At 37.2% G+C, this 70,665-nt stretch overlaps 7 protein-coding genes and 1 non-coding gene across 10 annotated transcripts in view; 4 read left to right on the plus strand and 4 right to left on the minus strand.

The window, feature by feature from the left end:
* Positions 1-349: 349 nt before the first annotated feature.
* chchd7 (coiled-coil-helix-coiled-coil-helix domain containing 7) lies at positions 350-10,174 on the minus strand. The gene is made up of 4 exons (XM_053497537.1): positions 9,965-10,174; positions 5,372-5,459; positions 3,838-3,936; positions 350-850 (listed from the first exon to the last, which is right to left on the minus strand). The coding sequence occupies exons 2-4, from the start codon at positions 5,429-5,431 to the stop codon at positions 746-748; spliced, it is 264 nt and encodes an 87-aa protein (XP_053353512.1). The 5' UTR covers positions 5,432-5,459; positions 9,965-10,174; the 3' UTR covers positions 350-745.
* A 176-nt stretch (positions 10,175-10,350) lies between these two features.
* plag1 (pleiomorphic adenoma gene 1) lies at positions 10,351-19,903 on the plus strand. Of its 3 annotated transcripts, none has more exons than XM_053497534.1 (3): positions 10,351-10,550; positions 15,491-15,914; positions 16,374-19,903. In XM_053497534.1, exons 2-3 carry the CDS (start codon positions 15,679-15,681, stop codon positions 17,299-17,301), a joined length of 1,164 nt encoding a protein of 387 aa, XP_053353509.1. In that variant the 5' UTR covers positions 10,351-10,550; positions 15,491-15,678; the 3' UTR covers positions 17,302-19,903. The 3 variants fall into 3 exon arrangements, with proteins under 3 accessions (XP_053353509.1, XP_053353511.1, XP_053353510.1); XM_053497536.1 differs by having other exon boundaries at positions 15,576-15,914; XM_053497535.1 differs by lacking the exon at positions 10,351-10,550 and having other exon boundaries at positions 15,350-15,914.
* Positions 19,904-21,541: 1,638 nt separating this feature from the next.
* On the plus strand, positions 21,542-24,412 carry rps20 (ribosomal protein S20). The gene is made up of 4 exons (XM_053498586.1): positions 21,542-21,682; positions 23,002-23,101; positions 23,284-23,357; positions 24,171-24,412. Exons 1-4 carry the CDS (start codon positions 21,680-21,682, stop codon positions 24,351-24,353), a joined length of 360 nt encoding a protein of 119 aa, XP_053354561.1. The 5' UTR covers positions 21,542-21,679; the 3' UTR covers positions 24,354-24,412.
* Positions 23,143-23,216, plus strand: LOC128532111 (small nucleolar RNA U54). The gene has a single exon (XR_008361269.1). It is a non-coding gene; the product is annotated as a small nucleolar RNA U54 (small nucleolar RNA).
* A 2,611-nt stretch (positions 24,413-27,023) lies between the features above and the next one.
* On the plus strand, positions 27,024-35,420 carry zgc:56231 (uncharacterized protein LOC406257 homolog). Its single transcript, XM_053492657.1, has 18 exons — positions 27,024-27,290; positions 27,367-27,459; positions 27,657-27,776; positions 27,861-27,999; positions 28,644-28,828; positions 28,961-29,054; positions 29,745-29,921; positions 30,204-30,315; positions 30,411-30,473; positions 30,566-30,712; positions 31,822-31,987; positions 32,145-32,324; positions 32,494-32,633; positions 33,450-33,615; positions 33,697-33,814; positions 33,894-33,964; positions 34,951-35,070; positions 35,147-35,420. The coding sequence occupies exons 1-18, from the start codon at positions 27,168-27,170 to the stop codon at positions 35,375-35,377; spliced, it is 2,445 nt and encodes an 814-aa protein (XP_053348632.1). The 5' UTR covers positions 27,024-27,167; the 3' UTR covers positions 35,378-35,420.
* Positions 35,421-36,003: 583 nt separating this feature from the next.
* Positions 36,004-45,898, minus strand: LOC128519073 (tyrosine-protein kinase Lyn-like). The gene is made up of 13 exons (XM_053492653.1): positions 45,762-45,898; positions 44,555-44,663; positions 44,051-44,096; positions 42,900-43,005; positions 42,678-42,776; positions 41,671-41,774; positions 41,311-41,460; positions 39,637-39,789; positions 38,985-39,167; positions 38,044-38,120; positions 37,676-37,829; positions 37,227-37,358; positions 36,004-36,679 (listed from the first exon to the last, which is right to left on the minus strand). Exons 2-13 carry the CDS (start codon positions 44,654-44,656, stop codon positions 36,477-36,479), a joined length of 1,509 nt encoding a protein of 502 aa, XP_053348628.1. The 5' UTR covers positions 44,657-44,663; positions 45,762-45,898; the 3' UTR covers positions 36,004-36,476.
* Positions 45,899-48,800: 2,902 nt separating this feature from the next.
* On the minus strand, positions 48,801-62,592 carry LOC128528559 (oxygen-regulated protein 1-like). The gene is made up of 4 exons (XM_053501503.1): positions 62,531-62,592; positions 59,648-60,312; positions 58,215-58,365; positions 48,801-55,490 (listed from the first exon to the last, which is right to left on the minus strand). Exons 2-4 carry the CDS (start codon positions 60,290-60,292, stop codon positions 50,176-50,178), a joined length of 6,111 nt encoding a protein of 2,036 aa, XP_053357478.1. The 5' UTR covers positions 60,293-60,312; positions 62,531-62,592; the 3' UTR covers positions 48,801-50,175.
* A 7,394-nt stretch (positions 62,593-69,986) lies between these two features.
* Positions 69,987-70,665, minus strand: part of sox17 (SRY-box transcription factor 17) — a 3,436-nt gene continuing 2,757 nt past the window's right edge. Inside the window, exon 2 of the mRNA XM_053498415.1 lies at positions 69,987-70,665. This exon is cut by the window's right edge and continues 684 nt beyond it. Coding sequence (XP_053354390.1) covers positions 70,322-70,665 — 344 coding nt within the window. The 3' untranslated portion in view covers positions 69,987-70,321.

Raw genomic sequence — 70,665 nt, forward strand, 5'->3', positions numbered from 1 at the left:
ACGCAACAGCTTGTCTGATTAGTAACAAGCTGGCTGTTCTCAGTGCTTACTACAAAACATGCACAGGTCACTGAGGCATCTGTAAATCACTTGGCAGTGTTGCTCTGAAAACCATAAAAACAAAACAAGTCCATAGGGTGAGCCTGCTCGAACCCAAAGGTAGGGATTTACAGTCAACCACTAATACATGAACTGCAGGATTGCAGCGCCGTCATGAGGACGCTGCAGGAAGTGCAAGCCTTTGCAGCCAGTTACTTGGATGTGAAAAAAAAAAACAATACAGTCACAGTATGGAAAAAAATAAACCCATAACAATTTACAGAAAAAGTAAAGAAGTCAGAAATACCAGTTCTCCTTCTGTTATTTATTTAACTCTTGATAACATTAATACAGAATCCACATGGGATATTATATCTGTACATGATTTTAAATGCATCTCTGCAAGAGAGTCACAGAATGACTAAAACATGATCTCAGTGCAAACGTGTTCAAAAACTCATCATGGAAGAAGCACTTGCACTCTCTCAAGTACACACAAACAACTCCATAAAAAGTATGTGCACACAAATACCCACACAAGCATGCACATACACACCAACACGCACCACACACACACACTCCTGCCCACTGGGCTCAAGTGTAAATAAAGTTTTTAAGGCTTCCTATTGGAAGGATGCACTCATCCACACATCAGCACACACCTCAGAGGCACAGTCAGTGTTCTGCTATTAAAAGTCAGTGGCTTTCAGTAGGGCTTCCCTCCCAGAGAAGTGAGCATTTCTTCCCTCTCTTTAGCTGTAGGCATTTCAGGCTTTATACCTTCACGCCTGCGTTGGAGCATCACTGTTTGCTAAGGGAGGGAAAAAAAATTGTACAGTTTAACATATTTCATTTGACATGCATACTTGCTGTACATGGGTCTAGGGCAAACATATTTTCATATTTATAAAAAAAAAATTCATTTAAACATATTGGAGGAAATTTGATGATGGAAACATTTTTAAAAAATGTTTTATATGCTTTTAAAAGGACATAACAGTAGAATCAGGTGGTACTTTTTTATTCTACATAAAATACATACTGACAAATCAAATGTTTTTAAAAAACAAATTAAAACATTTTTGATTTATTTTTTTCCTTTTTAAAAATGACTAAATAAACCTCTAATTTATATAAGCATTCAAACCTTTGATAAGCAACATAAATTAACAGAAACTGACTAATCCACGTGTAGAAGTCCATGTTCACATTGCAAGCACAAGTGGCCCAAATCTGATTTTTCTTTTTGCTCATATGTGACTCAGATCTGTTTTTTTTTTCCTTCTTTCTCATACCAATGTGAACAGCTCAAAGCACACTGACTCTAATGTCTAAATCTGATGGAACCAAGAGAATGGTAATAATTGGGGGAACGTGTGAATGGAGCCAAATACAGAGAGGTCCCAGATGTCACACAGTTCTCCTTCCAATCTGACAGAGCAGAAAAACTTCTAGGAAGAAAAGGAGAAAATGTTAAAGTCCAGGTGAGCAAACCTTACCCAAGAAGACGCAAAGATGCAATTAGTGCTATAAAGCTGCTTCTAACAAACTACCATATAAGGGGTGTGAATACTTATCTAAATGAGAGATTTTAGTTTGAAATCCGTCATTATAGATCATAAGCTAAACAGTGTACACAATTCATTTTAAATTAAATCCACAACACCCTAAAATGTACAGAAAGGCTGTGAACACTTTGTCTATAATGAAACACACAGTTGGTCTTTGTTCCATATGTGTGTAGACAGCATCATTATTGAATTCATCTTTCATAAAAAAACAAGAAAAAAAATTACACTATGAGCTCCACTTAAAGCACTACTTAAAGAATGTTTAATTCCCAGAGATTAATCAATCCAAAGTATTATCACATATCATTTTAAAAACACTCTAGTAAGTATATATTTATAACAATTCAGTCATTTCCCATGTACATTTTTTTTATTACTTGCACTACTTGCAAACAGCACATATTTGCAAATGTAAATATGTGTATAAAATTCTTGAGGCTCTACATTTTACAATTAAGAGCAATGTAAACACTCCTAACATTAGCTAGGGATAGGCTCTATGACCTCACAATAGAGTACCACTTATAGAGATGTCAGACATATGGCATGTGGATCAAAACTGCTCCTTTAGACCAAATATCTCAACTTAAAATTGTTTTCCTTATTCTTCTGCAATGTTCCTATGGGGCTTTCATTACACTTGTAATAGTTGTATTACAGTTTCATCAGATATATAAGAATTTTATCAAAAGACCTTTCTAGCAAGCTGAGGAATGGCTTTAAATGACATCATATGGCACATACAGAGTACAAAGGTAAGAAAATATCTATTCACAGAAACAAACACCTAAACAAATAATGTATCTAATGTTAGCCCACAGAGTTCACTGGTTCAGGTAGCTGACATTGTGTGAAATGTCTGCTACAGACCTTTGCCCGTGGTAAAATTTTTGCAACGTATGGTTAACCAGCATCCTTTTGTGCTACTCTGTGCACACAGGGACAAAGAAATTAATTTGAGTATTTCTTTACTTCTTTCTGAAACTCTTAACCCTTAAATACCTTACGGCAGACCCTTAGTGTAAGCATGAACGAGTTGCTGCCTCACCGTAATGAAAAATGTAGACAATGTAAAAGAATTTAAAAAAAATATAGTAGCATGCAAAGATGAGCAGAGCAAAGCACCTGTGCCATCGCCATCCGATCGCCCCACACAACTGTGTGCCTTTTAAGAAGCTGATGTCACTGAATTTGCCACAAATTTAAGGCATCGTCACAACTGGATGCGTCTTGCTGGGGCACCCAGGCGGCGATGGCCGTGCGAAAAATACAACCTGTGTGCCTTCTGAGCAATTTAAGACCTTCAAAAAGCCCCGGATGCTGATGTCACTCAATGTGATGTCACTAATATGATGTCACCCAGTAAGTTATTAGCCACTTTTAGCAGAAGTTTAATGCATTAGCTTGGCTAAACCGTGTGGGATATCAAAAATCCCTTTGCAATTCACATATCACAGTGCTTGGGCCCTTTGCTTATCTGATTCGACCCGTGCCCAAGTACGCCTGAATAGGGAACGCTTGTGAACAAAATCTGAACAAAATGAACCAGACTTTAGGGCCGATCCCAGGGCCCTAATGTGAAAATGCCCTTAGGGGTTTAAATTAGTGTGAATTAATCAGTGTGAACCTAAAGGACTAGTCGCTCTTGATACTGATGAACGTAGACAATGTGACAAAAGCAATAAAAACAGAAGGTGGATTTGAAAGTCTTAAAAAAAAAAACTTCAATACACAAGAACAATTTATTTCCATCCACTTCAATATGATGATTTATTCGGGGTTAAACATTTTATGAAATATAATCCCAGTAAAGTCTTGAGCCACCCCTTATTACTTTATATAAAATTTTATTCAATTATGAAGATTAAATTAAAATAATGGAAACATCTGTCTTACTGTGACAGACTGCAAAGTGCCTTATGATAAAATTTAAAAACTGCAGCAACCTCATTTCCCTGTGTCTGTTCCAACCACTCAGCATTCAGCATCACCAGTACACTAATCACCGGCCTGATCATCCGTCATTATGTGCACCTGTTTCTTACTGGTTCATGCCTCATGTTAGATGGTTTGTATGCTTAAATTGTGCATAGCTCACTGTGTGGATTGACAAATAAAAAACTTTTATAGATGGCTACAATTTCACCAACGTGTACTTCCACGTAAACAATACATTGTTTGTGACCTGCAGCGCTGTAATTAATGGGGAAGAAGTTATAATACTTACCCAGTACTTTCTGCAATTCTTATACTTTAAGAAGTATGCAGAGCACATGCTCTTATCATAGTTATATGCGTCCAGGCACTTTCGAGAACCATCACTTTCCTGCGTAGAGACAATAACGTCATACACTTTATTACTTAGTGTGGGAAGGTTGAATTGTTATGATCTGTACAAGCAAGATTACAAATTGTTACTGTGTGCGATACCTTTGAGTACAAGCGATTTCCTAAGTCACTGTGCGAGTGAGTGTGTGTTTAAATCAGGCACTCTCTAGTCCTGTAGTCTACAATCATTCTCTACCTGTTTATGTTCAATCAGAAGCAATGGAGTCTTGTAGTACTTGTATCAGAGTAAATAAAATACGAGGATTAGTAAAAAAAAATTATCCGCACTCTGGCTTTATTTAACACTTCTGTTGGCTACACTATCAACACTGCGCTTTCCTTTCAAGGCTACTGCTGTGCAGGTGTGAACGTGTTACATCAGTTTATTTGTAACTGTGGTGCCAAAAAAAAAAAAAAGTGGTCTGAGGGTGTACCTGGTGCGGAAACAACTCACAGAAGAGCATAAACAGAAGTGTTTGGATTACTGCAAACAAAATTAGGGCTGATACTCTAAGGAAGCTGAAGGTTTTCTGAAGAGAATCATTACAGATGACGCGACATGGATTCATCACTATGAGCCTGCAAGTAACCAGCAGAGTATAGAATTGAATTATCCTCTATCGCTAACCAAGAAAATGTTCATACGTCAACCATCAGCTGATGATTACATTATTCTGGATTACTCAGGAGTAAGTATTGGAACATTGTTAGGAGAAAAGGTTTAACAATCAATAGTGATTGTTACAGCGGGATGGGTATTGGAGAGCTGAAGCATAAAATTTTCGATTAAATGCAGAGGACTGCCATCCAAGGGAGTTGTGATCTTGCATGAGGACGCATGTCCACATAGTTTAGTCCACACTGTCGACACTGCAAAAACTGAGCAGGTATTCCTAATAAAGTTGATGGTGTGTCCATGTTCATATTTTCTGTACACGTTCATTTTTATACATTTTGCCTTTTTTTTTTGCATTGATTTGTATAATGCAGGCCACAATGACTGATTAAATGACGTGCATTTCATCCCAGTGGATCTGTGTATCGATAGGGAACGATGTTCATGACCACTATGTGCAAAAATTTCCCTTTTTATCATTAATGACATTTACTTGATATTTATAATGGCAGCCTAAAATGGAAACACTATGGGAAGACGAAAAAAAGTAAAACATACAAGCAAAAAAAATGTAAAAAGCAAATAAACTAATTATTCAGAGTAAACAAAAAAAAAAAACCAAAAGAATGCATAACATTAAAAAATTAATTATGCTAAATATTTTGGCTATATCTACAGTATCTCATTTTTTAACCTTGCTTGGTGTTGTATGTATTCCGACACACACAGTGCATTTAAACGAATCAACTTGTCTGAAAGTTTGATTAAAAAAAAGAAAAAAAAAAAGAAAGACATTAGGCTGTACACATAACCTGACCTCTATACAGGGGTTGCTGTCTGCATTTCGAACTTTTCCGGCATTCGACCTGGTGCTCATCCTTCAGACGCATCCGTGATCTTGTTTGCTGAAATACAAGACTTGCGGTCAAAGTGAGAACGGCATATTTACGTACAATTCCAGTGTGTATACAAAGTGTCACTTTCGATCTATGCTGTGCAAAGCAACACGCTTGTGGAGCTGTAGGAGGTGAAACCAGCTGAAGAGCCTGATTAGCAGATTTCTTTTGGGATGCATGAGGCACGACTGTTAAAATAAGATCACTGTACAATACGTCATATCTATGATCTTCTTAAAACATCATCATGTAGATCAGTAGCATGCAATTTTTTTTATATTTGCCATATATACATTACCAGTCAAAAGTTTGGACACACTTTATAATTTCATTATTTTATTTATTTATTTATTTATTTATTTTCCCCCCCTGATTTTTATTTCTTTCTAGATGTTAAAACAACGCTGAAGGCGTCCAAAATATGAAATAATCTCCTTAAAACAGTAAATGTTGGGATGTGTCTGCTACTTATTATCTGTAAAGTTTTCATTACCACTCTAAATCTAAAGTAGGTTTTTTTAATGGGTAATTTTTGAGACTCTAAATAACCTTTTCCTCTGCAGCAAAGGAAAGTTTTGGTTTTGCTTTCCTGAGATGGTCTTCATGAGAGCCAGTTTCATCATTGTGCTTGATGGGTTTTGCAAATGCACTTGACAATACTGTTCTTGCAAGGACGATACCAGAAAAAAATTCAGTATTTTAAAATAAAAAAATCCAGTATTGTTCTACGTAGAATGTAAGAGAATAAATCCAAACTTGTGTCTAAACTCTTGACTGGTTCTGCACATTCGCAGTGTTGGAAAAATCTGATGTAAAACTGGTTTCTTCACAAAAGGCTTGACGTTGACATTTATTTCCCTCACTCTCTCCGTAAGTTGTTGAAATTGTGAATCATACAGGTCTGAAGAAGTGTAATTCACAGATACAGTTGCCTGTGAAGCATTAAACAATCTTCTACAGCAGTGTAGTCTGTAATACTTGCTGCTGTTCCAATGATGAGCAGCAAAACTGGAACAGACACACTTCTTCTCCTAAATCTACCTTTCAATTCAACCAGCTCTAGCAGACTTTAAGACGAAATAATTATAATACTAATTACATTTTAAACACACATACATAAATAATTAAGTATTTTATCTTTACTAATGTATACATTTTAGAGTTATTGTCAAGACAAGTGCATAAACTTGTATTTATGCAGTTAGTAAAAACAACCTGCAAGCATCTTAGTCTAATACGTTTCCGAGTGGCCTTGAGAAGTATGGCTCACTCTTGACATTTTTCTCAGCATGAAGGGGAAAACAATCCACCCTAAACCCCATGAATCATCATCTTTATCATCTATCTTTATCCTGTAATATTTATTAAACTTTTTTTTGTTGGAAACTTTTTAATAAACATGTTGTTCAGTTTTCACTTGTGTCATGCGTGACATGACTCCACTCTACTCTACTGTTGTATATATTTTCCTCCCCAGACTGAAAACTGTGTTGCCATTATTATATCTTTAAAAAGTACATTTGTCTATATGATGACTGGCTCTAAAGCAAATACCTAGAGCCTTACAGGACTACTCCAAAATAAAAAATAAGAATTTAATATCTAGCGGGTATTTTCTTTGGCTTTTACTGATTGGAGATCATAAAATTACAAGTTGTGACTTTGAGTGGGACACAGTTCTATGCCTTGCTTCATTTTTAGGCTGATTCAGGTGTCTGTCCATAGCTTTTGCCGCCACTTGGACAGACACGGCTGAAAAATACCAATGAGAGAAAATAAATAAAAATGAATGTGGCGCTACACTGAGTCCAGAATTAATTTTTTTTTACATTTATATATGTTTGTCTCTGAGATGATAAAAATGTCACCCATCCTCTACTACCCTACGTGCCGTGCACTCCAAACTAGTCAGACACTATCAGGCAGCACTGTGTGCTAGAAACAAATTATTTGCTAAAATAATAAATCTAAAATTTTAAATAAATAAATTTCAAATAGAAAAAAATATATATAACACATGCAAACTCCAGGCACACAGAGGCGTGAATCGAACCTGGCCGGGGATCGAATCAGGACCCTGGAGGTGCAAGGCGACAGTGCTAACCACTAAGCCACCATGCCACCTTGATCCTTGATAATTTCCCCCAGTAATATTTAATATTAAACATTTATACTTTTAAGTCCTTATGTATACATAAAAATAATAATAATAATTAATATATGATTTCATTGGAGCCTGTAAAATCTTGTAGTTCCTTTATACTTCTACTCTAAATCCTCAAAATCTTGGCAGGCAGCACAGCATCCACAGCAAGTTTATTTGGAGCTCGCATTAGTACCTGTCAGGTGAAGAGTTTGTAAAAAATGGTTCAAATGTTAAAGCTAAAAATAAGCTCATTAGCTTTAATGTAATTAGTAATATCATTTCAGGTTAAAGCACACATGTCTGTCTTTCTGAGACCGGTTTCTGGTCCTTCAATGTATGCAATCTAAAGATATCACTGAAAGAGCAAGTTCTGGCCATTGTGGAGACAAAACCTCTCTTTTATTTATATAGATTCCTACAGAATCTGAAAAAAAAAGTAATTTCTAATCAGGATATTTATAAAAAAAACATAATACTTACAGAATCACAATACAAAATGAATCTGCACCTAGGTGTTGCAATAATATCATATCGGGTGGTCCTTGGTGATTCCCATACCTATTCAAGGGTTTCCGATTCTGTATCTCATTTCGCTTGGTATCATGCTATTAATCTCACTGTCTCAAAATCTCTCTTACAGTTCTATATATATATATATATATATATATATATATATATATATATTTAAAAGAGCTGTTTTTTTGTTTAAGCAAGGCCCTTAACCCTCAACTGCTCAGATGTATAATGAGATAAAAATCTAAGTCGCTCTGGATAAGGGCATCTGCTAAATGCCTAAATGTAAATGTTCCACCTTCAGGATCTGTCATGGCCTGAAGAAAGCAGTATAGCACTGCGTCGATTAATAACAATAAAAAAAAATTCATGGCACAAAGTGACTGTCAGACAGAGGCACACCCAACCACAAACAAGCGTTCTGGACCGGATTTCAGTTTTTCAAATAGGTTTTCTCAGCCAGACTTGTGCTCAAATCAAATCACAGTTTGCATTAAATTCGATAAGGATTACATTTCTCCCAGGTTCTCACTATAACTGTTAGGTTTAAGTAGATTGTTAAACTGTTAAACAAATTAAGTTTTGAGATGAATGAAAAGGAGAAGAAATATTGCTTGATGCATCTGCTGCATTATCACTGCTGCACCTGGCTGGCAGAGAGAGAGAAACATACACACATAATATGGCTCTGAAAAATCTTTAATCTGACAACATGGCTAACTGTACACCATCTGCAGCTATATTTAAGTGGTTAGCACTAAGCCATGGTCAGGGTTCGATTCCTGCCTTGGATCTGTGTGCATGGAGTTTGCATGTTGCCCTGTGCTTGGTGGGTTTCCTCCTGGTACTAGGGTTTTCTCCAACATGCAGGTAAGGCTTATTGGCATTCCCAATTTATAGAGTGTGAATGACAATTGGACACAGAGCTGGCAACCTGACCACTTACTGCCCCAGAAACAACAAATATACCTCCAGGGTGGATATTCCCTGAGAGAGAGACCCGGTCATAGAGACAGACTCCAAGACAGACAGACAAACGATAGGACACACGTTTGCATTTTCCAGAAAGACAAAAGGATTCCAGTGGACTTGAGGTGTTTGTATGTATATTCGTCTTGACCTGGGCTATAGAAAGCATTACCATATGAAGAGTCTGGAAGTGAAATGATGGGTTGTGTGGCAATGGGAAAGTTCACATGATATTACAAAAACCTTGCAATATGTAAAAAAACGAAAACGAAAATGTAATTATGTAATCAAACTTCTAATGTGTTTCATGGTAGAATTTACCTTTCATGAGCGAGCAAAAAAAAGCATAAACCACTGTCTGACTTAAAAAAAACTATGGCTGGTTTTTAGAAATGAAAATAAAACTCGTCAACATTAAAGATTCAGTTAGTCATATCTAAACCTAGCGGTTAACCTGCACAACAATAACAGACGAATGAAAAGTGAAAGCAGTGATGCGAGTTGTGTAGTGCTGCTACTGAGGCGGTGCTTCTGCTTCATTCAATCTGACCTTCAGTTCAACAGGTGAAGAGCTAGGCTTAGCGAGGGCTGTGACAGAATAAAAGCAGTTTAAAAAAAATAAAAAAAAATATATCCCGTACAGCCTTGTAATGGTGGCTGCAAACGTTAATCGAATTTTCTATGCAAAAACATTCCTTCCTTCACTCATTTATTCATTCTCAGGTAACCAGGTAACAGTGTCAGAGTCCTAATGTTATCGTTAGCTTTAGCGGCTGTTAGCCTCCTGAAAGGTTTAAAGTGTTTATTTCTTTGGTACTGCCTCGCATCTAAATTCCGTAGGTTTAATTATTTATGTAAATGCGGTTTTTTTCGCATTAGTACTCACCTCAGAGTGTAATATTAGCGAATCCTCCTAAGTTACAGAGACACCTAGCAGCTTTTCCTCATGTAAGACTGAACAGCATACGAAACACAACACGGCCTCGGTCCTGCCCCTCAAAATGATTGACAGCAAGCGCTGACCAATACGCAGTGCGAACTAAAATAAACCGGCAGCTTCCTAGTAGACTGACAGGTCGTCCAGCCACTAATTCGAAGCCTCTGGCAGTTTTAACCCACCTATTGTTTTAAATAGAAATCAACCGAAGTCATTTCGATTGACAGAATAGCCGACGAGTCCGAAAATTTTGATTTTCTGAAAGGTACAGCCGGTGACAGTGAAATATGAAAATGACAGGGTTATACACAAATCACAGAGCGCGAAGGGGCGGGGTAAGTGTGTAGGCGTGGCCTAACGGTGTTCGGTTGCACCGCAGCGCATAGCCTACACAATGGCTGCTGGAAAGAGGAGAAAGCAAACAATTTTCAGGCCCGCCGCGTCCAGCAAAAAATATGAGAAAAAAATTATTAAAATTCGGAAAATAGGTGAAAGTCAAGGAAAACGCCCTAGAAAGGATGTTAAGTCTCCCACGGTAAGTTTTGCGCAAATTAAGTAAATTGTTACGGTGTTCTTGAATTAAAATATCGGGGTTGTTCAAATTATGAGAGTGAGGGTGAGCTAGGGAAAAAAAGTTTGCGTTAATCAGCGCCCAGTTTGGGACCTGAGAGAAAAGCAGCGGAAGATAGAAATTCAGAGAAAATTAATATAAATTAAGTTGTTCTGTCTTGTCACGCCGCGTTCACTGCAAATCAATGTCAACAAACGGAGGAAATCCTGGAGCTGTGAAAAACTTGGGGAAAAGTTTAGAATTTGACTTTAGTTTAAGTTTTTTCCCCCCTCTGAATATTATAACCTCGGCGGTACGGGGGTGTAGAGCCGTAGCGAACGCACGCGCATTTAAATACGGCGTCAAAGAAAATAATCGTATAAAATGCACGCGCGCTCGTGCTGCTCGAATTTTGACACATACGTGCACGCGAGACGACAGTAAACACCGTGCTGTCGGCAGAACCGCGTTTGCGTGCGCCGTATCGTGCGTGAATGCCGCATTGGAAATTGGAATGAAATAGTGCTAAAGTGTAGTTTCTTTTAACCACGTGATTTACGAAAGTTGTCGGTTCAAAAGTTGTGCTCGAGTTTACTACTGAACACGTCGGAGAAGCCAGGAGATAATAAGACGGCGTTTCCGTGTGGTTTCAGGGGGGCTATCGGCGCGAGGAAACGCTGCTTGTCAATATCACAAACAACCAAAATGGAGGGAGAAGTTAAGGGGGACTAATTGGCCGATGCTGAACATTTTCTCCCCTCCTGTGTGTCTCTGTGTCTGGACGTGTTGGAGTCCATAACAAACCCGACAGCGTGCTGACTCCTATTACTAACTCACTCAGCTTTGCATTCATAGACGTGATGTGAACTGGGATTGAGTTGATTACTAGTGCTACCAGCACTGGTCAGTCATCCTCAGAGGTGTCCGTGTGTATGTATGTGTGTGTGGTTTGCAGACCGTGTGGTTCTTATCATGTAGTCCATTAATGCATATAGTGTTGCATTGATGGATCACCCATACATGCTCACAGGATACGTTTTTATTGCAAACACTTTTTCTCCTGATGCATGCCTCTATGTATGTGGGTGTGGGGATGAAGGAGCATGTCTGCAGGAGGGGGCTGGGGTTGCCTGCTCAGACAGGGGCACGCATACATGCCTCCCGCTCACTTACCGCTTGGAACTTTTTTTTTTGATCGGCTTTGTATGGTGTGTGTTTGTGTGTGTGCTTTTCCATTTGTTTTATGTGGCGCGTGGGGAAAAGTCGCGGCTTGTTGAAGGAGACGCAGCTCCACGTGCGGGACAACTCGAACAACCTGTGGCTTCTCGGTTTTGTTTGTGTATCACATTTCCGCTCGAGAGTTGTAACCAGGCGCGTGGCAACGTCCTAAACCGCACAGGCTACTACCGCACTAAGTAGTGTGTGGTGTGTGTAAAGAACACGCGATTTCTTGTAACTATGGTAACCTAGGATGGCGTACTATGTAAAGTGCGGTAGTGTGCGGTTTGAGATCCAGTGCCCATGTGCACTCCAAAGCCGAAGAATCCTATTTTTGATCAAAATCAGTTTATGAAGTAATTTCGGAAGTTTTGGAAATGTTGTGCATTCTTGGGGCATTCCTGCCCATATGAATTAGCATTTAAATATTTAAACAATAATAAGAATAAAAACGTTTTTATTGGCATTTCAGTGCATTCTTCTTGTTTGTGTAAAAAAGAGAAAGTTGTAAGTTTAAAAGTGTATTTTAGCTATTAATATTGTTTTGGTTTGCAGTATTTTAAACCTTTCTTAAGCTTGAATGACAAATCTAAAAAGAGAAATGATATTTACATCTTGCCTGATTTATAAATTACATTTTATTTAGTTTTGTTGTGTTTGTATCTCCTGTTTGATTAGACTTTTAAGGTAGTGATTTAAGATTTTGACATAAAAAATGTTTTTCTTTTCTTTAGTGCAGTAAAAGGTTAATTGTTAGGGTATATATATATATATATTTTACACATAAATAATCTTTTGTAAGATGCAAAAATATCTCTTCAAGCTGATCAGTTATTTTAGAAGGAAAAAGTTATTGTGTTCACAAATAGTCAGAAATGCTTGCTCATGTAGCTGTTGCATATCTTTTCTAATGATATAAAACAAAAATATGTGTTTCCTGTATTTAGATGTATTTAAATGATTTGGATGCTAAATAATTGTTTATCAATGCTGAATCAATAATTATCTTAATTTATAAATATGTAAAATTTGAGCATGGTTTCTAATTTGATATGGATCTAGTCTTTTCTGTGTACCAAAAACATTTCCCCAAGTTATTAATTAAGTATCTCATGAGCAAAGGTTTCCTCTACAGTTTGGATAATAAATGTACTGAAATAATGTCAGATTAATACGTATGTTTATATGCAATGTATATGAAATATAATTATGTAAAAGTTGCATTAAACAATTAAATTTTTCGGAGGTAATTTCACCCGATTCTCATGACTAGTAAATTTCTTTGTTTTAACTTAAAAATTAGCCTTTAAATAATATTAACAATTTAGTATGAATAAAAATATATTTTATTATTATTTTTTAACAATATTTAAATAAAAATGTCAGGAAGGTACATTGACAAATTTAAAATTCAAGCTAAAAAGTTTCTATGGTGTAATGCGTCTTCTGAGAAAAGTTTGAATTCATACAAGTGTACATCCAAAGTGCTGATCCTTTGATTCATTGCTCATAAATAAGACTAAAGTCAGATGGAGAAATATTAAACTCAATATTAGAGTAAGGTATATAGATAAATAGGAATAAATGAAAAAATAAAGTATCCTTAGGCTTTAATAAAGAAATTAAATGTAGTACAGTGTATTGGTTAGAGAAAGAATATTTGTTGTTTTTACTTGAAAAACAACCTAAAGAACCATTTATGGTTCTAGATTTAGGGTCCTAAATGTAAGATCTAAGTACTAGTGGGTGGGTGGTAAGTCTTTCAGTAATTGCTGCATTGGTGCATTATCACAGACATAAACTGCTGTCCATGTACAATTCAATAGATAAAGATGAAGAGAAAAGGTAGAAGTGGGTAATGAAGGAATAAATAGTTCTACTATTTTTGTTTTGCTAGAGATAAAGGGATGAAATATGTATAGCTCATCAGTCTGTAAGAAAACTACTGGTAGTCCGATTTACTCATTTTACCCAACAGTCGCAACAGTATTGCAATGATTAAAATTTTTATTTTTTTTATAGCAATAGACTTGAAATGTTTAACTTATTAAACTGCAAACAAAGTGGTATTTTTTTCGTTTTAATGTATATTATTTAGTAACTACTATTTAGTAACTATTTAGAAACCATTACAAAGAGTAGGTGGTTAAAAGAGTAAGAAATTTTGATCTGTATACACTAAGAAGTCTTAAGTGGTGACCTATTAATTTTTTATTCCCCTCTATCCCACTGAACAGACTATCAGATAATGGTGTATGTAGGGAACTTTCGATTAAGACTTCATATTGTATTCAGTAATTATTTGAGTTGTCTAAAAGTTTCTATTTAAAACTAAAAGTAATGCAAGATAAGGATTGATGTACATTATAAAATGTGCAAGGTTGTGTGTGGAAATTTCTTTTTTTCCTCTAAGCTGTGAACATAAGCATTTTATTCACTCAGGTCCAATAACACATACATATAGTGCAGTCCATGCATAATTGGGCAGATTCCTTTGCTATTTTGGCACTGTGTGTGAGCACTGCTGAATCTGAAATGAAACAATAGTTATGAAAAGGTTTTAATATTAAGCACATGTAGCCTACATTTATATCAGGTGAACCGTGTAGGAATTACACTCGTTTTTAGACATAGTTCTTCCATTTTATAATCCCCGACGTAATTTGGTAATTGACTGCTCAGTTATTTCTTGGCCAGTTGTGTGTTGTTACATCACTACTTTAAGCACAGGAGAGCTGACAAAAGGTCTAGAGTTGATTCAGGATTTTGCGTTTTGCATCTGGAGTCTGTTACTGTTGTCAGTGCCAGTAAAGGAAGCCATCACGAGTCTGAGAAGCAGAATCAATCAATCAGACAAATGATCAAGACACATCACCTGTTTTGTTCAGTGTTTGGTATACACGCAGGACAAAAACATAGTTCTTTACCATGTCCTCGCGAAACTTACCCCCATGTCACTAACGATACCTTTTGTAAATGTGGATTAAAAGTCTGTAGAATTCCATCGTAGTCTCATGGCTGAATGAGACTGAGATGAATTTGTATCGACGGCGTCAGAAAGAGGAAAGTTTGGAGAAAAAGGAACTGTTCACGAAATAAAGCATACTACCTCATCTCACATGAAAGATGGTGTTATGACCATGTATGGCCTAGAATGCATTACTTTAACGGAAGGCAAAAGTCCCCAAAACAAGCAGGAACTGAAAACAGCCTGCAGAGAATAACCAGGAAAGATACCCAGCGTCTGGTGATGTCTGAGAGTCACAGACTTCAGGAAGTCATCAATCGCAAGGGATTTGCAACCAAGTACTAGGTTACAGTTTTATTAACAATTATGTTGAAATGTTCACCCACTTTTTTTTCTATATATATATTTCGTAGAGATAGAAATGGGGAATGTGTATTAAAAAAGTGAATGCTGTTTGTGCCCCTCGAAAAGGAAGACAAATTCTGACTTTCTGGCATTTCACACTCTGTAGTCTTTTTACCTAATTTTAAATATGCCTGAGGACATAAATACAATAATAGTCTTTGTTTATCTTACATTTATGTGTGGGTACATTTATGAACATGTTTACCCATGTTTATTGCATATGTTATAGTTTACCTGATTAAACATGCCTAAATCTGTTAAAAAAGCAAACCTTTCTGTTGAATCAGGTGTTTTGCACTGCAAAAAAATTAAGAATCATTGTTTTATCAAACAGAAATACAGGATGTTTGTCCAGTCGCCGATCTGCTTTTTCCTCTCTTCTTTTGGAACCCTACCATCATCCTCTCTCACTTCCTCAGTGCTTGGCCTCTCTGTGGTGTTGAAGATTCAGCCTCTATCACTCTATCAGTGATCGGACACGCCGCTTGTGTCCACTACGTGGCTGGCCTGCGCTAAGTCGCCATGGCCACAGTCACCCCCGACGATGACTGCCCCAACCTGGCAGAGCACGATCGAGTGAGGAAGAGGAGGCCAGAGGGGAAAGGGAGAAAAAACTTCCCCTGTCAGCTTTGTGAGAAGGCCTTCAACAGTGTGGAGAAGCTGAAGGTGCACTCTTACTCGCACACAGGCGAGAGGCCATACCGCTGCACGCACACTGACTGCACCAAGGCCTTCGTCTCGAAGTACAAACTGCTACGGTAGGTCCCACTGTCATCTGCAAACTCATTCTGACTAACAGGTGCTTATAGACTACTAATTCCTCATATTCTGTTAAAGTAATAATCGATTTTATCACAGTGCAGATATATTGTCTCGAATCATGCCGTTACAATTAGAATAATACTGACATCAGACTGGAATCAGACCTTTTCATGTGTATAGTGATCCTCGCAGTTGGATGATTGTGACTGGAGTTTAATAATTTCCTCTTCATTTTAACAAAGACTAGTTAGTTCAATTCATCGTGGTTAGACCATTAAATTTAAATTTTAATCTTATGTATTATATTTAACTGTTATTAAAAATGCAAATACATGTAATATATGTTATATGATATTTCACTGTTTGACATATACATTCACACACTACAGGGACACACCCCTTTTTTGCTCTTTTCTTCTTTCACTATAATAATGCGTGTTAGTTTGTTTCTACAGCCACATGGCCACACACTCACCTGAGAAGACCCACAAGTGTAGCTACTGCGAGAAAATGTTCCACCGCAAAGACCATCTGAAGAACCACCTGCACACACACGACCCCAACAAGGAGGCTTTTAGCTGTGCCGAGTGTGGCAAGAGCTATAACACCAAGCTGGGCTTCCGAAGGCACCAGGCTCTACATGCGGCACATCGTGGTGACCTTACCTGCCAGGTGTGTCTGCGGCCATATCCCAGCACCACCCTGCTGCTCGAGCACCTGCGTGCCCACGCCGGCAAAAGTGCCACGACTGCAGCCAAGGAGAAGCGGCATCAGTGCGAGCACTGCGAGCGGCGTTTCTACACACGCAAGGATGTGCGGCGTCACCTAGTGGTCCACACAGGCCGCAAGGACTTCCTGTGCCAATACTGCGCACAGCGCTTTGGCCGCAAGGACCACCTGACTCGGCATGTAAAGAAGAGCCACAGCCATGAGCCGCTGCGCGTGAAGGCAGAACCGCTGGAGCCCTCGGAGCCACACCCTTACATGTTTGGCCCTGCCTCCTACTCTCCTCCACCACCACCACTCCGTCCTGAGCTGGAGAGCTACCTTCTGGAGCTGCAGGCGGAGGAAGTGCCAAAGCTGAGTACTGCTGCCACGTCCTCCGGAGAGACACCTCCGTCTTTGGACTTCCTGTCTCCTCTGTTTAACTTCCTGCCCTATGGGCAAGGGGCAGGGCCAGCCTTGGGGGTTTCCTACAACCAGGAGGAGGGGCTTCCTGTGATGACCCCTTCTCACGAGTCTCCCGATCCTCTTGGGCCAATTCACACTCTTTCGCATCCACACATGCTTTCACAGACACACACGCTCACCACAAGTTACACACACTCGCCAAGCCTGAATACAACCACCACCCTGCCTCGCTTTCACCAGGCCTTCCAATGATCCAAACATACACAGGCATACACATTTAGCTGCCATATAGCACTTACATCAATTTGGCACTTAGTTTAAAATACAAAACAAAGACACCAAGACAACACTTATGACATAAGTCAGTCACACTTATACAATTCTGTGCCTTTGAGAACATATCACTTCGCTTGGTTCAGTCTACTTTAGTCTACATTTTAGGAGTAAGCAATAGAAGATGTTGAACATCTAAAAGATGTCATGCAAAACTGTCTGGTTTACGAATGTGTATGTGCCTTGGTTTGCAGTGAAGTTTTGCTCTCAGACACTGAGTGCATATAGCTTTCCCATTTAGCACTTTGAATTTCTAGTGATGTTCTAGAGACGTTCCATCAAAGCTAAACGTTGAGTTTTTTTTTTTTTTTTCGTTTTTTTTTTCCTGATACTTTTGTTTGTTGGCTCACAAGCTGATGGGTACTGAAATGCCAGCATCTGAATGACTATACACAGCCAAAGGCAACCAAACCCCTCAGAGCCAGAGTCTTGATGGCTCGTCTAGTTTTGCCTTTTCTTTCTTTTTTTTCCTTTTTTTAATTATATATTTTTTTTGTTATGGCTGTTTGCCTTCATGCTGCTGCTCGTTTTAAGGAGCCTTAAACTTTACCAGTGCAGATCTGCTTCACTATACAAAGCAATAAAGGGAAACATGGACTGACTTTACAAAGATTATCACGAACAGCTCTTAAACACCCCCTTTCATTTCTCCCTTGTTGTTTTTCCTTCCTTTTTTCTTCTTCTTTTTTTTTTTTTTTTTTGCTCCTGGACTTTAGACACCAACACAACCTTCAACCTCATCCGCCAGAATGCTGTCCATTGCACTGATTCTGATTCTCATCAATGATAAAACAAAAACATTCAGTTGTAGGGATCTGTGCTGTGGCATTCAAAGCACACACAGATGTCTGAGTGACATACACAGTCTGTGAAGATGCTCTGTTGTGAATAAGAAACATGTCTACACAGATTATACAGTAGATGGCTCCAGAAGCTATAAAACACATCTACAGTTGGCACAGTCTTTTTCCTAAAACACCCAGCTAAACCCCTGTACAGATGCGTGTGTAAGTGAGTGTGTATTGGTGTGTGAGGGGGACGATACAGGTGTGTGCTGAGCGAATGTCGGGGTCTTATTGGGAGTTGAAGGTTGTTGGATGCTGGAAAGCCTTCAGGCTGGGCATGTTTTCATAATAGCACTTTCTAAGGAATCTGACGCCTTGGTTTTGTTATGTTATGAATACGTATTTTATGTTAAACAACATGTTTAGATGTCATATATAGCTTTTAGCAGATTGCTAGCATGTGTATATATACAGTATATATATTAAATGCTATGTGTGTGATATTTTTACAGGTACACTTCATACAGTGTTTAATGTTGTAAATGTCTCCTGTTTTTGCTTTATTGCACAAAATGTCTGTGTCTCTCACTGAGACTTAATGCGAATGGTTTATTTCCACCCATACTTCTTTTTCTTCGAAGCACTTCCATGGTTCAAAAGGCTTTTATAAATATCTTCACAAATCTGCAGTTTGTAAATACTTCAGTATTGAGAAAAAGTGTATGAAACTGGGAAGACCAGAATGCCTCAACATTTTAAGGTGTGAAACGATGTGATGTCATTTGATGCTGCTGAGTGGCTGACGGATTACGCGGAGAAGCTGATTAAAATGCTCTGCAGTCGAGGACGATTTCATTGGGAGACACAGACTTAGCAATTCTACTCTTCAGTTTCAGTGGTACCATCACGCAGTGTATGTACAAGTGTATGTGTGAGAGTGGAACAGTCTCTCGACTCGGATAATGCTGCTAACGGACATGGTATAGCCCATGATGGCACAACGGGACTTTTCTTTTTTTTTTTTTTCTCCTCCTTTGAAATCAATGAAATGTTTAAAGAAGGAGCGGACGTGTCCGACGCGTGTCATATTTTGAGGTGTTAGTAAGGCGATGTAGTTCTTATTAAAACCGATTAAAAGCTGGATGTTGCCACAGCCGTGTTTTTCGAGAGAAGGGTCTTTGTAGAACTGAACTCTAAATGACCTTCCGAAGACGAGAAGAAAAAGAGAAGGAGTGTGAGAGTTTTGTTCAAGAGACAGCATTCCAGCTATAATGGTGTTTTACATGGTGTCCTTATTGTTTTAATCACATTTCTGTAATGCCATCCTGTGATAGTGGCTATTGCTAATCAATGTATATGTTACCGTAATGTACTTTTACAAACTACTGTTGTATGTGTATATCCTAAGACAGAATGAATCATAATTATCTGTGTGTGTGTGTGTGTGTGTGTGTGTGTGTGTGTGTGTGTGTGTGTGTTGAGAACTTGCTGCTGCAGCCTGCGTTTCCTTTTGTCTCCAGATGACATCATCCAAAGAGAAAGTTATTTAGTGACTGGCTTGACGAGCCAGTTGTGTGCTGTAGAAGGTGAATGGCAATGTGTGAATGTGTGCGTGTTTTGTGTCTGAGAAAGAAAGTGTGTATCCGCGTGCATTCAGACGACCTTTGCTGCTATGTGAGGAGAGGAGAGATTTGGTCCAGTGTTAATACTGTTCACAGTACTGAGAGCTCAATAAACATACCAGAAGGACTCATGTTACAGACTGCTGTTTTTTTTCTGCTCTTGTTTGTGTTTCGATATATGGTTTGTAGAAGGTATTAAAGGATAGAAGCAAATTGATATCGAGATTAGATGTTATTACATTCTAGGCTTATTAGTGACTGGTAAAGATTATATGATACAGCCATGGAAGCCTAAAGTATGATATGTATATATATATATATATATATATATATATATATATATATATATATATATAGTTAAATAAAATGTAGTGTTATATACTGCAATGCATGGTTACCGTTTACTGCATAGATAAATCTAAATTAAAAAGACAACATTTGTTCTAACATTTATGGCATAACATGCAAATAATTCTTCTTCTTTTTTCCAGAAGTTGATTCCTATATGGCACTATTTGTGCTATATTTGCTTTTATAGAATAGTTGTACAGAACCTGCTGCATTATCTTCCAGCCATTAGACGCTTTCCAATAGCTTGGCAGTGCTGCAGTGATATTACTTGCGTGTTTTAAAGTTTTATGACAGTGGTCTCTCTTCAGCATATTCTTCGTCGATTTCAGGGAATTGATCCACACAGTCCAAAGAGAAGTCTTCTTAACCTCACTTGCAAAGACCATCAGAATTTAATATATTAATTTCATACCCTGGGGGAATTGTTTTGCAGTAGGCAGTATTTGATGTGACCAGAGATTAAATGTTTCATAGGAAAAAAATATTCTGTCCCTTAAAGAGATAATGTTGTATGAGGACTTTAAATATAAAGGTGAGTGAGACTCAAAATTTCTACCTGTCTTGCATAATTGCTTTGCGTAAGTAAAAAAACTTTTATTGCCTAAATGTATGTGGTGCAAATGAAAAACGCTTTATGCTGTTGCTCACTCTTTTTTTTGTACAAATTCAAAATACTGAATCCAGTTTTCTAAAAGCATGAAAGAATTTCTAAATTTATATAAATTCTACTGAAAGCCATAGATATTCCTTGGAAATTTCATGAAAAGAAGTTTTAACTTATAAAGCTTCAAAAGTTATACAGAAAAACTAAATGTCTTAACGATTCTGTATATCATATTTATTTTTTGTTCAGCACAGATACATCTTTGGTTTTATGCCACCTGTATTCACTCTAAATGCATTTTTAAATGATCGCTTATTAATCCTTGGCTTTGTGATATTTATTAATTACGCATTCTGGCATAATAGATGTGTAAGCCTATCATTATCTAATTTGTGATTAGACTACACAGGATTTGCCACTGACTGCTCATAGTGTTTACTTGGTGTGTACTTCCAGGGGTTTTAGATATTTACAAGCTGCTAATGTTGTTAACTTGAGATAAAAGTTCCTTCAAATAACATGGTGTATACATATATATTTCTCTCCTAATATCTGCAGTACTACACAACATGGCAGTGAGTACTGGACTAACAGTGCGTCAGTGAGCACATATCCTGAAGCGCCCAGTGAACCCGCTGACCCTCTGTCCTGCTTCTGGACGCTGACGTCAATGGGCGGGGACGCTGTCAATCATTTGTCATATCAGCCAATCCGCTTGCGCGCATCTCTCCCGCCGCGTGCCTGCTCTTTCTATTGGCTGGATGTAAAGTCGGTACAGAGGTCGCGCAGTACCCGGATGTATTATATAAGTCTCTGAGCAGGCCTCGAAGCCTTCCTTTCTGCGAGAACACAGCACACGGTGTGAGTCTGTGCTTCCTGGCTCACCGCTGATCGCTATTTACTTTCACGATTAAGTCGGCCAGGAATATTTAAAAATGGTAAGCGAATTACCTGTTTGTTACGCGTTTGTTGTGTTTACATAACTATGTCGAAATTATTTTAAAACTTACGTTTTTATTTTTTTTTTATCGTGCACGTGCGGCTTGTTAGCTATTTAGCTTGTGTTGGCTAGTTAGCTTGTGTTTTCAGGAAGACGGACGGTATGTTCTCTTTTACAAGCATTTATATATCTACGGATATGCTCAATGTATTTAACTATTATTATCGTTATCATGTGTTTAACCTTTTTGTTAATTTGTACTGCTGAATCGTTTCATTGCAACCTTGGAGCAAATTTTGTAGATTAAATATTAACACGTTATAACGTTTGTAATGTAGTGTTAAGTTGTAAGTTAGTAGTTACAGTATTTGGTTCCTTAGTTGTATCAAAAGTTTGTGAAAATGTGATTTATGGGCTAAAAAAAACCTAATAGGTTGAGCTCTCATTACTGTTGACCTCATTGGTTTCATACTGCACTAGCTATAAAATTAATCAACTAGTTTAAAGTGTGTTCTGCAATGTAGTATCAACAAGTTTTGAGACCAGTTTTGTAACACGCCAACAGATGGCAGCACAAGGCTGCATGCTCAGTCACAGGGAGCGCAGAGCATCATAAGTCAGTGTGCCAAAAGACATTGGTGTATCAGCTATGCAAATGGTGCTATTTTGACTGTGTGCGTTACACCATCTGCTATTTCATCGTAGACTGTAAGTTAAAACAAGGAGCGAACGTGGAATTCAGCATGAAACTGAATCTACTATAGGATCATTTGACATGATTCGGAAAGTTTATGGCGGTTCTGCAATGAGTTGTTTGAAGTAATTGAGTGGTACACAGGCTTCAAGAGTGGAAAAACATAAAGATAACAAGAGATCACAAGACCTTCGTTGAGACGATATAAACCATCTGGCTACTTGTGCATAATTGTTGAATATGATCTCAGTTCCACATTCACCTTATTCGCCAGATTTGGCTTCTGTGGGCTGCATCACCTTTCTGAAGATAAAGGTTCAGCTTCAGGGCAAATTTGCAGAAGGTGCTAAAAAAAGGAAAGAGTGCTAATCTCAACTTCGATGCCACCTCATATTTAGTCCTCTTTATGGCCCAGATATCTAGAACATGCCTTAAACTTGGCTTGCACCCTAGTTTATTAGCTCCTTCTACCCCGAAATGCGCTGCACTATTGGTTTTTTATTCCTGAATTTTCAATGTGTGAACAATGAATGAAATGTGTATTAGTCTGCAGATAGAAGGGTATAACATCTAGATAATAACTAGTTCTAAAGTGCCCTCATAGCTTTCATTCTAACTTGCAGGCATTCAAGGACACTGGCAAAGCTCCCGTTGAGCAGGAGGTGGCCATTCACCGCATCCGGATCACCCTCACCAGCCGTAATGTCAAGTCTCTTGAAAAAGGTGGGTAATTTTTTTTTATATAAATATTTTTTTCACTCACTTGGCAATGAGGACAATCTTTTTCATTAAAATGATTCTATATGAATTACAAATTATACGCTATTCTGAGCCAGTGTCACATGTCCAAGCTTAGGATTTGCCTTTCTGTAAGTGGTTTTCTAATATAAAACTGTCCTTGATAGTATGTGCTGATCTGATCCGTGGTGCCAAGGAGAAGAGCCTTAAGGTGAAGGGACCTGTGCGCATGCCCACCAAGGTAAATAGAGCAGAGGAAACTGGACTTTAAAAGGTCACAAGCATGGACATCCTCTAACCTCTATTTTAATGTGCATTTTGAACTCTGCTTATGATATGTCTAATCACGTGCTAGGATGTGCCATCCCAAGGTTGGGTATTACTAGCATTCTTTCAGTTAATTGTTTAAAAATATATTTGATGTGAATATTGTCTCAAATACAATTGTTTGGGCAAGTAAAGGGGGGGTAAAAAGTGATTTGGCTTTTGGATGAACCTGATTGTTTGCTAGGCATCTTTTAGACTTTCTAAGGTAAGAATTTACCGCATTTAATGAGAGTTTTGCCTGCTATGAAGCATTTAATATGCCAAAAGTATAACCTTGCAGAAGATGGGATTTATCAAGCTGAACTACATCATGATTGGTTACATGATTACACATCTGTGATTGGTTAGATTCTGAGCAGAAACATGTGAAATGGCAGGGCAGTTAGTGTCCCTTCCTCAGTCAGGCCAGTAAATGAAAGACAATTAGAGCTCTTAGTTTATAACTTCACTTAATTTTTTTCTGCCCACATGGGGCAACTGTGTGTGTTCTGATAAGAAAAACGATCAGATCATTTTTAATCATGGCTAATATGTACTTAATTTAAGATGTACTGTTTTAGTTTTTGCTTAAAAACATGTTCTTTTGGTTTTGTTGGGGGTGGGCGATTGACCATAAATTGAGTGGACATATGATAGCCCAGGCATTTCCCCCTTAACTAGTTTGTTGGAGCTGTATGTTGTCATTTCTGTTCTGATTAAGGCTTCCCACTCTCCCCTGCACTTTCAGACTCTGCGCATCACTACCCGTAAGACTCCTTGTGGAGAGGGTTCCAAGACCTGGGACAGGTTTCAGATGAGGATCCACAAACGCCTCATTGACCTTCACAGCCCGTCTGAGATTGTCAAGCAGATCACCAGCATCAGCATCGAGCCTGGTGTTGAAGTTGAGGTTACCATTGCAGATGCATAAGCTGCTTTGGGTTGCCAGCCTGAATTACTCATGTCTGTGCAATAAAACTTTGGATAGATCATACTGTCTTTGTGTTCTGATTACAGTACTAAGAGTCTGAGCATAACTTGGTAGACCTTTAAAAAAAAAAAAAAAAAAAGCAGAATCTTGGGTTTGTCTTGAATGTTCCATGATTTTTCTGTAGCCTTGAACAACCTAGCAGATGGGGGGGGGGGGGGGATCCCATGCTGCTATAATGGTCAGTGAATATTAAAAGACTTGGATAAGTCAAATGATCATATGTAGTGAACTTTAAATTACATCTTGAATATTTAAAAATATCAGTTAGTATTAAGACAGTTATTTTAAGAAAAAAATATATATATTTTTGATCGTTATTTTGAAACCAAGAAACCCTGGGCTAAAAAAGCAGGCATGCTAAAAATGAAATTTGCCAACAATCATGTTTTATACCGCTTCTGTACAGTGTCTCAGGCCTGGCCCAGCAGTCCTTGGCCATGAGGTGGTGTGCAATCCATAGATTTGATTGAAAAATCACTGCACTAATTATTTGGAAATACTTTTTTGAACTATGATTGTAATTAAGGTGTATTCAAACCTATTTATCTAGGTTTCAACCAAACTGGTTCTTAAATTAAGCAAGTGGTGTAAAAAACAACACTAAGTTAATTTTCTATTGTAAGTTTCAAAGCTGGGTGTAGAGTCTGAAAAAACAAATTTCATAAAACTGGAAAATGCTTTTGGTCCTAAATTTTGGCCATCATGCAATTTTTGATTTATTCATCTTAAATAACATATAGATCTATATAGAAATAGATCAGCTGGCTCACGGTCATGTCATATGCTAATAAGTAATGATTTTAATAGTGTTAAAAGAAATTGCCAGCTTTTTATTTTTTTTCTTAATCCCTAAAAATGTAGCTAATAAAAGTTGAACAAACCTACAGACTTACTTTCCACCAAGTACTTAGATTTGTACATGTGCCCTGCGATGGATTGGCACCCTGTCCAGGGTGTACCCTGCCTTGTGCCCCCAAGTCTCCTCGGATAGGCTTTTAAGGCCCCCACTACCCTGTATAAAGGATAGAGCGGTATAGATGAGTGAGAGTGATGTATAAGCTGCAATCTTTTTGGTCTGACTTTGATTCTGGGTATTGGATTGGGTCATCTATAATCTACAGTGATTTTACAGAGACTTACTTCCCCCCAAAAGTTTAATAAGGCTGCAGTAGCATTTAACCTAATTTATCAGAATTATTGAGTCATTCTGTAATTTGCGGTACACTTCACATAAGCAAGCGAGTTAGTAAATTCTTTCAAGGTTATATCTTTTAGTTGCAAAGCCTAATCATTAACATTTTTAATCTGATTGATTATTTACACTACTTTCCTTATTTTGACCCATAATATCAGTGCTAGGATTCGCCTGGATGATCACTTCTTAGTTTCATAAATAGTTTAACATCATATTTGAACAAATAATTACATTAAAATTATAAAGAATCTGTAAACCATAACAGCGAACATAGCATACTTGCCTGTCAATTAATATACACAATGTAATATTAACAAACTATTAGATAAAATACTTGTAAAAAAAAATGAGAGAAGACTTGCCACAATGTGATTCAAATGTGCGGCACAGAGAAGAATGACATCATGTGATGCTCCTCATTTGGCTTTGGGACAAATCATTTCTGTTCTGTTAGTAATTTAATTGACAGCACTTTTGTGAACATCAATACTGTACATTGATGCATTTAAATTGTTTAAATTAGAAAATCCATGTAAAAATATAATTGTTTTAGTATTTAGTCTTTTGGAATAAATGGTTTGAAATAAATAGTTGTTTTTAACTATAAGGGTTTTTAGTCATTATTTTGAAACCAAAAAAACTCTCAGCTGCAAAAGCAGACATGCTAAGAATGGTAACAATTATCTTCATGTTCTATACCACTTATCCTGTATAGGGTCCGAGGGGGCTGGAGCAATCAGAGGAAACCCTGTCCATGAGGTAGGGAACAATCAGTCACATAGGACATTTAACCTAATCTGGACGGACTGTGGGAGGAAACTAATGTACCAAAACCCACCAAGCACGGGGAGAACATGCAAATCCATGCACACAGACCCGAGGCGGGAATCGAACTCGGACCCTTAAGGTTCAAGATTACCGTGCTGATCACTATGCTACCGCAATTTGGCGATATTATCACAATTTTTCAGAGATAAGTGAAGCACATGATGCACATAATGTTTGAAATATGCTCTTCCTTAATAGGCAAAATATGATATTTCTGAATAAAATAATGAAATAAATAAATATACTTATCATCAACAGACAGGAAATGTATCCAAAGTGTAGGTTTGTGTCTGTTTTACTGTTTTAACTGGCACACTTCATCTATTAGCTTACATTCAGTATTACAAAGGATTATTATGGGAGGAGCTGCAAAGTGTCAGAAGTGTTTCAGTGGAGTCAGATTATTGCAACCTTCACACTTGTATAGCTGATTAATGCTCAGCTCTGATTGGAGGGCTGGTTTTGCAGCTCAAACATAATGGCTAGGTGGCACGTTGGGGTGGGGTTTGGACTCATCACTGAAAGTGGATAAAGGTGTTTTACTCTTGGTTTGACGCTGAACCTAAATGTGTTTTTTTCTTGCTACTTTAAACTTTAAAGTCAGTTTGTCAACACTATACACTACTCGTTGGTTTTTGGTCACTCTGAAAGTTACTTTGCTTTGGGAAGCATAGATCATATTTGTGCATTCATTTCTAAAACAAGTGTGTTAGTCCTTTCCAGTCACAGTCATGGCAGCAACAATTGACCTGACAAATGAAGCCACACTTTTGGTGGCCATGGAGTCAACAGCATGTGATCCTCACCATGCTGAGATGCCAGAACTTTCTGGCCTTTCATCCATTACTTCACAGGTAGTCATGGTGCCAGCAACCTTTTATTTGCATGTAGTAGGTGTGATATAAATTCACTTTCTCTGGGTGTTCACAGAGTGAGTCTGTTGATGGATGCGACCAGCAGCTTCGGGTTTTTCTCAGAGTTCGTCCTTTTAGTAAAGAGGAGCTCAACAACAATGAGGACCAGGTTTGTGTCTGTTGGCCTTGATGTTTACATGTTTGCCATGTTGTTTAAATCAGTGGCTCTTGAACCAGTACTTGGAGTCCATGTGCTTTCTGTGTACATTGGTATCATGCAAGCTCGTTGCATCTTTGTTGGTCCCTAAAGTTTGTTTAAGAACCAAAGATGTAGTAAGCATGTTCAATTTGCATTGCCTTCTTCAGCGTTGTGTGGTGTTTGAGAGCACTGAAACTGCTACGCTTCATGCCCCTAAAGGCTCTGCCACCTTGAAGTGCAGTGAAAAAGGCATTGGCCAGCAGGTGCACAAGTTCAGCTTCACCAAGGTAATATTGAGATACCAATACAGTCTTGATACAGTTTATGGCCTTGTGTATACAGTTTTATGAAATAGTATGTTTCTTATGCAGATTTTTGGGCCAGAGTCGACTCAGGCAGAGTTCTTTGATGGGACGATCAAATCACAAGTTCAAGATTTTCTGCATGGCAAGAATGCACTGGTGTTCAGCTATGGAGTAACCAACGCTGGGAAGACACATACCATACAAGGCATGGAATATTATAAGGGGATGTTACACGCATGCAATAGCACAAGATTTCTGCAGGTCTTGAAAGTCTAAATGTGTCTGAAATTATCAAAATATTTAGTTGTTGTTGTTTTGGATTTTTGGCTGCTCTGGGCAAGCGGTTGCCATGTGGACCACCCGGACCGCATATACAAGCTTGGCACAGGTTTTTACGCCGGATGCTCTTGCTGATGAGCCCTCCCATTTTATCTAGGCTGGGGACCGGCACTGTATCCAGTGATCAAAACATTTTTTCTTTTAAAATTAAAATTTACATTGTTAGATTTATTGCAGTTTTGACACCAGACAAAAATAATAATACAGGGCCACTTGCATGAAGCAAAAGTGTATCATAAACAAGAGCTCATGCTGTACAAAAAATATAAAATGGATTTATCCAAATAGTCTTTCTGGTAAAAGTGTGTTCCTGCTAATAAATTGTATTCAAGATATTCTATACTTGTTATATCCTGACTGCTCACAAATGAGTTAAGTGAGATTTAATGTGAGGATACCTTTCGGGTGCCATGTCATGAGGATTGATTCCCCTTCCCCCTCAAGTCTGTTTTGTCTTAATTGGACCAAGTTAACATTTCTTACAGCTCTTATGTATCTGTGTGAGCACAGGCTCTACAAAAGATCCTGGTATTTTACCACGTGCCCTTGAGCTAGTGTTCAGGCACATCAACGGACGCCTGTATGAGCCAATGGACCTGAAGCCGTATCTGAATTCTGATGTACAGAAACTGGATCCTGATCAGCTCAGAATGGAGAGATCTGTTAAGACTTCACTCTTCAGTATGCTCAAAGAGGTACGAATACAAAAGTTCCATGACTTAAGAAAATGTTTTCTTGTGAAGTTCAAATTTATTATTGTGCACACGAACGTTGCGTTTAATATGAGGATGAGTAAGGACGCATCTTATCTTTACTTGTGTCTGTAGGACCCGGAGTCCACTAGAAAGAGCAGGAGTCGGAGTTCCTCCTCATCTTCTGTTAACAGCCTCTCTTTCTCTGGAGTCTCTTATGATCAGACAGGTGATACTGCAATATTTGGGGAAAACCACTTTTTTTTTTTTTTTTTTTTTTTTTTTAACTGTATAGTGTTTTTAACAATGGATGTCACAAGACAGCTTTAAAAAAAGGAAAAAAAATCTGATATAGATTTATACATTTATAGCATTATCAGTTTGTGTTTGAGGAGTATACCAGAGGTGATGATGGCAAGGGAAAAAGCCCCCGAGATTACATGAGGCTGCAATAACGTGGTAGCCAAGTACAAACACTTAAATATGGAGTTCGTCCCCCTTTTGCAGCTATAACAGCTTCCACTCTTCTTAGAAGGCTGTTCACAAGATTTTGGAGTGTTTCTGTGCAAATTCCTTCCTATTCATCCTGTAAAGCATTTATGAGGTCAAACACTGATGTTGGACGAGAAGATCTTTTGTTCCTGTTCATCCCAAAGGTGCTTGATGGGGTTGAGGTCAGAGCTTTGTGTGAGCCAGTCAAGTTCTTCCACACCGAACTCATCAAACCAAGTCTTTATTATCCTTACTTTGTGCACTGAGGCAAAGTTATGTTGAAATAGAAAAGGGCCTTCCCCAAACTGTTGGAACCGTTGCATTGTCTGAAACGCTTGAATTCAATAATCAAGTTTGTCCATAGAGTGTATGGAATTGGATAGTCTAAACATAATTGAGCCATAAACGTGTTTTTTCTGTCTCCCAGTGGACAGTGCAGAGGGAGCTGCTGATGTACAGTCTGTCTACTCGCTGTGGGTTGCTTACTTTGAGATCTACAATGAGCAAGTGTATGACCTGCTGCAGCCTGCGCTCTCCAACAGAACGAAGAGGCGAGCGGCATTGCGTTTGTGTGAGGACAGTGCGGGAAATTCCTATGTTAGAGGTGACTTTTTTTTTTTTTTTTTTTTTTTTAACTGTCAAGAAATTAATGTGCAGTTTTGACCACAAGGGGCAGCATTTTATTTAATTTTCATACTGTACATTGCACCTGAATGGGATTTTTGAGCAAGCAGCGAAGGGGGGGGATGGGATTACTGAAAAGTTTTTTTTTTTTTTTTTTTTTTTTAAGAGCCATGAAGCAAGTAAAATAAATGTATTTGTTTAAAACTTTGATTCAGCAAAAATAGCCATGCCTCTTGCATCAGTGTTCCTCTGTATATTGCAGATCTGAGGTGGGTTAATATACAGAATGCAGAAGAGGCTGCTAAAGTTCTACGTGTAGGCAACAAGAATCGCAGTGCTGCAGCAACCAAAATGAACCAGTCATCCAGCAGGAGGTAGCACTCGTGCCCATAGTGCTTAAATTTGTATACTACTGCTGGACTATGAGTTTTATTTGGTTTTGTGGTGCTGTTTTGTTGTGTATATATAGCCACAGCATCTTTACCGTCAAGCTAATACGCATTGATGGAGCTGATGTCCAAGGAATGTCAGAGTAAGGTGTTTTTTTTTTTTTTTTTTGTCTAGACTGTATATACTGGCTTGTGAATGGCATAGGTGAACTTTTTTTTTTTATTTATTTTTTAGGCTTTCTCTGTGTGACCTGGCTGGGTCGGAGCGCTGCAACAAGACGCAAACGTTTGGAGAGCGCCTGAAGGAAGCCGGGAACATTAACAATTCCCTGCTGATTCTGGGAAAGTGCATTGCAGGGCTACGAAACATCCAAAGTGACAGGTATGGCTGGAAATTACTTCATGTGGAAAATTGCTGATGCATGAGTGTGATAAGAAGGCAATTTTTTATTAGGCCTATATGGTAGAGTGGCCAGAGAGTCTCATCAGATTAGAGAATTTTGTTTCTCATGGTCTAAGAGTCCTTCAGGTGCCCTTGGGCAAACTCTAGGTGGGCTGCCGGGTGCCTTTTACTAATGAGTGGCTTCTGTCTGGCCACTCTACCATATAGGCCTGATGGGTGGATAGAGATGGTTGTCCTCTCTCCACAGAGGACCTCTGAAGTTTCGACAGTGACCATCGGGTTCTCGGTCACCTCCCTGACTAAGGCCTTTCTCCCCTGATCGCTTGGTTTAGATGGCTGGCCAGCTCTAGGAAGAGTCCTGGTGGTTTCGAACTTCTTTCACTTACAGATAATGGAGGGCACTGTGCTCATTGGGACCTTTTTAAAGTGGCAGAAAATTTTCTGTAACCTTCCCCATACTTGTGCCCCGAGACAATCCTGTCTCGGAGGTCTACAGACAATTTGACTTCATGCTTGGTTTGTGCTCTGACATGAACTGTCAACTGTGGGACCTTATATAGACAGGTGTGTGCCTTTCCAAATTATGTCCAATTAACTGAATTTACCACAAGTGGACTCCAATTAAGCTGCAGAAACATCTCAAGGATGATCAGGGGAAACAGGATGCGCCTGAGCTCAATTTTGCGAACGCTGTGAATACTTATGTACATGTGCTTTCTCAATTTTTTAATTTTTTTTTATAAGTTTGCAAAAATCTTACTTTAGACTTGTGTAGAATTCACAAGTAAGAATTACTCTTACTTGTGTAGAATTCTGAGGAAAAAAATTTATTTAATCCATTTTAGAATAAGGCTGTGACATAACAATGTGGAAAAAGTAATGTGCTGTGAATACTTTCCGGATGCACTGTATATACAGTATGTAGCAGAGGACATGCACATAAATATGGAGTGCAGGAGTAATGCAGAATGTCTGTAGAGCTTAACTATATTAAAGAATAATTACATGTACTTGGCATTGCTAGTCACAGCACTTGAACAATAAAACAGTTTCTTCTAGTTAATCATCCTCTGCATTTTCTACTGCAGGATGAAGAACAACTACATTCCGTTTCGTGAAAGCAAGCTAACCCGCCTCTTCCAGGGGGTGTTCTGTGGTCGTGGAAGGGCCTCCATGATTGTGAATATCAATCAGTGTGCCTCAACTTATGATGAGACTCTCCATGTCATGAAATTCTCTGCTGTTGCCAAAGAGGTACTACTACTATAGTGTGTTGGGTACTAGGAAATATTGTCAGCATGATTTAAAGTAAAAATATGTCTTTAAATCAAGGATGGAGATGGTATATAATTATTTTTTTTTCCCGTGGCATGATTTGCAGTCAAAAATAACGCTCACTTTTGCTTGTCAGGTCGTTCAGGTGATCCAACCTCGCTGTCTCGAGTCTCTGGCACCACGCCTGCTTGGTCGAGATGGAAAGCCTTTGCTAAACAATGGGGTGCTTGACAGCCAGGCAGTGGATGCCTACCTGTCAGAGGACGAGCTGTTGGATGGGGATGAAGATGCGGATATGTCAATATTACCTCAGGAGGTAATTTTTTGTTTATTTTTTCCTCTGTAGCTGCGGCTATGTATCATGCAGATGTTACAATGCAACATGGTAAATGTGATTCTATAAAGTACGTACCACAGGTGGCAAAATGTTCTTTTCATTAAGGGGAAAATAAGACTTGTTCATTAAGAAGAGCGCATGTGTGTAGGAACTGTTGAATTTGGTGGAGAGTCTACGGGCAAAGCTGTTGGCTGAGCGTAAGAAAAATCTGCTGCAGGAGATTCAGATTCGCAGAGAGATGGGCGACGCCATGATGCAGCAAATTATGGAGATTGAAGAACTTCACAGGTGTGTCTGTACTCCTGTTTGGTTTGTAAATTATGAAATTGCAGAGTTTTAAAATGTGCAAAAAAGACTTGCATTCTTTCTTGAGGCTTACATAATTTATATTTTAGATTTGGTATACATGAGGTAACACATCCTTGGAGGACTTGCATATATAACTTTTAAAAAGTGTATTATAATGCATGAATTGTCCTTTTGGTTGCGGAAAATTTTCTGTCTTGTTTACATTGTTTTATTCGCAAGATCCTCAATTTGATTCGTCAAATGGCCAATCTCATTTTGTTAATTGTAGATGTTCAAAGAATGAATTGAGATGCACATGGTGGTTTGAGCACTGAAATTAATTTAACCAGGCAAAATAGGTTTTTGAATTGGGGGTGGAGGACTAGTTTAAATGTGTTTTGTCTTGAGGGTTTAGTTTCTTGTAAAATAACGGTAGGTCTTCTACTGCAATATATGTAAAAACCACTGATTCATTGTACAATTATTTACTCACATTACCATACATGAAATGCATTCGACTGGAGGCTTCTATAAAATGCCTAGCGCTTTAACTAGAAGTGCTACAAAGCAGAGTGAGCAGGAAAGTCAATTCATTTTCTGTGGTTTGGATAAAAGATAAGCAGATGGCTATTTGTGACTTTGGTACTTTGCTAAATGAGACTTGACTAATATAGTCATGCACAAGTGAATGTATCGGAAGAAAAACGCAGAAAAGAGTTTTGACCCAGCTGTGGGTATAATTCTGCACAGAAGCTACCCATAATGGTAAGACAATTTTAAATAAGCGAGTTGACAATTTTGTCTGCTGACTTGTAGTCGCCAGATGGCAGATATGAAGGAGAGTTACGAGGAAAAAATGGACAGCACGTTTGAGATGTATAAAGAGGCGCTGAAGGAGCACGCCTACCAGTGTGCACTGGAACGTCTTGAAGAAGAATACGTCCCAGTAGACGAGTTCACGGCTGAGCAGGACCGAGCTAAGGTGTCCGGGGGCGGGGGGGACCAATCGCTGAATTACTGTATGTCTATCCATTCTGGCTCACTCGGTTTCCTGTTCGATTAGGAGCTTGAGAGGCGTGTGCATGAGTTGGAACGGAAGCAACATGGTTCTGCATCAGTTCTTCTTCAGCAGGAGAGTTCAACACAGACTGACCTGGCGCAACCAAGCACGGAGGAGACGGGTTGGTTGATTTTGTACATGTGGCTGTTTCTTTGGCCTTTTTAAAGCCTGAACATCAGCTTTGCTTTTTGCCTTTTAAGATTCAGAGCGGTTCAAGCTTCTCTACAAAGAAAAGTGTGCTGTGGAACAGGTGTGCGCAGAAAAACAAGAGGTAAATTACGTTACTAATGCCTTATGTATGTATGTTCTGATGCCCAAGTCATGTTCTGTATAGCACAGACTGCTTTGTGGAAACGAGTTCACTTAATCAGCTTTCATTTAAGCAGTAGGTGCATGATGCATCCCATACAGTCCAACTATAAGGACATGTGAGCTATTTAAAGAAGGGGGATGGGGGCAGCACCACCACCACTTAGTCCTAGATTCTGCCACTGGGAAGCACTGTTTAACATGTCTTGCCTGAAATCTTGAATGGGTGTTCAATGAGTTTGAATTTTGTTAATGGTGAAAATATAGAATGCTATTTTTTTTTTATTTTCATGCTGCCCTCATGACTCATGGGTGGGGTTATTCTGAAAGACACCACTATAATCAGGATAGAAATGCTTCATCATAAGATGATCAGTCTGGAATAACTTCATTGGTTTTGATTTGTAATTCCTCTTGCCTCTAAGGCATTGATTCCCAAACACTGGGTCACAACCCACAGGTGGGTCACAGGAGATTTTATTTGGCTTACTGCTTATGCAATTTTATGCCTGCAGTACACCTTTCAGTCACATGGGGGGTGTAAGGTTTCTACCACTGTCATGGATTCCATCAACAGGTAGAGGAAATAAAATCAGATGTAATCTGTGTACTGTCTATAAATGCATTTAATTTGTAACGTCTAGTTCCGTTGTTGACTTTTACAATTAAAAAGATTTTTTTTTGCATGTTATTAAAAATAAGTTGTGGTTCATCATCGAGTATGTGGCCGATCTTAGAAATGGCTGGTTTACCATTCAAGGTAAAATATGTGTCAGTGGGAATAAAAATGATGTAACTGTTCATGTGCATACAGAATGTCAACGCAATGGGGCTAATATTTGTTTTTTCATTAGTCACCCATGGAAAAAAATAAAAAATCAAATTATTACCCAAATATTATAAATTATATAGAATGTGATTACTTTTCTTAATGTTTTTTTTGTCAAGTTGATTGTATCTCTTGAGAAACGAATCAACGAGTTGAACGAGACTCTGCAGGAAGCCGGAGAGAGCTACATGGAGAAACTTGGAGAAGTTCAAAATTTACAGAATAAGCTCAATTACCAGGTATGTTAACGCTGTGATCCTCGAACGCAAACACATTCATAACTGTGCTCACCTGTTCACATCTTCCTGTCACCAGGAGCAAGAAACCGAGCATTTACAGCGGGAGCTCAGTGAGAGAGCTCTGGAGCTGCACAGTGTCAAGGAGGACCTGGCCAAGCTAACGCGTGACTCTGTGGGACAATCTCGCCCAAAACGGGGACTGCTGGTAAACATCAAAGAGACCATGTCCTCTCCGGCATCAGGAACACTCTGCCGCACAATCAGGAAATCAGTCCGCACTACCACGTCCTTGAGGAAAAAGCCCTGATTGAATGTTTTTTATGCATAATTAAATGGATGTCTGATTTTTATTGTGACTTGTCATTTTTATTAATTTAATAAATTCTTTTTACAAAAATCAATTTCCTGTCATCTGAAAAATTCTGTACAGTAAAAAGGTTCATGTAAAACATCCTACAACTGTGTAATGCTATAACACTAATGCAAGGTTTTTGGATTACTAATGATCTACCATAATCTTTAACATTAGAGATTGCTTTAAGTGGTCTTCACTGGTGGGCCATGGTGGACACATTTTGGTGTTTGGCATCCCATGCTTACATTTTAAATTTAAGAGCAAAGGTAAAACTTATTTACAAAGGGTTTTGCTTTCAGACATTAGCAGTAGCAATTTTTATTATTTTTTTTTTTAAGGCTACACTGTTTTTGGTCTGTACATTTGGGTGGAAACCCTATCAAAGAACATTTTAAATGCAGGAAAATGTTAAAATATAAATATATTAAAAAAATCTTAATCTTTCATAAAATGTCAGTGAGTCTGTGCTCAACATAGCCTCATATTCCCACTCTAGGCTGACTGGGAACCAAAATGTTATCTGTATCTGATCAGCCCATCTGGCACCACCAATCAAACCATAGTCAAAGCTCATAAACTTGTATTTCCCGAATATTGTGTTTAATACAAACTTTAGCTGAAACGTTGGACCCGTATCTGCATGAATTGGTGCATTGTGCTGCTCCCATATGATTAGCTGACTGGATAATGGGGTGCTCCTATTAAAGTGGCCAGTGAGTGCAGTTCAATTTGTGTACACAGGACTGAGCTGTGGGCTCTTTGTTTGAAGGTTTTCATCTCGTTCCTTTTGAAATTCTTTCACATGAAATGAAATGTCGATCACTAAAAAAAAATGAATACATAATTTAATAATTACTATGCAGGGGCAGGACAGACTCCACCTTCTGAGTTGAAGTTTCTTATTTTTTTTGTCCCTCTCAAGGTTTTCTCTTTCTTTGTGCAATTTCAGGAAGTGTGTCCTTGGCAAAGTGGCCCTCAACCTGCTCACTGGATGTTGCTGGAGCTCTCATGTCCACATCATGTTCATGACTGTTTTGGATCTGGCATGGTATCATGGCTGGCTCTGGTACTGGCCCTCTGTGGATGTGTAATAGTCCTCCAGGACACTCTGCATGAAATCGAAAGTGGGTCGCTCCTCTGGTTTGGCCTTCCAGCATGAAGTCATGATGTCGTACAGTTCAGATGGGCAGTTTTCAGGACACTGCATGCGATAACCACGCTGCACTCGTGCCATCACTTCGCCGTTGCTTAAACCTGAAGGAGAGGGAAAATGCCAGGAACACTTTATATTATTTTAAAATAGGTTTCGTGGTTCTTTGCATAACTCAATAATATGTGTATATTTTTTAACCTAACTTTTTTTTTTATATAATTGCATTTTACGTACAGTATATGCTTGATACAGAATGTGTGTAGCAAGAAAAAATATTTTTTTTGGCCACTTGAGAGCAGCAAACACCACTCTGTATTAAATATTTCTTTTACTAGAGCACAGTTTCCCATCCCTGGTCCTGGCCCTGTCTGTTACATTTAAATATTTTTGCTCCTAACACATCTGATTCAATAATCAACTTACAAATGGGAAGGTAAAAATGGGAAAATATTTAAATAGTTATGGCAGAAGGCACTTCAAAACTAAACTCTTGGAATAAATGATGCTGTATTTAAAAGCCTTTACATCCTATTTGACGTAAAACTAAATTAAAACTGGTATCACAGGTTGATTTTAACATATAAATAATGAAAGTTCTGTTACACAAATTTGGTTAAGGAAGTGGTTAGGTAATGTAGTTATATTAACCTGAATAGGGGATTCTACCGAAGGTGATGATCTCATAGAGAAGAATGCCAAATGACCACATATCTGATTTGATGGTGAATGAACCATAGTTTATAGCTTCTGGTGCAGTCCATTTAATGGGGAATTTAGCACCTAAAATAACAGAGAAAACAGTCAGTATTAAGTGAACATTTAAGAGGAAAGTGCTTTGCAATTTGTTGTATGAATTATCTAACTTTAATGAGGCTGGCTGCTATTCATTCATTCATTCATTCATTCTCCATCCATCCATCTATCCATCCATCCAATCATTCATGCAATCTAGTCTACTAGAGACCTGCGGAAAACCCATAAAGACACAGGAAGTACATGAGAGGTTTAACCAAGATATTGGGGCTGTGAGACAGAAATGCAACCCACTGTCCCTTAGTCACTGGAGTGGGATAGAAACTGGGTTTATGTGCTTATACCTTCCCTGGCTGAATATTCATTGTCCTCGATGACCCTAGCCAGGCCGAAGTCAGCAATCTTGCACAGCAGACTTTCACTGACGAGTACATTTGCAGCTCTCAGGTCTCTGTGAATGTAGTTCTTCTTTTCGATGTACGCCATGCCTTCTGCAATCTGATGTACAAAAACACCAAAGCATTTTCCATTATGCACCACTCCTAGTGATGCTGAACACTCAAGTTCTGCTTTTGCCTGATTACACACACCATGCTTCACAGAAAGTCTCAGTTCTTCTAAAATATTTATGTAATTCTGAGAATACCAAGCACCTGTTATAAAAAAGGTATGGCTACTTGATGGAATTTAACTTGCATGTCATAATACGTACTTGAGCTCCAAAGTCAATCAGTTTAGGCAGCTGTATTTTTCTGCCTGGTGGACTTTTCAGAAAGTCTAACAAGCTCCCTAAGAGCAAGAAACAGAGAATGCAAACAGCATTAAGCACGTCAGAAAATTTCTAAACAGTCCAGAAGGTTAATTTTATCAGGCAACAAGGTTGCAGATGCACGTTTGCTTTTGTCTTGTGTTTATTTCTGTGCAAAAAGTTTTATTCTGGTTGTAACAAAGCATGAATAAATTATTCAGATTGAACAGATAATGGATTCTAAGAAAATATTAATACAGCAGATGATTCAAGGGAAAAAATGCACCGTGGTGTGTATTTCTAATTTACAGTAAATATTTAAAAATCTTGGAACTTTTGCTCTACAACAAGCTTTCTCCAACACTATTAAAAGAAAGTTTGTTGGAATATTATATGGCCATTATAATAATTTGCTGACTTGCTTGGACTTTAACACTAAAACCTGATTAAATCTGCTTGAGTATAAATAGGCGGTCATTTTTGTAAAGTGTAATCATAATAATAATTTACTGATCTGCAAAGGATCTCACTGCTTTGAAAAACGTTCCATGGTTACGCCACATTAGATTCGAAAAAAAAAAAAAAGCTGCCAAAAAATTTCACAAGGTGTCTAGTTCAGGAGTTGAATAAGGTTCTGCAAATGGCTATTTGTTAAATTTGAGAATTAATTTGTTTTCTTTTCTCCATCATCCCTGTCTTTTTAATGGTATAGTGGTATAGGAAAAAAATAACCAAAAAAAAAATAAAAAAATAATATATATATATATATATATATATATAATTTTTTTTAAATAAATATATAACAGAAAAAAAGCTTCCAGTTTCGTACACACCTATTCCCAATTGAATAAGAAAATTTTAAACATTAAACAAATACAAATCTGCTCATTATCCCAAGTGTGTACCATTAGCCATGAATTCAGTGATGATGTAGAGGGGCTGTGATTTGGTGACCACGGCGTAAAGGCGGACGAGGCGGTCATGCCGCAGAGTTTTCATCAAGTTAGCCTCCTCCAGAAATGCCTCAACTGACATGCTTCCTGGCTTCAGGGTCTTCACTGCCACTTTAGTAACGTTGTTATACATTGCTGGAAAGAGAGATGGTAAGAGAGCAGGTAAAGCGCTCTGAATAATCAAATAATTCATTGTTGTTGTTGGTCTTTCGGGATATACAGCGGAATACCCAGTCCGCACTACAACTTGGCACAGGTTTTACGCCGGATGCCCTTCCTGACGCAACCCTCCCATTTTATCCGGGCTTGGGACCGGCACTGCATCCAGTGGCTGGGATTTGGGCACTGGCTGGGAATCGAACCCGGGCCTTCCCCATGGCAGGCGAAACACCCACCACTGTTCAAATACCCACCTGCCCTAATCAAATAATTCATTGATATTCAAAAAGCTTTGTTAAAATAAAAGTGGAAAATATATTATTTAGTCTATCATTTGATGTAATTAGTAAAACTACCAAATAAATAAATAAATGTTTCCTTAAGAGTAAAGCAGAAGTAAATAGCATAGAAGAACACAGCAGGTTGGATAGGAAACAGAACTCACCTAACCAGACCTCACCAAACTGACCAGCTCCGAGCCTCTTTGTCATATGAAGAGATTCCTTGGAAATTTCCCAAGCATCTTCATCCCACTGGATTGCTTTTTTAGGTTTCACACATGGTTCGCCTAATTTCTGACATAAACCATATGCCTGCCCTGCAAACACATAAACACAGGGGTGTAAGCACCAGAACAATCATAAGGAACTCAATTTTTGAAAACAATTGTAATGTTTATCAGACATCATAATTATATTTGAGGTTAAGGGAGGCTGACTTATTTACTAAAATTTATGCATTACATTTGTAAGTCATTTACTATGTAATAAAATCACTGTTAAAAATAATTGTGCGTGAAAAAAGATTTGTGTGTAATTCTGTGTTTTGTCTGAGTTGGATTCCAAATATTTTTATGAAAAAAAGAAAAACAATACACTCCATTGGCACATTTTTTGATGTTTATGAGAGAACAATAAATAAAGTACCAAATGTGCTAATGTAAAAAATTTGTTCATGTAATAGAGGAGTTGTAAAAATGAGTTTTGTGTCTGTAAATGGTCAGAGTCGTATGTGTCAGAGTTGTACTGTAACATACACACAAAATCTTGAATCTGTAAACTGTTGTGGCCATAGATTTTGAAATCCAACTCGGACAAAACACAGAATTACACACAAATCTTTTTTTTTACGCACAATTATTTTTGACAGTGATTTTATTCCATATGATTTTATTACGTAATTTACACTCTTATTGGGATTTTCACATTAGCACATTTGGTACTTTTGTTACCTAATTAACATAAAATGTGCCAATGAAGTGTTTGGTTTTTCATTTTTCCCTTTGTTGATTTAAAATAAAAATATTCACTGCAAGACAGCATGGGCGCTTAATTGTTAGCACTGTCACCTTGCTCCCGCAGGGTCCTGGTTTGATTCTTGTCTTTGTATGCATGGAGTTTGCTTGGTGGGCTTCCCCCCACAGTCCAGTTACATGCAGATTAGGCTAATTGTCATTCCCAATTTGCCCGTAGTGTGTGAATGAGTGTGTGTATGTGTGTGCCCTGAAATAGATCGACACCCTGTCTAGGTTATACCTCGCCTCATTCCCTAGGCCTCCTGGGATTGGCTCTAGACACCCTGCAAACTTGTATACAGAATAAAGCGGTATATATGATGAGTGAGTGAGTGATATTTGCAGAAGTAGACAGCATAAATTAAAACTCGCATGGAAAACTGGACTATCTGATCAGTAAGCAGTAAAAAAAACGACTCTATTTGGATTGTCCAAGGCAATGTTTACTGTTTTGTTTGAATGTGTGTGAAAATCCCCAAATGCAAATATGACTGGATGTGAATGATTTGTTAGAAGAAGGGTCTTTTGCTTGATCAGTTTCTCTTGTGTTTCCAAAATTGCTTTTTCACTTAAACTGGATTTAAAAAACAAAACAAAAAAAAAAACATATATTTATATATAAAAAAATGCAAAAAGCAACCGAATAACAAGTAATAAGACCTTGCCTATTGATAACTAATTTTCTATTCTCTATTGTTAAAAACCAATGATATAAAGAAAGAATATCAAGTAGGGTTTTAATAACAATATAAATGTGTTTATATGCACATTTATTTTAAGTTCTATATACAATACATACTTTGTGCTTTTTCTGGTTTTACATACTCTGATAGGCTGCAATCAGGTCATCTAACGTTTTGAAAGTCATTCTTGGAGTAATGTAAAATCCTCCGTCTTCCAACAGGCGTATCTTATAATGCTTTACCACACCTGAACCATTAGGACCCACATCTCTTATTGACATAGAGTAACTTCCTGTACACAACAAAAAAAATATGTTTACATACCATGCACAAATCATATGAAATAATCTTACAAATCCTCCTTTATGAGGAAATCTGAATATGAATTAGTTTCACTCAAATTAAATGAAATTGTTTGATTAAGTAAATGTTCTCTTGGTAGTCAAAAATGAGTGTTTCCCTTTATTGCGTGTGTGTGGGTGAGTTTATGTGTACAGCAGACCTGCGGTTGTCTCACTCTGGCGTATAAGGAAGGCACCTGTCTTATTGGCAGGAGACAGGAGGTTTCTCTCAGCTGATATTCTGCTAATGTTTTTAAAGTACCATCTGTAAAAAACACAAAGTGAAAGGTGTGTGAGAAAAAGTGCGAGTCAGTGGAAAGAGTCTATGTTTGTCTCTCTTTTCCAGAGTATTACATATATAAGTAATGTGAAATATAATGAATTCGATGAGAACTTGAACTACTTATACAGTATAAATAATATTTTGGAGGAATTTAAAATGTAGCATAAAGAAAAAAAACTAATTAAACAAGTTACTGAACTGAATAAAACGAGTTATTGAACTGAATGCACATTACGGTATCGATATTTAAATATACATACCATTTTTTTATGCAATATAAATATTGCTAAATATACTGTCCAAACTGCATTCGTATTAATCATATTAATTATTTGATTAATTAAAGTGTTTTTAAAACAGGAAAACTTGTCAGAACTGAATGAAATGTGATCAAGAATTTATAACAGTGCTAATGTTCAGGACTTAAACTTGACCCTCATCATGAATTGAATTTACTTTAAAGCAAGCCACATATGGTTAGAGAACTGTGTGTACATGGCTTTTTAATGGTTACCTTTGCAAAGCAAGCAGGTATGTATTTATTCCATTTAACATAAACTTTCCATAGAGAGTCTGAATTTTTTTTGTTATTCAAAATCATACTCACTTTCATTCACTCACTCACTCACTCAACATCGGAGTGCCAATTCATCACACACACACAGAAACACATGCCTATTCGCACACTACGGGCAATTTGAGAATGCCAAATACCCAAATCTGCATGTCTTTGGACTGTTGGAAAAAAACAACAGAGTACCTGGAGGAAACCCACCATGCAAGGAGAGAACATGCAAACTCCATGCACACAGTCCCCGCATAATTTTACAATACCTTTAGTATATTTTACAATATAATAAATGTACAATATGAAAAATGCCTTACTCTTTGGTGTCCATGGTTTCCTCTAGCTTCACGTAATTGGAAGGTATTAATCCTACTTTGCCAGAAGAAAGTGACTTTCCTTTCCACCACTCGCCATTCCTAACATACAGACAAAACACACTTAGCAGTGGCCGTATTGATAATGGTAGGTTAAAAAAACTATGACATTCAGTTCTTAGAGTGAAAGTGGAAGTCGCATATATTGCTATACAATATACTCACTCATCCAACACTACGAATTTCTCTCCTTTCTTGAAAGTTAGCTCGTTCTTATTCTCGGATTTGTATGAGAATAAGGCAATAACGATTTTGTTGTCTGTGGATGCAGCTGTGGATACATAAATATGATTTTTAGCCAATATACACAAGCAGTTGCTAGAAAGCCCATTTTCTATGCACAGTTTGTCATCTCAGCTCCACTGTGTCTATCTAATTAAAGGAACCATATTCCATAATCGTTGTTCAGTGGTTGTAGTCTTACCACAGTACTGACACGAACAGGATGTTGTTATGATGAAGGAGTGAAGATTAAACACAAATTATGCATGGAAAGGATTAACTACAATCTCTAGCTAGACACATGATGTATAAGATGAACCAACAGGGTTAGGATACACTATACATTACATCCAGGACAAATATTGCAGCTGTGCCTGATACACTCATGCCGGTGCAGCACACATTACCAAGCCAACGCCACTGCTCTGCTCATATGAGGGGGAGACAAATAAAAAACTTGCTTAAAAATGTCTTGTTTATGTTTTGCAAATAGGTTTCACAAGGTGTAATCTCATCTTTCTTTATACTGTACTATGCTGTTTTTTTTTTTCATTTATTTATTTTTTTGTTTAGTAAAAGTGTTTTCCTCTAGTGGCTTCCTCTAAATAAAATTCTTGTGGTTGCGTGAGCAGGCAGTAAAACTAAAGTTTTAAATCGACACATACATACATACTGTACATTGATTATGCAATACTCAATACTCTTTTACTGCTGTAAAATGGCTTGCTTTTCTCTCCCATAGACAGCTCTCTACTCATTTAGGTTTATCTTTTTAAACTAGTGGTTCAAACAAAGATTGGACATTCAAAGCTGTTAATTATTTTAACATTCAACTTAACAGGACACAGCTGGGCTACAAAAGAAGTCATGTGTTCCAATATTTCTGACCACTGTACAATGGGCATATTTTGAAAAAAGGTGCCATGTCTTAAGTTATTCAATGCATCTATATGTAAATATTAGGAAATGAAAACATAAATCTGTCTTAAAAATAGCCTTGCATTTCCAATATTCTCAGAGAGAACTGTGTGTGTGTGTGTGTGTGTGTGTGTGTGTGTGTGTGTGTGTGTGTGTGTGTATGTTTTGCATGTTACCCTCTCCATTCTGGAGAACTTGCCCAGGCAACAGTGCTGATAAATTCTAGAGTCAGAAAACAAGAGTAAGTGTACAGTGGAAACTCTTATATGCAAATATGATTATTATTATTATTTTTTCATAGCAATTATTTGCTTTTGCATATAATTTCAATGACTGTTTGTATCAGGCTCATGAGGGCATGAAGCCAGTTTTTAAAAAGACCTTTAGCATTAAAAATAGTAATAATATTTGATGACAATAATGATGTCATGTAAATAAAACATCCCCCCCTCTTTTTTATTTTCTATAGCTCAAAAATGACTAAATAACTTTTTTTTAAACCATAAGCAATTTTTATGTGAAAATAAATATATTGTAATAATTAACACAAGTTGAAGACATTTAACTTGCTCTACATACATGGATATTTTGAAAAGATGATTAAAGTGTACTGGTAAAACCCTATTAAGAGGAAAGAAAAAAAGAGAAAAAACAATGAAAAGTTTTTGCATTGATTTTACCTGAGTTGGATTACTGGAGTATTTATTAACTTCTAGTCCAGGACCGGGTTTCTGCCTCTGATCCACACCACCACCTGTTTGCCTGGTACTCACACATCCCATACTACCACTGGAGATTGATTGGTTGTTTGATTGGTTGAAAGATATAGATATATATAAATAGTTAGACAGACAGACCGACCATTATGTAGATAAATAGTTGGATAGATAGATTGACAATGGCATTAAAATAAAATGAAACAAAAACATTTAGACAACCATAACAAGTTTGGTCTGCAGTCTAACTTCCCTTTTTACCAGTAATCATGAATATACAGGGCGGCCTAAAAGTCTGGATCCATAGGCCTTTTCCTGACATAAATGTTACATTTTCCAAACCAAAAAGGCTTCAAAACTAACAACCAAAAGATAGAACAGACCAAGACCCAACACCCCTAACAGGTCACCTGAACCCTGTAGTCTATTGGAGAACAGCTGCTGCATTAAAGAAGGAAATCATCTCCTGATCAGTTCTGATGCATTAAGAAATGTTTGACATTCTTGTATTCAGTGTATTCAAAGTCAAAGGACTCCAGTTTAAGCAAATGCTTCAATCTATTTTTCATACTTTAAATGAATGTTTGACTATGAATGCAGTTTTTGAGCCACCTTGTATCAGCAGTTTTAAAGGAATTGGCTCTTACATGGGAGTGTAATTTGGAGATTTGACAGGGACAAAAAAAAATTACATTTTACATCAAATATACAAACAAGAGCATTTTATTGTAATGCTTTAAAAAAAATACATTTTTTTTGTATGATTTTCTCCTTTATGGGTTTCCTTAAACAGATAAATGAGGAACCTCTCAATGTATAAATAGAATATAAAAAAAAAAAAATTGTGTTCATTATCGAAGCTTCATATTTAAAATGTAATTTACTTTTTTTACTCATTACTGTTTTTAAAAATTACTGTTTTATTAACTATTTATCATTACTATAATTATTAGGTATTTTGTTAAATGCTATTTGGTTTTGCTATTTTGATGGAAATCAGTAACCTATCAATTATTAAGTTATTATATTTATGATTGAGACTAGGGTAAACCCCAATTACTCAAAAACAAGCTGTTTATTAATAATGATGTAAGTTGTGTTCAGTGAGTGGAAAGTCCCGTCACATACCATCAAACCCAAATTAGGCTAAGCATTGCTTCAGATTACTCACCTAATTCTTTAAAGTTCTCTCAACCTTAAGAATTCACTTTTATTCCAAAATGATAATATATCACATGTTTTAGCTTCTTTGTCCAGGTTCTCTTAACTCCAGCTTTATCGGCTTGTTGTGACTTTCGGCATTCAAACCCCACATCAACTGCTACCATGATTTGCATAAAAAACCATAAAAAGCACTGGTGATGTTCCAGAGTGTGTTGGCTGAATAACATGCAACATGATGAAGTTTACAGTAAAATGCACATTTCTCAAATGCCAGATTTTCATTAGTTAAAGAAAGGGCTAGAATTTGAAAACCATGCATTGTTAATGACATTAATGTTGTCAAGGCATGCTTTTTTAATGTGGTGTTAACAACAAATGATCTGATGGGTTTCAACTAGTGAATGAGCAATTATGTTTAACAGTTAACCTAAAAAAGTTACATTATTTAGTAAAAATATATTATACCATTAGTAGACGTTGAGATACTGTATATATTACAGTATCTCAACTTCTACTAACTGTGATGGTAAGATGTTTGGGTGTGTTTTTAGTGGTTAAGCATGAGTTCATGTCTGTATACCAGATGCTTCCTTTTACCATGTATGTGTGTTACCATAGCGTACTTATGTGTGCATGTATATACGTAAGTAATGTCCACTATATAAAATTAGTGTGTCTAAATTTCTGTCTATGTAGCTTTTGTACTTTATACACCAAACTCTTAGGTATCTATATATTTGTTTGCTGCGAAAAGTGCTGCTAATATCTCATCTCAGCCCAGTTTCAGTCATTAACACAGTAGTGCATAGCCCCCAGCACTTCTGTTTGTGGTTAGATGAAAAAAAAAGAGCTTTTCTTCTGTCACACAGTCAAGAAAACTGAATAGGAATTTCCGTGTCTTCCACGTCACTGCAAACATCCACCGTTTATCCCTTATCATTTACACCGTCTTAAGTGATATGTTAATTGTTCTTAAGATTTTTATTTTTTGCTAGAAATTTTAACTTAGTACACAGTTTCAGAACTTTGAAATTTTATTAGTGTGCCTTGCTTGCTTATGCTTTCTTTAAATGAATACATTTTAAAATAACATTTAAAAACACATTTAAATAAGTATTTGAACCAACAAAAACCGAAACAGAAGCATAATGGCTTATCAGTTCGCATGATCACCTTGCCTTCAGAGTTGGAGTTTGAATATCACCGCCCATTTGTGAGTGTAGAGTTTGCATGTTCTATATATACAGTCAGATCCATAAATTTTGAAACAAAGATAAGTTATTGTTGTTTTTTTTCATTTGGCCTCTGTACACCACATTATTAAATGTTACACTGTAAATGAAACACTCTTTCATTCTCTTAATTTATATGTTTTGATAAAAATGTGGCTATAACAATTCAAGAATTACAACCATTTTTACCTCCATTTTGAAGGGCTCATAAATAATGGAGCAAATGGCTGACAACAGTTGCATGGCCAGGAATTCCCTCATTACTCCATGACTAGGAGCCTAGGACTGGGAGCCTGTTGTTTCATTACTCCAGGACTAATCATGCCAAAACATCTATTTAGAACATTCTTTAAAAAAAGGCAAAATTCAGCAACAACAAAAGAAGACCATGACAACAAAATTGGATAACCACAGCATTTTGTCTATGGTAAAAAAAGAACCCTTTCACATCTTTTAGCTATATGTAAAGAACACTGTTAAGGAGGTAGGCATGACAATGACAAAGTCTACAGTAAAGAGACGGCTTTTTAAAGTTAAGAATGGGATTTTCCTCACTGGCCAAGTTAGTCACCTGCTGTCAACTCAATAGACTATACTTTTCACTTACTAAAGACAGGACTGAACACAGAAAAATCCACAAACATGCACCAGCTGATAAAAGATGCAGTAAAGGCATTCCAAGTCTGGATTCCAGACTTCAGGCAGTCAAAGGATTTTTCTCCAAATATTAAAGGCACTGCTTATTTTTGTAATTATGGTACTGTAGACATTTACATTTAGCAGATGCTCTTATCCAGAGCGACTTACATTTTTATCTTATTACACATCTGAGGGTTAAGGGCCTTGCTCAAGGGCCCAACAGTGGCAACTTGGTGGTTGTGGGGTTTGAAACTAGGATCTTCCAAACCATAGTCCAATGCCTTAACCACTGAGGTACCCCTGGCCCTGTAGATTGCACCCTTATTTTTAAGTCTCTTCAAATGAGTGTGTGTGTCGGAAAATTGCTGTAATTCCTAAATGGTTAATGCTACACTTTTGTCAAACCCCATTGAATTAAGGCTTAAAGTCTTCACTCACATCTTAAGTATTTCATTTTAAATTGAGTGTGGTGGTGTACAGAGGTCAAATGCCAAAAATGAATATTTGTTCCAAAATATATGGATCTGACTGTACAGTATATATGACTGTGGGTTACCAGAGGTTGCAGTTGCAGTCTTGATTTTGAGCAGTGTGATTTTCCCTACAACAGCACAATAGTCATAGTCCACCCAAGCTCTCTGGGTTCCTCTCACTAGGCAAAAATATTTGGCTAAGTAGGTTGGCTATGGTAAATTGCTGATGAGTGAATAAATGTAAGAATGGATGAATAAACAATAGAAATAAATATAGCATTTTTTTTAATATATAGGAGCATTTCCTTAATCTCAGAATTGCTTTCCATAATCCATTTAATTAAATAAATATAACAAACATGAATCAGATTTAATAGAGGTGAAAGTATAAGGACAAGTATACATGATAAATCTATAGAAACCTTGACAGCATGGGGGACAGGGTCAAATGCCAGCACAGTGCTATTGAGGTCATAAGGATGTGATTGGAATCGTTACAAGGTGAACTGTACTTAATAATCAGTTTGGGATTTTTTTTTGCACAGTTATTCTGGGAATAAAATGAATTCTTAAGTAATGTTGAGTTGGATTATTTTAAGGCCCTTCCTGCTGAGTGATGAGAAAAGAAATGAACAGAAAATCTTAGGTATGTTGGTACAAAAAACTCTGAGTAAATTTTATTTTTGAAAAAAGTCAAAAAATGATTCACAAAGCCTAAGGCATTATTTACAGCAAAATGTGCTACAGTATCCAGCTTTGTATGCAAAAAGAATTTCATGCTGCCATCTAGTGGTAGACATTTAATGTGAAAGACAAGAATAAACATTGACCAATAAATAAACATCAAGTATGTAAACTATAGTTAAAAGGAGAAAAAAAACTTTTAATACAAACAACAACAACAACAAAATCGAAAGCCGGTTTTAGTGCCTTTTTTTCAACTTAATGTACAGGTTTATATTTTTGGATCTATCTTAGCAAATTTGTACATAGAGACATTTAATAATAACATATACGACATTGTGAAAACAAATAGACCATGTCTCCAACAGTGTCTAACCAAGTGCTAGTAAATGCAGAAATGCAGTATATAAGGTACACATATTAATTAAGTAAATATTATACTAGTACAGTACTCACAAGTGACATCAATGGCCTGTGTAAATATAATTATCCGTCATTGTTAATGTTATTATATTCCATCATTCACTTCTGGGTCACGTATTGGGAGCTAAATCTAATATCTCAATTTAAATTTTTAGTTTGTATAACATTTTCACCCTTTACGTTTACAGCATTTGGCAGACGCCCTTATCCAGAGCGACTTAAGTGCTTTGAAGTTATCATTTATAAATATATAATTTAACAATAGTTACATGGCAACAATTGTACAAAGCAGATTTACAGGATTTAGGGAAATATATATTAATTATTGTTCTTGGTTTGTCCCTGATGAGCAAGATGACAATAGGAAGAAACCTTGAGATGAACCAGACTAAACAAGGAACCCATCCTTATTTATGTGATATCATATTAGTCTGTGACACTTTTAAGTGTTTGGCCCAAATGAGATTACCATAATGATCAGGTTGGCATTCAAGTCACTAAACAAGCTTTTCTTTACCCAGCCTCATAGTTAATGCATGCATGCTTTAAACAAGCAAGCTCGTGCTACATCTCTTTAACATCACCAACACGTCACTGGGCCAATTCCATAAGAGAAGCTTAGAATATAGACTGGCATTTTTTCTATGAATTGAATTAACCACAATTTCTATTTTTTCATTAAAAGGTATGAACACAAGCACTGAACAATTGACAGTTCGGTGTTATAAAGAGAGATTAGGCACTAAATTATTCATGTTCTGTCACCTTAAGTGCTAATCAGTAACTAGCAGATGTGCTTCATAAATCAAGGTGGCGCACATGATCATTTTCAGCACCTCCAGGAACTGTTGCCTTTCAAAAAGCCAGAATGCTAACAAGGAACATAAGGCAGCAGAGGTCATCATGAGTATTGGAGTTTGTTACATATATTTAAGTATTCTGGGGCAATGTGAATTAATAAACATGTAGTTTACAGTAAGGGACAGTGTTGCCCACAAAATACAAACAGCATCTCCAGGGCATCAGGATCTGCAGATTGCTTCATGAGCCCTGTTTGTGCACTCTGTCCTTTAACTGGCTGGCTAACCACAGTCATTGTGGTAGCTTTTGTCAGTGGGTGCACCTTATTGTTTGGTTTCTTTAAGACTGGTGGGCTTGAAGCAAGTGGAATGCTGTTTCGCTCAGCCATGGTTTTATGTACCTGTGTTTCAGGTATCAATCTAACCTCCTTTTTTTCTTCTGGTTCCTGCTCCGAGTCACTTGCACTCGGAAGGTTGAAATAAGTAAACTTTGAACTTGGTGACCCAGGCCACTTTTCGAGCTTTGTGGAAGGCAGAGCCCCATCAAGAGCATCTTCCTGCACAGGTTGTTTATCAACCTCACCTGAAATGGTTTCGATGTTTTCTCCTTTTCTATGACCTTCCTCGAGTTCTGGAGAGGATTTACGAATCTGGTTCTCTGCAACAAACCAGTGACCTTTATCAATAAGATTAGCCTCTTCAGATCGTGCATGTTCATTCGGTGTGAAACAATCAGTTGGTGCTTGAAAGACATCAGATGTGTTTGTGGCACTAAAGTACGATAGGTCAGTCATTACTTGAGTACGATTTTCATGGTAGGAAGCCAGACTAGATACATTTGTTCTCCCAAGACCTTCTCTTTGCTTGGCCTTGAAAGCAGAAGGCGATTTGATATTATTTGTACCTATACCACCTGAACTACCTCTTCCGTAGAGTCTCTCAATGGTTCTCCTGACGAAACCTTTGGGGACATCCTCTCCACTGGATGTCTCTTGTGACCAGTTTCCCCCACTGTCTGTAGGCTGGGAATCAGAAAGGTCAGAATTTGGACTATGTTGTTGTCTTTGCCCATTCTGGATTATTGTTTGACTCTTAGCAAGAAACATATCCCTGATGGACTTCACTCTGTTAGCCTGAGCGCTTCTTTCTGTCTCTTGTGCCAAAGAGCTGCTTTGGGAATCATAGCTAAATGTTAACGAAGATAAATGTTCTTCTAAGGTTGTGTCTATGAGCTTATCAGTTAAAGGTTCATCATTTAAATAATTTGGGTCTGATACTTCTGTCTGAGCCACAAATCTGTTTACTGATTTATGAGGTTTACTGCTAGACGTTTGTGTACATGTTTCCAGGCTACCAATTAGCTTTGTTATTGAACTGTTTTTCTTTTTAGTATGTACAGTCTTTCTGTCACAGTCTACAGCCTCTTTATGGCTACATTTCTTTTGATTATTAACATTTTCTTGATGAATTTCGCAGCATTTTGCAGGTGCCTCCACAATCATGAGCTGGTCCTCAGAATGAACCTTCTCTGTTCTTTGCATTTCAGGTTGTCCAATGTTCTTCTTCACACTCTCTTGTTTATTGTTTAACTGCGTGTGTTCTTGACTCACCGGTCGTTGATTTTGACATTTTGTTTGGTGTTCAGTTTTGGAGGACTTGTGTTGTAAACAACTTGATGGATTTACTTGAAGACTTTCTACTTTATCACAGATCCAATCTTCAGCAACGTCCCTATGCTTTTCATCACAGCTATCTTGTTCTAAGCTGGATTTCTCCTCTTCACAGGTTGTCAAGTCATCTTTACTCTCACTTGACTCTGAGAATTTTGAGTTTACTTTAGTAATTCTACCACTGTCCATTTCATTTGCATCCCTCATGTCTTTCACTTCCTCCCTTGCTTTATTGCTGTCTTGTGGCTGAGAATTTTTAGGATCAGTCTTCCCAATGTAATTTTTCTCTACACTGTCACTCTTAGATATAATATTTCCATGTGCAACTCCACTCTGTTCACACATTACACTGTCTTTGATCTCTTTCACATTTATTTCCTGCTTTGGATATGTTTCCTGTTTCCCTTTATATCTTGTATCTTTTTCCTCAGTTCTTTGTTGCTTTTCTTCCAAGGTGTTTTCACAGATGTTAGAGTCTAGTATGTTGTGAGTCTGTTGTATTCTCTCCATGGGACAGGAATTTATTTCCTGTTCACAAGTTAACACTTTGATTTCTTTGTCAGTGCCTTCAGGATTTCTATGTATATGAACTGCTTTTTCAATGACCGATTTAACATATGTGTTTATATCTTCAAGCACACATCTAGGGATACTGAATGTTTCTTCACTTAAGTCTGATTCTGTATATCTATTTACCTTAGTCTCTGAAATTGTCTCCAGCAAGTCTTCTGACTTATCAACTTGATTACCCTTGATGCTCCTATTTTCTTGGGTGTGGAGAGCAGCCAACTCTTCTCTAACTGTGTCTGGAACGCCTAGTTCTTCCATAAGCCCTTTAACTGCCTCCTCTTCAGAGCTTGACACACTGCTACATCTACCTCTGGTGTACTCTGGTGTGATACAGGAACTCGTAGCTGTATTGCTCAGTTGTTGGAAATGTTTCCAGCTCTGGAGTAACTGATCTGATGCTGAATTCTGCAGAGCGTTTAAGTTGGCTCTCAGCTCCTCTGCATCCTCAATAGCTGCCATCTCTTTAAGAGACTGTAGCATAAGTAAAGCCTCTGAGCAGCTCAGGCTGTTCTCGGCTTGCCGGAGTGCATTTAGGTTCTCCAGACCATCCCTTAAAATCATGACTGAAAGAAATGCTAGGAGCACCCTTGATGAGGAACCGAAAGTAGATGCCAAGTGTGAGGAAAAGTCTGGCATACTATTGGATTTCTCCAAACAGGACCGCTGCTTGTGCTGTGTTGCTTCACGGAGTAAATGAATGGAATGGCAGAGCTCTTCTAGAACATGCCTCATATCAGGCCTTACTTCCATTTTGACTGTGTCAGATTTTTTCCCTGGGAAAACTAACAGTTCTTTCCCTGAAAGTGGACATAAAGATGTACTTTTATCATTTTCACATGTGCTCACCATTCCCTTGATCATACCTGAGTGCCCGGGTTTTGGCTTTTTGTCAAATGTTGCATTTTTAGAAAGGGCTGTTTTCTCCGCACCTTGATTGCTGAATAGTGATGCCTTGGACAAAGTGTTGTTTCGGGGTATTTGTTCTAAGGAATTCTGGCTGGATAGAATCTTTTCTGAAGTAGGATTCCTGGTAGGAGGTGTTTGTTTCTCATTGTTGTTTACACATTCAAATGTGTTACCCAAAGGCTCATCTGTGTTTTTATCTCTTTTTACCTTGTGGCGAAGTTGCATTATTTCTTGTTTTAAAGACAATTTACTAAAATTGTCTAAAACAACATAATTAGTTCTGTCTGGATTATTTAATATGTTCCTTGACAAGTGCATATTTTCTTGTGAAACGTCATGAGCAATAATTTCGCTAAATGAATTTTTATCTGGTGAGGAATTATCTTCTGAAGATGTTCTTTTCCAGGAATGATTTGTTAATAAGGGAGTCACTGGTAAAGGTATGTTCCCTGAAGCGTTACTTTGAGATGAATTTATTTCTTCATTTAATGTGTTAATCTGAGATAGAGATGAGGTCTCTTGAGCAGAAACTGTGGGGAATGTAATTCTTTTTGGAGAAGAATTGAATATCTTTTTCTTTGACAACCTTGGCATATTAGTAGATGGTAATACAGGAGGTGGTTTATTCTTCTTTGCTGCCAGTCTAGAGCATGCAGTCTCACAGATTAAGTCCTGTGAAGACGTGGATGGTGGTACCTGTTCCTTGTTGGGTGATTGTCCTTCTTCACTCATCTGTAGCCAGAATTCTACGTATTCGTTTAAGACTGAGGAAGAGCAATGCAGAGCAGGGGAGGAAGTACGGTCTTTAAACTCTTCTGTCTCTTGCTTTTGTGTCTCTTGCTCTTCTTGCATTGATGTTTGTCGTGTTAGGGAACATTTATTTATTGATACATTAAGTAATTTTTTTTTGTGTGAAGTCACACTTTCACTTAGTTTATTCGGATATATCTCTGCTGTGGCAGGATTCTTCTTATTGGTATAATGCTCTTTCACATGAAATTTATTGGGAATTTTAATCTGAAACGTTTTGTTCAATGTGGGAGAACCACTTTCACAACTCAAAGGTAGATTAGTTCTTTTACCTTTTAATAATTCCTGGACAGGTTTGACTCTGTACTGTTTAGTCATACCTCTCATAACTCTGGCTTGTTTAAAGATAGCAGCTCTTATTTTCTTTATCTCTTTCAGAATGTCAATTTTGGTATCTTTCCTCCTGTATTCATGAGTGGCCATATGGAAAATATGACTCTTTTTCACTATAACTCTTATTTTCTTTCTTTTCTTGGTAATATCTGCTGTTGAAGTCATTCTAGGAATTGTTGTTTTAGAAGAGTTAGTCAGAGGAGAATGCATTTCAGATTTTTTGTTTTTTAGGTCTGTAGGGTTGTTTCTTTCACATGATGTTTGGAGCTCCAATGAGGAAAGGAACGTTTCCTGTCTTTGAAGAGATGCATAATAAGGGTCAGGTCTAGGCTCAGACTTCAAGGGAACAGTGTCAGGGGGTACTGTATCAGATGTGCCTATTCCCTGAGTATTGGTAAGGAAACACCTTTGATAGGTTCGCTCCTCATAGCTCTGAAGCACTGTCTCCTGCCCACTGTCCTGTAGTTGAAGATTCTCTGAAGATTTATACAAACTAGCCTGCAATTGTGAGGTGCCTGCCTTACGTGGTTTGGGTAATGGGTATTTATTGCACTGTTTTACATTGCGTGCCTCTTCACTACAGATGTCCAAGACGGTATCCTGGCTCTCAGGCTTATCAGATATTTGTTTCTCCTCAGGCTCTTGTATTCTGATGCTTTCCTCCACCCCCCCATCTGCCATTTCTTCATTCTGTGCAGGAAGACATTTGTTATTGGAAACAATGCTATATTCTTTATGACATCTTTGGATTGCCGAGGCATCAGTGTCAACATCGGCAAGAATATTGTCAGCTAAAACTGCTCCTAGATCATAATCTGAATTTAAGTTAGATTTAATTTCACTTGTAAAACTTTGCCGACTGAGTGTTGTTGTCCAATGAACAGTCTCCTCCTCTTTAATAGTCAAGCGCACCTTCATCTCTACAGTCATGCTCCCATCTTCATTGACTCGAAATGATTTTTCAATGTCATCATCACTGGGCATGCAGAGGTATTCATTATTGTCACCATCCATGCAGGTGACTGTATCCGTCTCTGCGGCAGATCCCAGTAGCTGACCCATCTCCATTTCAATAGAACCAGTGCAGTCATATGTACTTTCTGCAAAACTGTTCCGTAACTGATTTACTATGTAATGCTCTGAAGATGGTGAGAAAGGTCGAGATTTGATGCTGCTAGTTACAGATTTCTTTTTTTCTATATAAAACAAAGCAGCAGAGGAATAAAACAGAAAAGAATTTTACCACAAATCACAGGTGTGGAAGAAGTAGATGTGTCAGGAGGATTCCAGGGTAACAATTTGATTATCCAGGCCAAACCACAATGAAAGCATTAGTGGGGGAAAAAAAAGAAGAAATCAGGGTTAGAACCAGCACTGATGTGAATGAGTTATGAAGCATGTTGCAAGATCTAGGTTAAGCTGATTACTGCAGGTAGCTTGTGTCTCAGCGTTCCTCAGATAATCTCAACCACAGACAGTTCAATTCCAATACATTTACAGTCAATTACAATAGAATTACAGTTGCAGTCAATTTTCATATTTTTTTCTTTGCTTACTTGCTTGATTGTATTAAAATTATATGTTGCGTTTATAAGATCCTTTAGGAACGTTGTTTAATTTTATTGTCTACCGACTTTATATTGTTAAAATGACAACAAAAGCCTATGACCAAAACACTTCTTAAGCTTATGCAACATGGATGTGATCCATTTTGCTTCCCTAAAAAATCAACTTCCTAACTTTAGCTGTTTGAGAGATGTGCCCCCAAAATGGCCATTTTTCACTGTTATACTGTCTCGCTTCAAAAAATTATAGTTTAAAATTAATATTTTCCATATTTCTCTATGAGTATTGATACAAAAATTGGTAAGGAAAAAAAAAAATGCTGAGTAATCACTGAGGCAACAAGGAACTTTTTGCCAGTATATGAGTAGTTCCTTGTTGCCTCAGTGACTGCATGTTCCACAGGTGTTGTGGCTGCAAAATAAACCCAAATTATCACTGTGGTGTACATGATGATTAAAATCTCCACTGTGGGATCAGTCCAAAAGATATTGTTCCTTAAATTTTACAATTTGTTCAGATGCAAGTTTGTGAATCTAATTTGTGCTGCATTTTCAATTTGGAGAGAAGGGTCTCCACTCCTGCATATTCCATTCAGCCTTTCAACCTTTTTTTGATTGTGGTGTCATGAACATAAACTTTTTTTTTTTTTTGCTTAATTGACATTTTGGCTTTTTGTTATATCTCTGTGCATTAAATGGTCTAATCTTTGACTGCATTTGTTAGGACATCCACTCTTGTGGGAAATATTAATATGACAGCAGTGCTTTTCATGTGTACATGATTCTTATAACTGTAGAATTTGCAGCTGTAAAGAGGAATTGCTTCTCTGAGGTCATAGTTGATGTCCTTTCTTCTTGGTGGAGACTACTCCAGAACACCAAACTGCAAATGGATTTGTTTTTATAGACCTAGATGATTACCTAATCATGGGCATTTCATGAGTATCACCTGCTGCTAATTTCTCTCTTAATAATAATAGATAATAAGTTTTTCCTCACTAAACCTATCTTGTGTATATCTTCTTATGGAATAACATCCAAAAAATAACATTTAATTTATCAACACATTTTGCCACAATGTCCAAAATTAAAATTAGCTTTTTTCTTCAAAGACTTTTATATAGCCACAATTCATCATACCCTGTACGGTATGTTACGATATGAGAGCTTATTGTTACATGCAAGAAGTGACCATAACTTGCCCGAAATTTCAGGCGGCAGCTCTTTTAATATCTTTTGGCCATGTTATTGCTAAGTTTTTGTTTTGTCTTTTCATCATTTTGGAAGAATGCTCCGTTTTTATTAATGTCACGCAAATTTTCTCTATTCATTAATGGTGGCCTATAAAGGGATCCACAGTGCATCTAATATTTTAGAAATTCTTTTGTACACCTTTCCTGATCATTACCTTTTGACAATAATACAATGAGCATGCTCTGTATGCTTTCTGTTGATCAACCTCAGCATTTAAAGGAAACCAATATGTCAAGAAAGTCCTAATAAACAGTTGATCGTTATTTGGGGTAAATCAGAATCACTTCATTATTTTCCAGTGGATGGAATTCTTTTGAATGTGAGTTTTAATTTTGCAGACAGTCAAATGCCCCATTATAAAACTGTGTGGAAGGTCAGTGGTTAAGATGTTGGGCTACTTATCAAAAAGTTGAGGTCTAATCCCAGCATTGCCAAACTGCCACAGCTGGGCCCTTTACCAAGGCCCTTAATGCTCAACTGCTCATAAACATAAGTCACTCTGGGTCAGGGCATCTGCCAAATGCCATAAAAATAATGTAAAAGGCATTACAAGTTTTTTTCCCCTAGAGTCTGTTTAACTTGAGTTTTCTTGGAAGCTGTATCACATTATACCGAGTTAGTAATCTGATTGGAACAGAATCTTTCCACGAGTTGTGATATAGAGCTTAACAGCACTGGGATGTTTATGTATCACTCCACACAACAGGTGTTTAACAATCATTAATTACACTATCGGCCGCCAGCATGGGTGAAAGTAGGTCATTACATTCTGCATTACTTTAAAGAGGGGAGAGCAGCTCATAATCTGTCGGAAAAAAATGTGTTTTGTAAATGTAAATTCTAAGAGTGTTGTATTTAATCACTATCACAATATCAGCATGGATGTGATATCTTCTTTACCCTGGCTGCATCACTTCTGTGCTGATATTCAGTACAACAACACTCCCTCTCATGTGATACTCCTTAATTAAAGGTGAAAATAGATCTGATTAGATCAAGCGTGGCTTCATTTTTATATTTAAAAACTCTATGGATACCGTTAAAAGGTCCTGAAATATTCTGTAATCACTATTTAAATTGGATAAAGAATATTACACTTACTAGTAACAGGAGGCAGTCGTCCTACACTTTTTGCTGGCAGCCAAGTTGGAGCAAAGGGCTTTTGAATGTCATATTTTCTTTTTCTAAATGGCTCTCTGCCAGCAGCTACCAATACACCTGAACACAAGATCAGAGCAGGAAGTCCATCCACCTGTAATACAGAAAAACTATTTTTTCAAAAGAAGAGCAATGCCAAAAAAAAATATTATTGCTAATGTCAATGTTCTATTATTATATCAACAATGCTACTAAGAAGTGAAGTAAAATGATTAATTCTACATATTGTATTATGTGATCATTTTGTAATTGTTCTATAAACAGTGTCCTATGAAACATCTAGCCACAATCTTAAATACTAACATGATTGAATTGAATGCAATAAATAATAAAATTTGCAGTAGTACTCAGGGGTAAGTTGTCTTGACTACAGAGTATTTAAGACATTCCCACTGTCCAGGGCTTTGTCGCTGGATGCAAGCCAGCATAATAGGATGAAATGGACAAGCAGCTTAATGCTGCAAGGTGATAGGCCATCTTTAACCATGTTATTTATGCTCATACCAACTATAGACAAACTCAGAGTGAGGGGGGAATAATCATTATACACCAGTATGGTTACATGGTCAAACTTTTCGAAATAATCTATAAGCATGTTTAGTAACCCTAAATCACATGAAAATGGAATTCTTCAAATTACTGGCTTTTTTTCACAGTGGATATTTTAATCAAAAGCATTCAAGCAGTTTAACTTACATTGCTTATGGATGGTATATTGAATATACTATATTAAATTAAATTAAAGTAATTTACTGAAATGTGAATGGATACATTTAAAAATATTATAACAATTAACCTTTTAAGAAAATGGTTAATTTATTTGAAATGGTAGTTAATGGTAATTTATATTTTAAATGAGTTTAATTTCCAGAAAAACAACAAAAAATATATTTTAATTATTAATTAGAAAACTGGTCCCAATTAAATTGTAAATTTTATACAGCTCTTAACTTTAATTTTTTATAAGTTACTATTTTGTAATTTAACAAAAATAAACCCTTTATTTACACATATTTAAATAATCCATAAAAACAATAAAATGGCTAGATTTTCTAATAAAGAATTTCATTATTAGTTAATGATAACTGCTATGGGTGGACTTTGTTAATTGTTTAATCACCTTAAAATAAATGGTCACTCTATAAAATGACCTTTTTATATTATTTTAGTTTTTTTTTAATGGATCATAGAAACATGAATGTAAACCTTCACAGCACAGTTGGCTTCATTCACAGATAAGAAGACACCTTGTTTCATCAGTAAATTCTAGCAAGTTGCGCTAGCTGAACTGTGGGTGACAAAAAAGGTGAAAAAAAAACCTACCATAAAAATTTTAAAAGAAAAAATAAAAGATGAAACATTAATCAAATTCTCACCCTCCTTCCATCTGGTGTGTATAATTTGTGCACTGGAAAGCACATGACTTCAGATATATGATCAAGAAGTGCCTCGAAAGAATGTGTGTTCCTCTTCTGCAGGAGAAGAGTATGCTTGACTTCTGGATCTCCATTGTGGAAAACTACCAGCCGCTTTGGGGTGTGTAGAAGTGAAGAGTGCTTATTCCGTCTTGTATTCTGTTGGCCAGGAATTTTTCTATCTTTTAGGTGCCTGCTGCTGACAGGCCTGGCATGGTACCAAGGTGGTGGTTTGCGGCGTGCTTGTTCCAAGTCGATGGGCTTGACAGTGCGTTTATCTGAGCAGATGTATGAATGGCCGTGATGAAGCTGGTCAAGAGAATGAACTGTGGTAAGGCCCCTTGGTGTTGTAATAGTGCGGACTCCAAATGGCAGTGGAACACTCTTGGACAGGCTGTCTAACAATGCCTCAAAGGTCTTGAATTTGCGGCTGTTGATGACCACAGGCAAACCACTAAACTGGGCATCTCCGCTTTTATAGAAGCACACACGCCTTGAGGCAAAGGTTCCACTCATATATGGCTGCCGTGATGGTACCAAAGTATTGCCAGTGCCAGGTAACTGTTCCTGTAGTTCAGCTTTCTGCAATGATGTAGTATCATTCATAATCTCTCTGTAAACATAGCCTATAAAGACAGTCAGAAAGAGAGACAGAGAGAAAGACAGAGAGAGAGAAAGAGAGAGAAAAGAAATGAGTGCACATAATTAATAAGACAGACTATATTCCTATTGATCCTAAGATGATAAAACCTGATCTCACATGTGCCAGCTGGAAAGTCCTAGGATTATGTCAGTCAAACTTATTCAAGTCCAAACTCGCTACAATGGTTAAGTGTGCTTCACAACAATAGATCTTTTACATAAGAGCATAGATCTTTCACATAGGAAAAATATCCCCTTGAAGCCCATTGAATGACTCCCACAGTCATGGATCAATGGTAGAGAACTGCTTATGTTCAGAACTGTATATAATGATGCCCTGGCACTAGACAACATTAGGAACAAGTTGGACAGAAAATTGTCAGTGAGCAAGTGTTAAGATTTTTTTATTATTAGGATATAATAATATTTATTATCTTAATATATATTATAATACACTAACAGGTGGTCACCAGCTCTACTAGTTGCAGTTACTCAGTTCCATTAGTTGTGGAAGGATGTGTGTTGGTGGAGCACAGTAAAAAATCATAATCTGTTGATAATAAATGTGTTTGAGGAAATGCTGTATAAAAGCCATACTCAGACTTGAGGTCGTGCTGTATTGTAGGATATAGCAACTGTTATATGATATATGGATATGACTAGCGTCAGACTGTATGGCTACTGCATTACAGCCATGCTATATCCAGCAATACACTACTCCCTCTCATGTGATATTGTTTAATTATTAAATGCTGTTAAAAATGTCATCATTTCTTTATTCCTAATGTGTTTACATTAGTCAGGTCTGAGTGACAACAATCAAAGTAATTTAAACAAATCATTCTGTATGAAGTATTATTTTCATAATCGGAAGTTCGATTCCCGGGTGATGTTGTAAACTCTCCCAGCCGAAGGTCTAGAGAGAGCTGATTGGCCGAGCTCTCTCAGAGGGGAGGGATAAGAGGTACTTACTGCTCCCACATTAATAACGGCTCTACAGCCAATCAGAGGCGTCTGCGAGCTCATGCAAGTGTATTACGCCGCCCCCAACGATGCGTGAGCGAGCGGTTTGAAAAAGATGCGGTTGGCTGACGTCAAGTGGTTGGGAGAAAACACATGATAGTCTTCTGCCGTCCTGACTGAGTGGTAGTAGTAGCCTTAATGTAGAGCCCCCTAGTGACGGAGGAGGAATTGGAAACGAGTAAATTAGAGAAAAAATCGTTGAAAATACCCAAAAAATTTGTTTAAAAAGATAAATAAAAATTATTAGATTGCACTGGTCTATTCAGGAGCAGAAATAGACCAGAATAAGCAATAAAAAAAATAAAAATAAAATAAAAAATAATAATCTGGTCCCATCCTGTAACAAATTAAAATGTTTTCGCACCAGGGTTTTAAAAGAGATTTTTTTGGAAATGGAAATGCTTACATATAACAAGACTTATCATACAATCTCTAAATGTTATGACTGAAATCAGAATGCGTCAGAGTACTGAATATCCCTTTATCTCATTAACTGTAATCAACACACCGGAGGCAAACACAAAAACATGGACAGCAGCTTAATTTAATCTGATTTACTATCTGAACAATTTGAAGTAATGAAGTAATTGGTGAGTAATAAGAAATACTACCTACCAATGACTAATCAGAACAAGAAAACAAGATTTAAAAGAACCACAATGCTGCAGCAATAAAATTATTCAAAACAAAGGGAAAAAACGGCATACCTTGATGCATGCGTTATGTTATTTGTGTGTTTTTTTTATAATAATAATATATTTAAATAACAGATTACTTTTTTTTTTTTGTTTTGTTACTTAAGTGCTAACAACTGTGATAGATATTTAGGTAACCACAAAAAAAAGGAAAATAAGTAAATGAATAAATGAAAACGCACATTACCAGTTATAGATAAATGTCTGTATTTATTTTAGAGGTTATAATAAAATTAATGTTTTAACAGAGACTACAAATTTTCAGTTAAGGTTACAATATATGCCATTTACCATTAACCTTTTTTTTCTTATATTTAATTCCCTTATTTTTAAAGTTGCTCACAAAAAAAAAACAGTATAGCATTGGATACACACAGAAACCATAACTCTGTAAACAAATTTGTTTATAAAAGCCAATAGACTTATATGATTTAATATTCTATTAAAATTAAAATCACATTGAAAAAAGCATTTCCACACTTACCAAATTTGCCATATTAAACCAAAAGGTGTTAAACTCTCTCATGCTGGTCGGTGTTGAACAGTTAGTCTGTAAAGACTGAGGGTTATTTTGAGCAACGGCTTCACTCTTAATTTGCTTAATCTTTGCTCACCTCTAATCCCAGTTACATGGTGGCGAAAGCACGTCACAGAATGGAGCCTGTATATGTGTTTATATGTGACCAAGTGTTATTTCTGGTTTCTGAATAATTTAAAGAAGTTAGAAGAATAATATTATCTAATGGAAATAGCTATGCGAATTACTCTGGTAGCTTAAATAATAGTTCAATTCAATTAAATCTTATTTGTGTAGTGCTTTTAACAATGGTCAGTCGCAAAGCAGCTTTACATTAATAAAAAAAAATAATAGTGCATGTGGACCATACATTTATGTATAAATAATTTACAATATCATCACTAATTCTGTGCTTAATCTCATTTATGCTTTAAAAGGATAACACTTGCACTGTGTGTGTGTGTGTGTGTGTGTGTGTGTTGGTTGAATTTATGGACAGCAAGCTAAAGGTGAAGCTATTGTTCTGTTATTATCTTCTCTGCTAGCTATTTCCTAATAACATAAAATGGGTGTATCGAATGTTTTATATTGCATTTCATACAAAAATATTTACAATATAATGTATAGTGCAGTGATAGTTAACTCAGGTCTAAGCGAGGCCTAAGTATTATCAAATATGTTAATAGAATGACATATGTTACGGTTCTTTAACCTCAGTGTATCCCATTGTTCTCTGTGTGAGAGACCTGAGTGTAACCTGGGTAGATTGTCAAAGTGGCATAGTGGGAGGTTGTAGAGCAGAACAGGGAATTCCAGTGGAAGATCGGTCAGGACCTGGAGCAGCAGGGCGCAGGAGTAGCACAATCCTCTGCTTCCTCTCAAATGCACTCTGGAAAAAAAAAAAATCTATGTCAATCCAAGGTTCAGCAGTTTCCACTAGTGCTTTTGTAGGGGGTCGTCCACTTAAAGGGTCACCAGGAGTGCAGGTGTAAAAGACAGACACAATGAGTTTGGCATTGGCAGGTAGGGTGGGATAATGCCATTTGCCACACACGCACACACACACACACACACACACACACACACACACACACACACACACACACACACACACACACACACACACACACACACACACACACACTAAAGGTTTCACATATCAAACATATCCCTTATTTCATCCTAAATGTTTCACAAATAGTTTCCCACTGAAAGAGGGCTCAGGGATCTGGGGCCGGCGCCGAGGCTGCAGCGAAGTGTTAAATATAGATACACACAACATTCCATCCACACATCTAAATACTGCAGCGCTTAGATCTAAAAGGGAAGAGACCTCACTTTGCCTTTTGTGCATGTGTGTGTGTGTGTGTGTGCATGTGTGTGTGTGAGAGAGAAAGAATAGTGTAGTACAGCAGGATTTCATGCTGATTAAGCAATAAATAGGCACAATTCTGATATTTCTGTCACGAGACACTATTCTACAACAGACTCTCTTATCAGTAGCAGGAAAAGGTTGTCTTTTTGGTGGATGTTTAACATTCCTACTTTTAGTTTTGTTTTGGGAATAGGACACACTCAACAGGAGACCACACCGGCATTCCACACTTCGTATGTTCCTTCACATTTAAAATTCTTCCAAGTGTATACATACAGTACATTGTGGAACAAGTGGTTGTGGAGAATGATAAATGATCTTCTCTTGAACTTATTTCAGCTTCATACTGTATGTTCAATAATCTGTGTGCATGTCTGCATGTGTGTCTCTATGGGTTGTACATTTAGAGTGTACCAATTTTATTTTTTTAAATAGACTTTGAATTCTCAATTGACTTGTGATGTCAGAATGAGACCTTGCTTCTTAAATTCATTTATGGATTTTATTACTTTCGAGAGGCACTGGCACATCTGTATTGTATGTTTTCGAAAGAATGCATTTCAAAAACATTTTTATTCTTCTTCCATAATTTGTTAATTTCATTATTCAGCCTTTTTTTTTTCTTTCTGATGATAGTTTCTTTAATAATGAACAGATTATATAATGTATACAACATCAAAGCTTCTGTGGCGGAATGGTTATCTAGATGATTTGCAGCTTCTCTTTCTCTTGTAAACAGGTTCCTGTGTGTTGGCTCTCGTATAAAACTGAAAAATTGAAATCTCAAAAATATTTCTAAATATAAGGTTAAATACATGCATGCTTCTTTTCTAATCAGATTCATCTGCCTTGTGTGCTGAGAAATCCAGCTTTGTTTGATCATTAACAAAGCTGCCCAGGCTCAACTAGTTAAACTTATTTCCCAGATTGGCTAAATTTATCAATAAACATCTGGGATATTCAAACTTAAAAAAAACAAAACTCCTTTCTCATGAAACAATATTAGTAATTTAGAAGTTCTAGTTCAGCGTGTATTCGGACAGCTGAGGCAAGACCAAGACTGAATTTTTTTTACATGCCTGAGTTTGAGGAGGACTTGAGAAGTCATTTTGTTTTTTGTAAAAATAAGTAAGTCATTTTTATCTAAAAATGCTTAATTATTTTTTATAAATTACTATATATAAAGGTAGTAATTAGAGGTGACGTGTGTCAGGTGTTTACAGTCGTCTATCATCGCGTCACTCCTGACTTATGCAGCACGCGCGCCCTCTGGCGGAAAAAAACCCCAAAGCTCACGTGCTGCTTCACGGAACCTGACTAATCAAATTCAGTTCTCAGCTCTTCATGAGGCTTTTAGGACTTCGGAAAATAGATAAAAATAAAAAAGTTCCAATGAAAAGTCAAGTCAACAAATAACATTCACCACAGTCAGCTACAAATCAAGAGCCTGACCAAGGCGTAGAGATCTAACGTTAGCTATTGGGCTTATGTTGTACCTCAAAGAATATAAATAACCGTGTAATCACTAAACTGCTGATTCTTTAAACGGTAGCTAAAAAATATCTTGAATCTATTTGTATAATATGTTAACAAACATAACTACAGGTTTAATTTTTTTTCCCATGAGCGTTTTCAAAAGGCCTATTTAGTCACGTGACTGTGGGTTGTTAAAATATTTGACGAAGAAACATGGGTGTGTTAAAAAGATAAACAAGCAAAACAGTAAGATATTCAGAAACTATTCATATCAAAATAGAAATTGTATATTTCTGTGACTTATTTATTACATACCTTTACAGTCCCAGAAACAATTTAAGTATTTTGATTCATATATAAGCAAAAATCATAGGTGGTCAAAAACGTTAAGAACTTTACCTAACTTTAACCGCAGAATTCTATTTTTTCTTTTCAGAATCCATATGGATTTCCCAGAACACTGACTTTAATCTTTAAATTTTGACTTTAGTCTTGTAATTCTATTTATTTTTCCTGAATTTTTACTTTTTCCTGGGTTTTTATATATAAATCTTCCAATTTCAACTATAATAATGGAATTCTGAGATTAGACTTTTTGCCCCAGAATTCTGCCCTTTTTTTATAATTGAAATTTAATCTGTGAATTCTGACTTTAATCTTAGAATTCAGATTTTTTTTTCTCTCAGAAGATTTTTTTTTTCTCTCCCCCTCGTAATTCTGACTTTTTTTACTCAGAATTCTAGAGGAAATAAGGAATTAAAGTAATTACAAAATTAAAGTCAGAATTTTAAAACTAAAGTAAAATTTTTAAGACCAAGCATGGAATTGTGAGATAAAACTTTTCCAGAATTCCAAGATTAAGTTTAATTCTGGAAAAAAAAGTCAAAGTTTTGGGGAAAAAAGTAAGAATCCTAAGATTAATCTCTGAATTCTATGATTATAGTAAAAATGGTATGATTAACATCAGAACACTGATAAAAGGGCATTTCATTCTTATTTTTAATTTGGATGGTTCTATTGAAGTGAAACAGTGGTTTAGTGGTTAGTATTGTGGCCTCACGCCTCCAGGGTTGGGGGTTTTCGTCTATAGTCGGTGTGGAGTTTAAACGGTATAAAGGATGTATGAAACCTTATTCCACTTCACATAAAAACTTAAAATACAATCTCTGTACACTGTACAATAAACTCTAAATCCACAAAACATAAAATTCACAGCTATTCATTTGCCAGGCTGCAGAAATATTTGCCTTGAAATTATTCCTATTAAACTGCCAACAGGATAATAGTACCAGCATATAATCATTCTTTTTAATATATGACTATTTTATGTAGTATTATTGCACTATTAGTTGTTATTAAATAGTTATAACTTATGCATTGAAACCTGTGTCCAACTGGAGACCAACTTACATTAACATTTAGGCATTTGGCAGTCCTTTCTCTCTCTCTCTCTCTCTCTCTCTCTCTCTCTCTCTCTCCCTCTCTCTCTCTCTTACTGTCTCTCTGTCTTTTTTTGTTTACAGGAGTAACAAAAAATAAGTTTCAATAAACAGCCCAAATGTTATTGTGCATGTTTAAGTAGTAAGGTTAATATTTATTTATTATGTAAAACCTATATTTTATTTAATGCTGCAGTGTATTTTGGGATCTCATGAGCACACTGTAAACAGACTACTTTGCTTTCTGCTTTTTAAACTGTCTACAAACTGTCTAGACTACTGTATGTAGTAAATTAAGAGGAAGTTTAGACATAAAGACCCTAAGTAAGTTTTGTACAAAGACAGCCAGTGAATGCTGGAGGGCCCCTGAAAGCATAAACTGAGGTTAAAATGCAGTTCGCATATACTAAATACACAAAATACCCATCTAATTTGGCTTACCTAGCAATGAATAGTTATTAAACTAGAGAAACTAAGTAGCTGTGATGATTTCTTTGCTTTTCTGCTTTAAAATAAATCAAACAATGCTTCACTTACAGAAAGTTACTTACATTATCTGCAATTTTACTGGTTTTGTCTGTTCCTGTTCTGCTCAGGTGTAAATGTGGAACTTCAGTGATAAACAGGAACATTGCTACAACCAGACTGTGGGACATGCGTGGGAAAGACAGACACACACACCTACACACACACACACACACACGCACGCCACACACACACACACACACACACACACACACACACACACATACACACACAGACGTCTGATCCTGACAAAGGTGTCTGACCTGTGTTATGTTTTGACCCCTTCTTCTTTATTTAGTTTTATTTTGATGTATTTTTATTTAGGAGGAAATCCTTCTCGTGGAAGTTCTGTCGGTTTTAGGGAACTTTGCTTCCTGCGCAGCTGAGGATGTTCCCAGCTCATCTTTCACGTGTTAAGTAGCCGAGACAATATCTGAGTTGAGGAAGTGCAGACGGTCGCTCTTGAAAAACTACCACAAATGCACCAGTATTAAACACAATGAAGCGCATTCATCTTTCTGTTCAGAAATTCATCATTGACAGTTTCCAAAAAAAATCTACAATTACTCTATTAAAAATGTTTCATATAAAGTTTCATATAAGAATTTAGATAATAACAGTATGTTTGTACATATAATGGTGATGCTGTAAAACAGTAGCTTAAAACAAGAAGAACAAGGAGAAGATGTGGAACAAGGAAGCAAATAATTAAGATAACTGGAAATTATTGATTGACACTTTACAGCAGGAAAAATGCATGACATAGTTTATACTGTGAACACATAGGGCTCGGCTGCACAAGAAATCCCTAAAATTGTTCTATTACTACCCCTGAAAGATTTGCTTCAGACAAAGTGAAATAAATCAGGGTTATTATAATTAAACTGCGATCATTCTAAATTAAGAAACTAATACATTTGTAAATAATAGAGGTTAAAAGAAGTCTTACAAATAGCCATTGGAGCCGGCATGGTAACCCTTTCTTCCTTTGGGCTCTTGCTTTTGATGCTCGTGTAACAAGACAACAGCACTACATTTATGTTTTACAACAGATTGTTTGTGAAAGCTAGGCTGGTAAAGACTTTAGAAATGCTCATTTACCACATATTGAATTATATCACTCACTATACTGAACAATGGATTTTTTATTTTTAAGGTTTCTAATAAAGTAACCCTTCAGAACTGAACTCCTGCCTCACTGGAACATTATTTAAACTCCGTGCATATAAAAGTGTGATTATGTCTATATTCCTAAGAGTCAAATCAGTGAAAATAGCTTATTGTGTCAGAGCTGGGAGCACTGATCAAGTTGAGTTTATATTTAGAAGTGCACAAGTGAACCGGGTTTGGTTTGGGAAAGCCATGCCTATGAAAGTGATAAGGCCAGGGAGGAGACTCATATTCCGAGGATTATAAAACCGAGTCACTCAGCCTCATGCACGCATGTGACACACACACATACATTGAAGTACACATGCACTCACACACACATACATTCCTTTTCAGACAAGAGACGCCTCGCCTCGTCTATTGCAGCTGCCTCCTCTAATGGACATTGTGCCCTACTGTGCTTACAAAGCATGTGTGTATAAAAACCATACACACTCACAACTCCTTTTACTTCCAAATTATGGAATCTGTGAAGAGTGCTTGACAGGACCAACTGTCTGTGACGGACAATGCGCCTGCACATTGTGTATATAGTATGTTTTTTTTGAGTGTTGTCACAAAGGTGTGTACAAGGCTATGGTGACTTTCTGTGTCTGTGATCAATTAGTATTAGTTACCTGTTAATTTGAGTATTAATTAGGTGCTAGCCATCTAACCCCAGCCTCCAGTTAATCTCTCTACCCACACAAACACATCGATACAGGTGTTTCAGGGTGGTGACAGGGCCTGTTATTTCTCCCTGGGCCCACAAAATGAAACACACGCACCCAGACACTTGTCCCATGGACCACACTGTTCCGTGTGTGTGGGAATCTGGAGGTCTTCGTGCAAAAACCTGTTGCTCCTGCGCATTTCCGTCAGTAGGCTAAAAAAAGGGATACGGGGTCAGTGTCAGTGACCTCCTCCGAAAAGGCCCCTTCCTTTTTCAAACAGAAAATGAACGCACTCATACCGCACACTCTGAACAACCCTCTGATTGACGCAGACTAATTGTTTCTAATATAAGACAAAGCGCAATACATGGTCCTTCCATTGGCCTGACTTTTATTCTCAGGTTCTCGCAGGCCTTGTTTGCGTTTAGGAAGGTGTGAGCGTGTGTATTTAGAAGTGGAGTGTGGGGGCGTTTGAGCTCAGGTCCTTATTGATGTTAATGATGGACTTTGTTTGGTGAAGGTGAAGAGATTACGATCATATTTAATCATCAAAGCCAACAGGGCTGCAATAAACAGGAAAAAGTGTGTTAATCGCAGTTCCTGCAGCACGAACACACACATAAACACATAAATGGAAGAAGGAAAAAAAAAAACACGGACAAAAGTACACAATACAAATATTAGGAGGGGTAGAGAAGCTAGTAGGAATAATAATAAAAAAAAATTAATAAAAGAGAAACGCTGCAACCTTAATAAAAGTAATCAAAGTAAGACCAAAATGTTTATCACTGAGATGTTTATTTCCCAAAAAAGTGCAAAAAAAGTATGAAATTACATTTTAATACATTAACATTTCATTTTATAAAATGACTTATGTACAATGTTTTTCAACATTACTGTCTCCTTAAGAAACACATACGCATTTTAACATTTAATTAAGCATGTTTCAGTGAATTTATACAATTTATACACTTCTAAAAAATTATCATAACTCCCTTCATTTTATTTTAGACTAAGATATACAAATACATGTGTACGTTTCCGCACGATGTGGCGCTGACAGTGTTAAGTCATTGATCAATATCTGTAGCTCTGAAGTGTTTGCTGTAAATCAGAAGCTTCAGGTGTTGTTATAGTTTGGGTAGTACACAGCAGTGCTAGCATCAGACAGTACAGTAGAGATGAGGTCAGACCCCTGCATCGGTGCATGAGTTAACCCGTATGACAGGTACTGCTCAAATTCCCCACAAGCCATTTCACTTAACATCTCAGGAGCATGCCGGCACGTCTCTGTATGTGTGTGTTGGTCAGTAGGAGTGTGCGAATGTGTGTGACCTTCTTGTGGAGGTGACTGCTGCTCCACTGGGCGTTTCACCTGAGAGCCAGGGTTGTAAAAAACACCTAAGGTAGTTGGGCAGCCCAGGTACGCAGGGGGCGGGGCCTGATTGGAGCCAGGTGACAGAC

The sequence above is a fragment of the Clarias gariepinus genome, chromosome 1, assembly GCF_024256425.1.
Source record: "Clarias gariepinus isolate MV-2021 ecotype Netherlands chromosome 1, CGAR_prim_01v2, whole genome shotgun sequence".
Taxonomy (NCBI): Eukaryota; Metazoa; Chordata; class Actinopteri; order Siluriformes; family Clariidae; genus Clarias; species Clarias gariepinus.

Bases quoted from the DNA above. Each gene is read 5' to 3' on its own strand.
- chchd7 (XM_053497537.1), bottom strand. From the start codon at position 5,431: ATGAGCACCAGGTCGAATGCCGGAAAAGTTCGAAATGCAGACAGCAAC. The intron at 3,937-5,371 runs GTCAGGTTATGT...GTCTCTACGCAG, and splicing joins ACAGCAACCCCTGTATAGAG to GAAAGTGATGGTTCTCGAAA. The intron at 851-3,837 runs GTAAGTATTATA...TCCCTCCCTTAG, and splicing joins AGAATTGCAGAAAGTACTGG to CAAACAGTGATGCTCCAACG.
- plag1 (XM_053497534.1), top strand. From the start codon at position 15,679: ATGGCCACAGTCACCCCCGACGATGACTGCCCCAACCTGGCAGAGCAC. The intron at 15,915-16,373 runs GTAGGTCCCACT...TTGTTTCTACAG, and splicing joins TCGAAGTACAAACTGCTACG to CCACATGGCCACACACTCAC.
- rps20 (XM_053498586.1), top strand. The intron at 23,102-23,283 runs GTGGGTAATTTT...TGTCCTTGATAG, and splicing joins TGTCAAGTCTCTTGAAAAAG to TATGTGCTGATCTGATCCGT. The intron at 23,358-24,170 runs GTAAATAGAGCA...CTGCACTTTCAG, and splicing joins CTGTGCGCATGCCCACCAAG to ACTCTGCGCATCACTACCCG.
- zgc:56231 (XM_053492657.1), top strand. From the start codon at position 27,168: ATGGCAGCAACAATTGACCTGACAAATGAAGCCACACTTTTGGTGGCC. The intron at 30,316-30,410 runs GTAGCACTCGTG...GTGTATATATAG, and splicing joins AACCAGTCATCCAGCAGGAG to CCACAGCATCTTTACCGTCA. The intron at 32,634-33,449 runs GTGTGTCTGTAC...GCTGACTTGTAG, and splicing joins GAGATTGAAGAACTTCACAG to TCGCCAGATGGCAGATATGA.
- LOC128519073 (XM_053492653.1), bottom strand. From the start codon at position 44,656: ATGGGATGTGTGAGTACCAGGCAAACAGGTGGTGGTGTGGATCAGAGG. The intron at 43,006-44,050 runs GTAACATGCAAA...ATGTATCCACAG, and splicing joins AGTTCTCCAGAATGGAGAGG to CTGCATCCACAGACAACAAA. The intron at 41,775-42,677 runs GTAAGGCATTTT...TGTTTTTTACAG, and splicing joins GAAACCATGGACACCAAAGA to ATGGTACTTTAAAAACATTA.
- LOC128528559 (XM_053501503.1), bottom strand. From the start codon at position 60,292: ATGAATGATACTACATCATTGCAGAAAGCTGAACTACAGGAACAGTTA. The intron at 58,366-59,647 runs GTGAGAATTTGA...TCTGTATTACAG, and splicing joins ACACACCAGATGGAAGGAGG to GTGGATGGACTTCCTGCTCT. The intron at 55,491-58,214 runs GTAAGTGTAATA...TGTTTTATATAG, and splicing joins ACGACTGCCTCCTGTTACTA to AAAAAAAGAAATCTGTAACT.